Source organism: Daucus carota, chromosome 9, assembly GCF_001625215.2.
Source record: "Daucus carota subsp. sativus chromosome 9, DH1 v3.0, whole genome shotgun sequence".
Taxonomy (NCBI): Eukaryota; Viridiplantae; Streptophyta; class Magnoliopsida; order Apiales; family Apiaceae; genus Daucus; species Daucus carota.
The window spans coordinates 45202432-45272346 of NC_030389.2; the positions used below are offsets into that span (position 1 = coordinate 45202432).

Consider the following 69915-nt stretch of genomic DNA (forward strand, 5'->3'; position numbering starts at 1 on the left):
ATGACTGCATGAGATTTTGTAACACTTACCGATGAGGCGCCGCCGTTTTGTTATTTAATCATCAGACGATATAGAGGTAATCATTGTAATTGACATGCTTCTATCAACAAAACTCAGAATGGTAATTCGTTTATAGAAATTGACATTCTTATATCATCAAAACAATTCTTTGATTAAGTATCAAGACAAAACCCAAGTATGCACATCGTGAAAATCTAGGTATGCACCATCTAGGAGCCACGGACATATAAATCTAGCTAGTCATTGGATCATTATTTGCTCAGCGGAGAAGCAATTCCTGAACGTGTTGCAACTCTCTTGACAGCTGCTGGTGGCGGCGATAGCGATGATTTCAGACTTTCTAACTTTGCGATCAAAACATACCATTTATAATTTCTTATATATTTTGGATCACCAAAGTCCATTATACTATTGTAACGGGCTGATACCTAACATGAAACAATTCGGGTCAAATTTCGAGTCCTTTTCGAAAATCGGGTCAAGCCCCGAATTCCAAAAATAAACCCAAATAAATTGGCCCAACCCAAAAACTTGGGTAATCCACAAGCCCACCACAGGCTCCAAAAGATCATGATTTGTTGGTGCAATTAGTAGTAATACTTATGCTTACAAACTGAACTAAAGTCTCCACACTCCTTCTGGGTGGGACTGGGGTTGTTACATAACAGCCCTATCATCACAACTCAGGATGGTAATTTATTTATAAAAATTGGCATTCTTATATCAAAACAATTCTTTGATTAAATATCAATACAAAATCCAAGTATGAACGATCTAAAAGACAAGGACATATAAATCTAGTCACTGGATCATTATTTGTTAGGCGGAGAAGCAATTCCAGAACGTGTTGCGACTCTCTTGACAGGTGCTGGTGGTGGTGATTGTGATGTTTTCAGACTTTCCGACCAATAATTAGCTCTGTTCATGTTCGCCGAACCACCTCCACAGTCCAGAAGACCCAACTTCCTATGTACACTCAGGCAATCCGAAAACCACCTTGAGTTTTGCTTCTCATGACCTGTGAACACAACATAATAATATAAATTAATCACGTTTACCAAACATACTCGGTATATCTCACTCAAGCTGAGTACCGTGAAGTATCCATAAAATTAAGTATGCAGACAACTACCAATATAAACTATGAGCTAGGAAGCATGAGTGCGGGTGCGGGAGTGCAGGTGCGCGGTACGTGGATACGGGAATTCGTCAAATTCCAAAATATGGGGATACGGCAAATATTAAAATATTAAAAATATTATATATATATATATATATATATTATAAATAAATATAATTTATAAAATTTTCATAACAATTAAACCATTTATTTTTATATATTAAAATTGTGAATTCAGAAGTATAATTAGTTCCTAAAATTAATCATTAAAGGAAAATGAAAAATTAAGAAATGAATGTGGACATATCTCAGTCCAGGTTCATTTAAAGTTACCAAAGTGTATTCATACATATAAACACAGATCTGTTTCAGACAGACTAACTCCCCCCTTTTCTTCTGCCCCGTGGTCGTTCGTCGCCAAACTTCATCTCTGTGAGTCTGCAGTCATATACAACTACCATTCACGACTTGGGCATTCTTTCCGACAACCTCCAGAAGATTTCCGGCGATGACAACGATCAGATTGCACATAGTCGAGTACAGAGCAACACAGGTCTGACTGATTGATTTTAGGTTTTTTTTTTGAAAAAAAGTTGTTTTAAATTACGAATTGTGCCACTCCCGCACCCCCATCCCCGCACCCCCACGTATCCCCATCGCTGCCTCCACCGATACGCCACGTGGCGTATCCCGTACGCACTCCGCCGCACCCCCGCGCACCCCCGCACTACGAAGTATCCGATACGCAGTTCTTCGTTAAACTGAAGTATCCCTGCTTTCTAGACTATGAGTAAAGAGAAAGTACAGTACGTTGATGAAGCGAGGTTGCAGAAGTGCTCAGAGCGCCATAAATTGACAAGAGGATGAATACAAGTACAAAAATGTTAGGTTTCGCAACGAATGCCATTTTGATGAGTAGATTTGCAGCTTAAGATCACCAGCAGAACGTAGTTGCCCAGTTCTTAGTTATAAAGAAGTGCACTTTGACTAGTATTTTGTTTTGTGTTGAATTATGAGCAATTTGTAACATTCATTAACATGGAACAGAAACTTAGGTTGCTAATAAAAACGCTATCAATCAATGAAAATATATAGATTGTGCGTATTTAATTCTGCAACTATGCAAGTGTAAATTATAAAGAAAGAGCAACCCTAGAGTCAAGAAACCGTGATCAATCATCCTATAGTACCTAGCTAGCTAATAAAAGTAGTTCACATGCTTGAGATTATTTAGGCTTTAATCATCATCAACTTTTGATAACAAGTCAATTCAGTACCTAACCACTTTTTTTCATTAAGAAGACAATCATATGGCAATGCAAGCGTTCATATATATGTGCCATATGATATTCGACTGAGAAAGTATCTAAAATTTCCCACTTGGTAGTCGTTGACTCCCAAAATTAAAATATACAGAAAATAGTAAAGATAAAATAAATAGTTGGAAAATGTATCCGCTCCTGCCTCCTGGCTTTGACTTTAACTATATATTGAATTGTTTTGATCACTTTTAAGTCCGTTCCTGACTTATACAAAGGGACATGTTTTAACCTATTATCCAAAATGCTTTTAAGCTCTCTGGTCTCTGAAAAACAGGCTCCAGGTCATGTACAACTCTTTGCAGAAACTAATGTCCATCTGTTTTGAATTTTCAAGATAATTTACATAATACTATACATTTGGCCCCATTTTTTTTTATCGGATTTGTCTAGTGTGTGCCCATGAGCACATGATAACAACTCAATTATATGCATTTAACTCATTTTGATTGGTGTAGTTGTTGTATATGCGGGGGTCAATCATTATTAGGAAGTATGAGCCAATCAAAAATGAATTAAGTGCATAGATTTAATGCTTAGTATGCGCACATCATAGAAAAAACGTTTTGCTATCAATTGTTAAACGATATAGAGGTAGTTATTTTGTAATATGACATGCTTCTATCAACGCTGCTCAGAATGGTAATTCGTTTATAGAAATTGACATTCTATATCAAAACAATTCTTTGATTAAGTATCAATACAAAACCCAAGTATGCACATCGTGAAAATCTAGGTATGCACGATCTAGGAGAAATATCTAGTCATTGGATCATTATTTGCTTAGCGGAGAAGCAATTCCAGAACGTGTTACAACTCTCTTGACAGGTGCTGGTGGCGGCGATAGTGATGATTTCAGACTTTCCGACCAATAATTAGCTCTGTTCATGTTTGCCGAACCACCTCCACAGTCCACAAGACCCAGCTTTCTATGTCCACTCAGGCAATCCGAAAACCACCTTAAGTTTTGCTTCTCACCTGTGGAACATACCATGAATATATAAATTAATCACGTTTACAAAACATACCCAGTATATCTCACTCAAGTTAAGTACCGTGAAGTATCCATAAAATTAAGTATGCAGACAACTACCATATAAACTATGAGTGAAGAGAAAGTACTGTACGTTGATGAAGCGAGGATGCAGAAGTGCTCAGAGCGCCATAAATTGACAAGAGGATGAATACAAGTACAAAAATGTTAGGTTTCGTAACGAATGCCATTTTGATGAGTAGATTTGCAGCTCAAGATCACCAGCAGAAATGTAGTTACCAAGTTAATTCTTAGTCTAATGCATGACAGATATATAAAGAAAGTGCAATTTGACTAGTATTTTGTTCTGTGTTGAATTATAAGCAATTTGTAACATTCATTAACATGGAACAGAAACTTAGGTTGCTTATAAAAACACTATCAATCAATGAAAATACATAGATTTTGTGTATTTAATTAAGTCTGCAATTATGCAAGTGTAAATTGTAAAGAAAGAGCAACCCCTTGAGTCAAAGGAACCGTGAATCATCAATAACTCATTAATCTTTAAAAAATAAAAATTATTCAAATAGACATGCTCCCAACTTAATTATCACATTAAGTCATGTTAATTTATAGCCATAAACTCAGCCAAACATACTCTACATCATCATCAACTTTTAATAACAAGTCAATTAAGTACCTAACCATTTTTTTTTAATTAAGAACACAATCATATGGTAATGCAAGCGTTCATATTTATGTGCCTGTAATATTCGACTGAGAAAGTATTTATAAAATTTCCCACTTGTTAGTCGTTGACTCCCAAAAGTACCGGGGTTATGAAAATATTTAGGTTATAATCCAGGTATCAAAATAGTTTTCAGAAATATTTTTATATTTTATCACGCATTTTTTTGTGTTGTTAATAATGTATATATACTATACGGTTCCTCACGTAAAAAAAGAAGTTAGAATTTTCAAATTTTTTGGATGAGAAGTCGTATTATGACTGTTAATTGAGGCCGCTGAAGTGGGGCAGAAGTGCAGCGAACTGGGATAAGTATCAGGTTACTTCGGAGTCGGGGATTGCTATACCCGACAACGATCCCCCAATCCAAACTCAATCCCCATCCCATCAATCCTCATTGGGGATTATTTTTTGTTATTCATCCCCGGTTCAAACGGGATTCGGGATACCCACGGTGATTCGTGAATTTTTAATTTATATTTAAATACTTCATGGCTAGGCTTATTTTTTTATCTTGCAAAATAGTAATTTTTCTATCTTGCAAAATAGTAACTACACCTGCATGAAATATTACAAAAGTCGATTAATTTGAATATGTGCACACGACTGACGGAGAAGTTTAGGAAATTGTTATCTTAAAATTTGCAGCAAAAAGTTTAGGAAATTGTTATCTTAAAATTTGCAGCAAGATCACACCAATAACTGATATATACATAGCACATTAAAAATCTCCACTATACATGCATACATACATATACACACACACACTCATGACAAATCTTAAAATCTCAGGTATGTAATATAATATATAATATCATAATTGGGTCGGGGATCAGGCGGGCAATCTAGAAAAATCGGGGAACGGTAACGGAAAAATGTGAGAAATCATACCCGACCCAATCCCGAATTTTTTTCAAAAATCTAATAGAAGTTTACAATAAATAATTTTAATCCAAAACTAATGAGTTATCAAATTTTATGATAAAGTCTTGTATTCTGGTCCTTTCACTGTAGTGGCGGGTGACTGCATTTTCGATGAAATTTGTGTTTGCCACGGGAGTATTTATTCGCATTCATCCGATCTTTTGTGAAGTACACCACTTGAAAAATAAATTTTATATTAATATGAATTTGGCCAGTTATCAATATGGACTCCTTATTTATTTGATTTCTGAAACATGATAGAAATTTTATAGGATTATATATATAAACAAAATTATTTGAGTTCTAAAAATTAAAATGAATAATTTTGTTAGCTATATAATTGTGTTGGTGAGATAGTCGTTACTTTACGAATTACTGCCAATATGAAAGTAATTTCATAGTAGTATACTAATAATTATTATAAAATAAAAAGAATATAACGATAATAAATTTTGGCATTTTAGTATGATATTCATTGAAAGAGGTAAGCAAACACACACACACACACACACACACACACACACACATATATATATATATATATATATATATATATATATATATATATATATATGTCTTAAAGGTATGTAGATAACTAGATATAACATGATGTCTCCAATTTAACCCATCATTTTTAACAAAGACATGAATGCTCCTAAAATATTTAAACATATATACATGTTTAAAAATTATTTAATTTTACATTCATTATTCATAATTATTGCCCGTAGTCCGCAGACATGCAACTATGCAACGGTGAGTTATAAAAAGAGGTATCCCTGGAATCAAGGGAAGGTGCTCATGTGAATATATATATATATATATATATATATATATATATATATATATATATATATATATATATATATATATATATATATATATATAGGCTCATGATCAAATAGAAATCACTCTTAAAATAAAAACTAGAAACCAATACAAGTTAGTGATATCCTCAATACAATTTAGTGATATTCTTTTTAGGATTTAGTGATATGTGTTGCACGAATTAGTGAAAATTTGCGGAAACTGCCCAGAATTTCTGAATCTGTTCTAGTTGCCGATTCAGGTGGTGGTTGCGGTGGTGGAGATAATGGAGGTGAAGGTGGAGATGGAGGTGGTGGACATGGAAGGAGCTTTTAGCTTTGTCCGGCAGATTTTTGGCAAAGATCTGGAATTTAAATCGGCATTAAGCTAGATATACGGTACTGTAGGTGAGAAAGACCGAGGTGGAGGTGAGGACGAAGGTGCAGGTGGAGATGGAGGTGGGGGTGGAATGGAAGGGGCGGTGGAGGCCGGAGGGGGGTTGGATTTGGTGGTGATATAAATAATGGAGGCCGACATGGAGGTGGTGGTTATGGAGGGTCGGGCGGCATGGAGGTGGAGAGAGTAGCAAAGACTTGGCGGGGGTGGCGGGGTGAAGCTGCCGGAAGTGGGGTGGAGGGTTGGTGGGTTGGAGAAGAAGAAGGAGAAAGTGGGGTTGTTTGAAAATTTAGTGATATTCTCTTAGAAATTTAGTGATAGTTTCTAGTTTCTAGAATAAGGAGGTTTCTATTGGAGTAAAACTCTATATATATATATATCCTAGGTCAATCATTTTTTTTGTAAAACCACGAACAATATAGTGTGGCAATTAAGGATAATTAAATCCATAAAACTCTTACTTTATTTATATATAGTATTAGTTAGAATTTTGCAGCATCATGTCAATATCTATGTATTACATTTCAAAATCATTTTTGAAACACACAACGATGAAAAAACATATATTTAGATTTGAATTCAAAAAATCTATTTAACATTTAGGGTTCTTCGGCGGAACCTTAGTGATCTTTGATTCTAGCGCGACCCTTATATGTATAACTAAACAAAACATGATTATTATTAACACATACTTTTAAAATTACATCTTACACTTGTTATGAACAAATTTAAGTACGTAAATTGAAGTGTAAGCTTGTAAACACACGATAAAGGACATTGCATGGCCGTTAAATTCATCGTTAGGTGCTTGGCGGTGGCGGGGCATCATCTTCCGAAGGTAATGAACCTCTCATGACATCAGGTGCTGGTGGCGGCGATAGGGCCTTTTTAAGGCTCTCAGACCAAGGAGCTTTCCCCGTGTTTCTTAACCTAAATGCATTTCGACACTTCAGACGATCGAGCTTTGTGTATCGGCCGGTTTCACAATCCCTAAACCACCTCGACTTGAGCTCATCTGTGGAACCTATCATGCATAATAGATCAATCAGTTTATATAATTAAGTGACAGTCCGTTGTCGTGATGAGCTTAACAACGTAGAAAGGCTGTTTCCGTAGAAAACTGATACAAAAATCAGTTTACTGTGTGTTGAATATTAAATATAAAGAAATATTTAATAACCTGTTTGGGAACCTGGATTTCATTTGAAATCATGAATTTGATCAAATAACATGTTTGGGAATTTGGATTTGGATTTCATTTCCACACATTTAAATATTAGTATAAATCTGAGAATTTGAAATGACAACTCAAATCCTGTCATTTGAAATGAAATGTATGTTTCCAAACAGCCTCTTACCTTGATGATCAAGTGCGGATGCAGAAATGCACCGAGCACTGTAATTTGAGAAGAGGAGGAATACAGTAGCTACAAGATAGAGCTTCGTAAGAGCAGCCATATTCATGGCTGTTCTGATATGATGAGGATTCCCAGCATTGATCGAATTGCCCAGTTTTCAAAGATAGATCGAAAAATCTAATGCATTGTGTGTATTTAAAGAAGTGGCAGTCTGACTTTTTTGATTCCCCTGTTGTAAGCTTGGCAATTTTTAATGTTTAAGATTCCTTCATTAATTAATTTGTTACCTATACCATTTTTTATGTTTAAATTGAATAGAGATCTAAGTCGTGCATTACAAAATGATAATCGGAAAATAGAACATTGTTCGGCAACTGGAGTTATCATTTGCGGGGTGGTGGAGGCACAAGATTAGTTTCGTGGCAGGCGATGATGGTTGCGGTTGTGCTTTTTTAAGATCAAATGAATGTTATGCTATATTTCAACACAAATCTAATACATTGTGATATTTAAAGAATTGGATGTTTAACTTTTTCTAATTCCCCAGTTACAATTTTGTCAATTTTTAATCTTTAAGAATCCTTAATTTGTTACATATATATAGTGTGGTAATTTTTTTTATTGTTCAAGTTGAATAGAGATTTGAATCGATTGATAAACGAAGAACATTTGATGTCGGGAATACTTATTTGAACTAAAAGCGGAAACATTTGCATTCTTATATGAACGCCATGTACTAATACAGAATCCGTATATATCCGTGGAGACGCCAAATAAGGCACCAGTTGGACTTGCTCTTATAAGTTATAAAAGTTTAGAAACACCATCTGATTTTAGGTTGGACATTGTTCGGCAATTGGATTTATATATCATGGGTTCGGCGAAGGTGAATCGTCTCCCCCACGTGGCGCAACATTCTGAATAGGTCTTGTGGTCGGTGATGGTGGTGACGGTTGAGCTTCTTTAAGGCTTTCAGACCAAGCATCTCTGTTCATATTTGTTAGACCACCAGCATCGTCACAGTTCATAAGATCAAGCTTTCGGTATCCACTCCAGCAATAGGAAAACCATTTGGAGTTCTGGTTCTCATCTGTGGAACATGAATGTCACGATAATAAATGGCATAATAATAGTAATAATTCATGACTCATTCTAATGTCATTGATAAAATCTAGTAGGTGCCTCAACAAGCAAGTTGAGACTCTGTTCCAATGTGTATGCTGCTAATTAAATAAAGATACGGATTTTCTAATGTGTAACAACCACTTTTTAATTAGCTTACTAATCTTTATTAATTCTGATCTCATCAATAATGATGTCCCCTGCATGCACAACAATCAATCAAAATCTTCCACTTAAGTAAAAATGAGCACACACGAGAAAGACCCATAAAGATACATAGTACGTGAAGAAAATATGTACGTTGATGAAATGAGGAGACGGAAGTCCCAGAAGTTCCAGAAATTGACAAGAGGAGAAAGACAAGTGCTACAAGATAGAGGTCTGTAAGAAAACCCATCTTTATCGGTCTGGTCTGCCTGTTGTTTTGCTGTTGAAGATCACCTGCAGTATAACTTGAATGTATTACTTGATCTCTTACGAAGTCCCATAATACATTACATTAAAACAGACATGTATATAAGGAATTAAAAGTTTGACGTTTTTGTTTTCTATGTTATATAATTTAGCCATCCGCAATTTGAATTGAATTAGTATTCGGATTGATTTCGAAGAAACAACAAGGCAACAACCAAGTATCATAATTTTCTACTATGAGTACTAATTTATATCCCGTGTGAATACTATGAATACTAATATATTGAATTAGTTGAAGAAAGCGCGACTACATTCTTGGGAGAGAGTTTTAAAGAGCCTTTCAATTAAGGAAAATGAAAACTTAAGCATTTTTATATCAATATGAGGCAAATTTGGGAAAGAGGGAGTATCATGTGGTGATACAAAATCAAAGCACAAGGTAGAATTAGTACAAAATAATAATCCATATACGTTCGCATAATAATTTATTTCAACTAAAATTCGGTTAAATCAACTATCATTTGATTGTCTGGTGAAATTTAACTGAACTTGACTGAATTAAAACTCAGCAGCATTTGCTACATTGCGTTTTGCTCCAAATCTCTGTAATGGAAGAAACTGATCATATATGTCAAGAGTATCAAATTCGAACCATTTGAGTAAAAAGAACAAATTGTTTTGTCATAAATAAGATCATTTACGACAGATTCAGATGGGCTTGATTGTCGCAGTGAACAGTACATAATATTCCATATACGTGCATATGCCTAATTAATTTTTAATACTCTCTCCGTCTCATTTTATGTGAACCACTTTCTTTTTTTGGATATCTCAAAAATGATAAAACTTTCTTTATTACAACCACACATTCATATACTTCACTGATTTAACCTTCACTATCTATTTTTTTTTGTGGTTGAAATTGAGTCTAATATTCATTTATTTAAAAAGTTTGCTAGTCAAACAAGCTCACTTAAAATGGGATGGAGGGAGCATATATAACAGGGGGAACTCGCGATCATGGTGCAGAAGGTCTTTTTTTAACTTGTTAAGTGATGGCAGAGCGATAAATGATAGTAATGCTCTTCTGAGGCTGTTCATGTTCAGTAGATCAAGCTTTCTGTGATACATATTTTTCATATGATGTTGTAATATTGTTGTGCATGACGAAATGAAAATTGAAAGCATTTGCATTCTTATATAAACCCCATTTACATATACAAAATCGAATTACATTGTTCAGATAGTGCAGAATAATCTATATACGTGCAGACGCATAATTATTGTCTTATAAAGTTTAAAAAAAAAAAAAAAGAAGTAACAAACACGATCAAATTTTAGTTTGAACATTTTTCGGCAATTGGAGTTATCATGTGGGCGGTAGATCATCCGTTCGGGTACGTAGTACAGGAGGCCTCTTGTTAGGTGATGGTGGTGGTGATAATGCTTTTTTAAGGCTTTCAGACCAAGCATCTCTGTTTATATTTGTTAGACCAACTGCATTTTCACAGTTCATAAGATCAAGCTTTCGGTATCACTCTGGCAATCGGAAGACCACTTGGATTTCTGGATTTCACCTGTAGAACATGCCTTGTATGTATCAATCAAAGCACAGAGGGAGAGGGAGAGAGAGAGAGACGGAGAATCGAGAGAGGGAGAGAAGCACTTACAGAGTGAGAGATTCGAGAGAGTCTCGAAGCACTTACAGAGTGAGAGATTCGAGAGAGTCTCGAGAGTGAGTAGGAGAGATCAAAAGCACGTATAAGGGAGAGAGTTATGGGAGAGATGAACGTTATGATTGAGAGATAATGCTGAAAACTGAGGAAACAGCATCCAGAATCGAAACCGCAACCTGAAACTTGTGCTTGGAGTGTTCAACCACCTGACCAACTACAACATTGCTATAAAATTGAAGGAATTTAAATATAAACCTATATCAATTTTACAAAATTAAATAAGTAGAAAATTAATTTTTCATTATAATATTCCTTCAACTATTGTTCAAAATTATTGATTTTAAGGACCAATATAAGTTGAGTAATTATATTCTTATCCGTAAGGTTGGATTATTTAAATAAGTTAATTATTTTTTTTAAAAAAATAACCCTCCGTCAATATTTAAGTACTATAAACTAATATTTTCGCTATAATATGTCAAAAAATAAAATCATATTGACTTGATTTTTGGTATATAACTACGATGAGTACTTAATTTACGATCCGTACGGTTGGATCGCCTAAAAAATAAATTTATTTTTTTTGAAAAAAATAACACTACATCCATATTAAGAATAACATAACATTTTCGCTATAATATCTCAACAGATAAATCCATTGTTTGATTTTTGGTATATAACTACGAGGAGTACTTAATACGATCGTACGGTTGGATCGCCTAAAAAATAATTTATTTTTTTTAAAAAAATAACCCTAAGTCTATATTTAAGTATAACATAATATTTTCGTTATAATAACTCAGCGGATAAAATCCTATTGATTTGATTTTTGGCATACAACTACTATGACTACTTAATTTACGATCCGTACGGTTGGATCGCATAAAAAACAAATTGATATTTCGAAAGTATACACCCCTAGGATAACTTCTGATAAAATCCAAACTCTGAACTCCGACATTCACTGCAATGCAGATCATAACAGAATAGTGTCTTTATAATTTTTTTTATATTTTTTATCTTTTGCTATCATGATTAGTACCTTAAATTAGACCATAAAAAAGATTACATTTTCTGTTGTTTGAATAATTAATTTGAAATTAGTTAGTATTTTTATTTGTTTGGAAATAAAAAAAAATTAAAAACAAATAAAGTTATGAATAATTTTTTATTAATTTATAACTGACTAAAAGCAGTTTCAATTTTTTTAATTTTAAGTTTATTAGCTGAACAATTTTTTTTATTTTTCTCACAAGTCAAAACCGACCGCCATAGTCGTATATCGGCGGAAATGACAGAACGAAATGGTCGGTTTTCTGCACTTGAGAATCTGGTCGGAAATGAGTTAAATTTGGTCGGTTTTCTTGTGTTATATATGAGTTTGGTGGAAATATGTTGCATGTGGTCGGTTTTCTGTGTTAAATTTAGAGTTTGGTTGGAAATATATTGAATCTGGTCGGTTTTCTGGAGGCACAATGTTTTTACTTTTTTTTAAATAGTTTACTTAGTCGAATAAAATTTATTGTTTTTCTAAGAAGTCAAAACCGACCGCCCGAGTTTTAATTCGGTCGGAAACGAAGCAGCCATTTCCGACCGCCAAAATCGGTCGGAAATAAGCTGGGCTCCACCTCGTCCCCACTCAGCCAACACAAGGCGACAACAAGTTAAAAGCTGACCAATTATTTTAAACCAGTCAAGGTGGTCGGAAATGACACATGCGGTCGAAATGTGTCGGTCAGTTTTACCGACGTGGCGTCCATGTCAGCTGAAGAATGTTGGTGAGCGGGACCCACGCCCATATAACCGACCGATTGGTGCGGTCGTGTATGGCGGTCGTAAATGACGCCATTTTTTACGACCGATCGCGTTTGGTCGGTAAGTCGGTCGGAAATGACCGTTTTTTTTCCGACCACTTTGGTCGGTCGGAAATTTTGGTCGGAAATGTCTGCTTTTTTAGTAGTGATTAAAGGCCCTTTACTGTGGATCATCAAAGATGTATGTGTTTTTTCTATTGCTCTGCACTTTGTGTTCTAGTGCATTTTTCGTGTACTGTGATGTATGGCGCAACCAGAGGGAAGCTAGCATATGACACAGTGGTGATTGCAAAAATACACATGATTTTCAAAAAAAAAAAAAGGAATGATTGTATGTTCGTTAGCGACACAAATTATCAGCTCTCACTCTTTCTGGATCCTGATTCCGCCACTATTGTTGTTTACTCATTTTCATCTCAATATACTTCATAGAAACAATAATGATTGGCAGAATAATAACATTCATGATTCTATGTAAAATCATTGATCAAATTTAACAGTTGCCTCGACAAGCAATTGAACCGTGTTTGGAGTGTGTGCCAGTGTGCTCCATAAGCTACTCAATTAATAAAGATATAGTACTGAAGAAATTATGTACGTTGATGAAGTGAGGAGACGGAAGTGCAGGAAGCTCCAGAAATGACAAGAGAACAAAGATAAGTGCTACAAAATTGAGCTTTGTAAGAAAGGCCAGGGTTTACGATTCTTGCTGCTGTTTAGCAGCTGCAGATCACAGCAGTAACTTGACTGAATAATTGCCTCATCTCTTTCGAAGTATAAAAGAATTAGAAGTTTGACATTTTTGTTTTCTATGTTATATAGTTTAGGCATTCGCAGTTTGACTGAATAAGTATTCGGGTTGATATAGAGAAGCATCAAGGAAACAACGAAAATGTCATATTTTCTCATTATGAATACTACTTATATCCCGTATGAATATTACTGAAACCAAGAGAGGGTCGCTCGTCTCATAGAACAAACGATTGATTTGCAACATATAATGGGACAGAGGGAGTATCACGTTGTAACACAAAATCAAAGTACAATGTAGAAATAGTACAAAATAATAATCCATATACGTCAGTAATGGGAATTATCATCTGTAGGGCGGTGGATCAGCCACCGGACCTGGTGCAGGAGGACTCAGGGACGTGATGGTGGAAAAGTCAACATATGTGGTGGACGAGGTCCCTTGAAAGGTGATGGTGGTGGTGTAATTTAGCTCTGAGGCTTTCAGACCAAGTACCTCTCTGACTCTCTATATTTGTTAAACCACCTGCATTTCAAAGTAATAAGATCAGGCTTCTGAATCCGCTCTGCCAATCAGAAAACCAGTTTGAGTTCCGAATATCGCCTTTGGAACAGGACATGCATATAGATATGAGGATCAAGAGAATTGCTGCAAGATTGAGCTTTGTGAGAAAGGCCATATTTTGTGGCTCTGTGCTCATGTTTTGCTCATGTCCTTGGAGTATTTAAACCCTTACTTTGTGTTAGCTATAGTTTAGTCACATACATGAATTAGATCGTCGGACAAAAATTACCCATTTCTTCTTTACCTAAACTCTTTAGAATTCTCTTGCCTATAGTTTAGCCACATACATGAATTAATACACTCAAACAAGAATCATCCATTCCAATCATTTCCTTGCTTGCCTACAATACTTTGGGTCATTTGGCTTCCCCATACTAGTGACACTTCCCAAATATAGGTAGGAGTATATAGATTGTCAATGCCACGTCACTATGATGGGACCGAGAGTCAGATGAGCCGCGTTAACCTATCGTCCGGTTAGAGCAAACCTGACCGAAAAGCTTACTGGTTTGTCGGCTGGGACGGATTTAGAGGGGGGCAGTGGGGGTAATTGCCCCCACTGATCTCATAATAGATATATATTCTACTATTATTTTTAACAAATTGTTTACTTGCCTCATGGTTGAGGTGTTCTATGTTAGGCAGGAGATACAGGTTTGATTCCTTTTTATAGCAAATTTACACATGATTTTTCAAAAAAAAAAAGAAAAAGGAATGATTGTATGTCGTCGTAGCGACACAAATTATCAGCCCTCACACTTTCTGGATCCGGATTCCGCCATATTGTTGTTTACTCTATTTCATCTCAATATACTTCATAGAAACAATAATAATGGGGCAGAATAATAACATTCATGATTCTATGTAAAATTATTGATGAATTTTACAGTTGCCTCGATAAGCAATTGAACCGTGTTTGAAGTGTGTGCTCCAAAAGTTATAAAGATATAGAGCTGAAGAAATTAGTACGTTGATGAAGTGAGGAGACGGAAGTGCAGGAACTCCAGAAATTGACAAGAGAACAAAGACAAGTGCTACAAAATTGAGCTTGTAAGAAAGGCCATGGTTTACGATTCTTGCTGCTGTTTAGCTGCTGCAGATCATCAGCAGTAACTGACTGTATAATTGCCTCATCTCGTTCGAAGTATATAAAGAAAGAAGTTTGACATTTTGTTTTCTATGTTTATATAGTTTAGGCATTCGCAGCTTGACTTGAATAAGTATTCGGGTTGATTATAGAAAAGCATCAAGGAAACAACGAAAATGTCATATTTTCTCATTATGAATATACTGAAAACAAGAGAGGGTCGTCTCATAGAACCAACGATTGATTTGCAATATATAATGGGACAGAGGGAGTATCATGTCAAAAACAAAAATAAAGTACAATGTAGAAATAGTACAAAATGAAATCCATATACGTCTAGACGCTTAATTAATTTTTCATAACAGCATAATTACACGATCAAGTAGCCTCGTTGGATCAGCCACCAGACCGGTGCAGGAGGACTTGGCGGAGGTGATGGTGGATTAGCCTTCATATGTGGTCCACAAGGTCTCTTGAAAGGTGATGGTGGCGCGGTAATTTAACTCGGAGGCTTTCAGACCAAGTACCCTTCTGACCTCTATATTTGTTAAAGCACCTGCATTATAAAAGTTAATAAGATCATGCTTCTGAATCCGCTCTGCCAATCAGAAAACCAGTTTGAGTTCCGGATATCGCCTTGGAACAGGCCATGCAAATAGATAGGAGGATAAAGAGAAGTGCGCAAGATTGAGCTTGTGAGAAAGGCCATATTTTGTGGCCTGTGCTGATGTTTTGCTCACTCCTTGGAGTATTTTAAACCTTCCTTTGTGTTAGCTAAAGTTTAGTCACTAACAGAATTAGATCATCGAACAAAAATACCCCTTTCTTCTTTACCAAACTCTTTATTATTTTCTTGCCTATAGTTAGCCACATACATGAATTAATACACTCAAACAAGAATCATCCATTCCAATCATTTCCTGCTTGCCTCCATACTTTGGTGTCATTTTTGCTTCCCCATACTAGTGACTCTTCCCAAGATATAGGTAGGTGTATATAGATGGTCAATGCCACGCCGCTATCATGGGACCGAGACGTCAGATGGTCCTAAATCGACCCGCTTAACCTCTTGGTCGGGTTGGAGCAACCCGACCGCTTTGGCTAAAGCGACAGTTCAGTCGATCAGACTCTGTTTTTACCGTCATTTTATTGTGTCGCGGATTCTGACTTCTGCTTCTCTGACCCGTGGTGTAAATAAGTAGAAGCACTTTTAAAAAGCTGATAATGTTAGTTTCTCTCTCACAGCTCTACTTTTTTCCAAACACTTATTAACTTATATAATTTTTACTTCTACTCCACTTCTTTAATTTAAGCAAGAAGTCACTTCTTTTAAGCTAACTCAAACGGCCACATTATTTGCGGTATGTATATTGTTGTGTAACGGTATAACAAACAAGCAATAAAGGACATTATTGTTTGGCCACAAAATTTATCATTAGATGTTTGGTGGGGGAGGTGCGACATTTCCCAAACGTGATGCAACTCTCTTTACAGGGTGCTGGCGGTGGCGATAAGCCGTCTTAAGGCTTGCAGACCAAGTAGTTTTCCTCATGTTTAAGCTGTCTGCATCTTCACAGTTCAGATAGCCCAGCTTTCGGGATCGATCCGACAATCCGTATCCACCTCGAATTCTCCATCTCCCCTGCAGAACACACCAATACAAATAAAATAAATCAAACCAAACATACAATATATCACCCGACAACCCAATTATAGGGTATTAGAAATGTCGAGACTGTTTCGAAATTATTACGTTGATGAAGTGAGGAGGCAGAAGTGCACCAGCTACAACATGACGATAAGATGATCAATACGAGTACTACAATGTTGAGCTTTGCAAGAAAGTTAACGAGCGGGGAATAAGGCCTTTTTCTGTACTGTGTTGAGAAATTTTAGGAAGTCGAAAACAATGCAGATTATAGAGAGAAGTAGAAGTTTGACTTTTTGTTTCCAATGTTAGTGTAAGAGTTGGCGATCTGTTATCACGTTGCCATGGACACGCACTAAAATTTACAAGGTCAGTTGTTTTGACTGGCTCTCTTTTTTATAATGAGCCACCAATCAAAATTCATTAAATTTATACAGAGCATGTACATTTAACTCGAATAAAGATCTCAGTTGATGAATTATAAAACACAGGTAACCCTTCATACAAGGGAAGGAATATCGGATTATCCCAGTACGGAACTACTATATACAAGTTGCCAAATGCAATTGCATAGTTAAATAATTGTCAAAAAATATTTATTTAGGTGGTGTTTGTTTAGAGCTTAAAAGCCCAGTTTCTGCTTTATAAGTTATAAGCACTTATTCATACTGTTTGTAAAAAAGTCAAGAAGCACTTAAAAAGAGCTAGGAATGCTAGCTTTTGTTTCACGACTTCTACTTCCTTTCCCAAACACTTTAATCACTTATAAGTCTTAACTTGCTTCTAACTTATACTCCACTTATTTATTTTAAGCAAGAAACACTTATTTTAGGCTCGGCCCCTTAATTTTTTCATAAATTATAGTACAATTCATTTCTAAAAATAAAGAATCGGAAAAGTAATAAACTATGGGGTCAATTATCAAGCTATGTACTTTCTTTTCAAGAAGATGACAGTGGGCAGAGTTGAACAAGTTCTTTATACAAGGGTCAATGGCCAAGAGTAGACTTCATCATGCAAACCTAACTATTTTCCATAAAAGGCTTCCTTTGTAGAATTAGGTATAAAAAAATTCATAAAACGAATGTTAAGTTTAATTTAAAATGAATTCTTATATTCATATAAAATAACTTTAATTAAGATATTCTACCTCAATACATGCAATAATATTCCTACTTTATATGTTCAAAATAACAGTACTATTACTATATATTTATATTTATTATTCTTCCAAAAGTTATAAATAATTAAAATAACACTTTTAGTCATCAAAATTGAAAATTAATAATTCAAAAAATTATATGATTAAAGCATCTTGCCGTATGTATTTGGTCGATATATTGAAATTCCCCCAATACTTATATGTTAAGTCTTGTGAAAATAATCCATAATACAATGTTCATTGATAATTTAAAGAATATATAACATACACATACTTTCACATCACAAGCTTAACATAACATCGAGCCGTGGATGTCGTAAAAGCTTAGGCAAATGCTTGTACAGAAACATTATTTCAGGTAAATACATTAATTACCGGCAACTTAAATATTGAGGCAAACATTTATTCAATTGAGACAATACAAAATATAAAATCTCAATTCCATTTATGATTTAAAATAAAATTATATATTTGATTTGGTTGGTTGGAGAACAATGATAACAATTGTTTGTATTTTTGAAAAAATGGAAAACAACTATATTTAATGTTGAAAGTGCTTTCACCGTTCTCTCGTTTTATTGTTATCCATACCTCAAAGCTATTCATAAATTGAAGGGGCAAGAAGAGAATGAAGCGATAAGAGATACAACACGCTGACCCCTGCCCACAAATACACAATCCATATGATTCACATGAAATATTTAAACTCGCATATTATATATTTTTCTATAAGGATTAATTAGGATTCGTCCCGTTTATAGTCCTCACTCTATAAAAATTTTCAAAAGAAATGTTCTCATTTGGGGTAATTAATATTTAATTTCTTAATTCAATTTTTTGAAGAAATAATTTAAAAAAATATTTATCCGCATTTAGAATTGAAATTGTATTGTACTTTTGACCCAGATTCCTGTGTACTGTGTAGTGTGTACAGTAGTCATGTTTCATACGTATGGTAAGGTCTCTTGGACGTAAATATTCCACTCCGAATAGGTTTATTTCAAAAAGCCCAATTGAATTTTATAGGGGTTTTACAAGAGCCCAAGTCCAGAAATGAGAAAACGGTTTGACAATGTGGATCATGATCTGTACTATACAGTGGACAAAATCAAAAAATAATTATAAATTAATTAAATTTTAATACACAAATATGTATTTATTATAGAGATTAAAAAAAAGCTTTTTGACCCCTTATACTGATATATTAATTAATCTCAAAATTTGCATAAATTTAAGAATATGTTGAAATCGTAAAATTTTGATTTTCCAACCCCCCAAATGAATGTCAATGAACATAGATAAAATGAAGGAGTTAATCTATGTGGCTAAATATAGAATCACCACAGCAAGTAATTTTATTTTCAAATTTTAACTTCTAGTTAAAAATTAATAAAATGGTTTGTGGGTGCCCATGAGCACTTAGCACTAAATTTCATATGTTTGGAGTATTTTGATTGGTGTGGTTGTTGTATATGTAGGGACATCATTATCGGGAAACAAGAGCCAATCAAAACGTGTCAAATTTATGATACTTAGTGCTTAGCATGTGCTCATGAGTCATGACGACACACCAGAAAAACAGTTAATAAAATTGTCTAAGATATCGGATAGTATCTAAAACTGAACTATATTTTCCAGTTAAAAATGATTGAAATTGTATTAAATACCTGTTAGTATCCAAAATTTAATAGCTACTTCGAAGTTTATATATTTTTCTTAAAAATAAGTAAAATAAGTTGAGCCAACAGAGTCATAGAAATCAGTTTGTAGTTGATAGAAAATGGAGACATGCTATCAATAATGAAAAAGGAGAGAGTGACACCTGGTGAAAGCCACACAACTAACTAAAAGAATACTAGTAAGAATGAAGTTGTAGTCACTGCATGAAGCTGAACCACTCTTCTTGTTGAGATTTATCCAAACCTATATTTATCAAAAAATCACAAACATCACCAAAATCTAATATCCATTCATATTTTACCACTATTTCAGTGGTTGTGGAGTCCCCCAGGACTTTAGACTTGCACTGACACCTCTGGCTAAGGCATTCTGCACACTCATCTGTTTTTATATGCAACAGCCAGAGCCTTATACACATTTCATCACTTAAAAGTCCTATTAAAAGCACCTAGTTTGCTAGACATATAATCTTTGCAAGGCTACCCTCTAGAGGTAACAATCTTATGCTCTTGTATGCATTTATTAATTTTAGCAAACACCCACATGAAAAAGTTTTGATCTTTCTATGCATGCAATTGAATTGAGTCTTTCTGTGTACCCTTTCATTGTTGTGTTGATATATGCAATTTGTGAATGTGTATATGCTAAGTTATTGATAATTTAGTGTTCGATTTTCGGGCTATGTTTGTTTAAAAGGCTTATAACCCTTTAGTGTTTATGATTTGTACTCATAATATCATTTTGTAATTGATTAAAGTAATTGCATGAACAAGTTATGATGTCATTCTATTTCATTGTGGGATTATTCCAATCCTGCTTTCTCAAAAGGTAATATGATCCCATGAAATGTACTAAAATTGATTGGAATGTAGTCATGGGATTATTAGCATAAAGATGAAAATTCAATAGAAAATCAGAGTAATAGGCTAATAGTTAAGAGTTATAACCCCGTGAAACAAATGGCCTTTGAGTAACCCTGTTAACTTTGTTTCTATTTATACTCTAACTTTTGCGAATTTGAACTAGTAATTAAGGTAAATGGTTTTGTAGTATCTTGTTTTGATTATTAGGACTTAAAGTTGTAGCATTCCTTCTATAAGTGTATATATCGGATATCGATGAATTAATGGGATAGACATCCTTGTTCCGTGTTCCGCTTTGCTTGTTATCAAGGTTGAGGTCATTAGCTTTGGACTGTAGTTGGGATTTCTTCGGTGACATCTGCATTAATCGGTATCGTTTTCGGTTCTTTAGTTGGCTGCTTATTTTTGTGAGTGATCATTATCTTATTATCGCTTGAAGGTTCTTTAGCTAGCTGCTTAGTTTTGTGATTGATCATCGTCTTGTAATCTGATTTCGTGAAAGTATGCAAGTGATCATTTCTGAGCTAATTTTGAAGTTGTATTTCTCAATTGAGTCCTATGGTTTACCTGTATCGACAATTCCCTATAGCGGAAGTCTGAGTCTTATGTGGGAATTGTAGTCCTAGTTCTTTTATATAAATCGTCTCTTATTGTGATATCCTTGTTGAATATACATGTGCAGCTTGATTTTGTTCCCACTGATTAATGCCAACAAAATTTTCTGCAATTATCTTTATTATAAATTAGGTATAGGAGCATCAAATTCACAAGGATGTTTTGTTAATTGTATGGAGAAGGCTATTATTCACGCAAGTAGTTTAATTTGCCATGATTTAGTGAACTTGACTTCCTATGTTTTCCACATGCGATTTGTATTGTTGTTTTGGCTATTTTGTGTTTATAAATCCAGCTTTAAATCCACCTTGTGCATATCTATGATTACAAGAATATTTCACTGTATGTACTGAGTTACTTTTTCAATTCAGGTGCTAGATAGGAATTTACATATTCCATCATGGCAGCTTTGGATTATGAAACCATCAACGAAAACGTGAAGAAGGCTCAGTATGCTGTAAGAGGTGAGCTGTATCTTCGAGCTTCCGAGCTTCAGAAAGAAGGAAAAAAGGTATGTCTCCTTGGTTTAGGAGTAGTGCCACTGTGTAAGTATTCTGTGTAAGGTTATATAGCCCGCTAAATTCATAAATACAACTTATCTTGAGAACTGTTGAGTTTCTCTTAACTTAATCTACACCTTATGTAATAACTGCAACATAGCTCTATAGGTTATCCTTAAAACTGCTGAATTTCTATAACTAATTATCCCTCGTGTTTGGACTGCAACATAGCTCTATAGGTTCGGTCAACCTGTATGCTCTCTAATAATTAGAGGTTTTATCTTTTTGTTTATATAGACAAATAATTACTCTCTATAGAGAACTTCCTTCAATTGCATCTAAATTTGGCCTACTGCCATTCTTCCACTGATATTCTTCTTCACGTCTAAATGTATTTGGTAAGTGTAGTCAGACGCAACTGTAAGATTGGACACAGTTGTATTAAAAGTTATGGACACTTGAGTTGCTTCAGGAAGTAATCTCTGGCTTGCAGCTTGTTCTTGGAAATTGTTTACAGTATAAACATTCCTATGCCAGATTATTGCACCAAAATTGTAGGTGCAATGCAATAAAACCAGAAAAAGGAAAATAAAATCCATCTGTTGAGAACTCTGCAGACATGTGTAATCTGGAAATCAAGATGCTCTGTAGATATGGTATCTTAGCCTCCTGATGAGAATATATGATGATTTATGTGATTGTATATAGTTTCTTCATTAGAAGTATATAGAAATGTTACGAGCAGCATGCATATCTTAAGTAAAACATGATATATTTGACCTGTACTTTGATGATTCTGATGCAGATTATCTTCACAAATGTGGGGAATCCTCATGCTCTTGGACAGAAGCCACTAACTTTCCCTCGCCAGGTTTCACTCTGTTAATTTCATTATATATAGATATTACTCTGCTGGTCAGTTTGTAAGAAGTGGTGTTGTATAATGCATTTTGGATTAAGTTAAAAAGGTACTTATTGCAGGTTGTTGCTCTGTGTCAAGCACCATTTCTACTCGATGATCCAAATGTTGGACTTGTCTTCCCTGCTGATACCATTGCAAGAGCCAAACATTATTTAGGACTCACCTCGGGTGGTCTAGGTTATCCTCTTTCTCACTGGATTCCTTTCTTTTTATCTATTTTGACAAATTAAAATATTTACTTACTGAAAATCTTGAGCTCCAATAATTTTCAAATTGACATATCCAAGAAAAAACCTTCTATTATTTTTTTTAAAACGCTTTTGTGCCTGGCACATTTACTACTTTTCTGTGTTAATCTTGTATTATATTAAAGAACGACATAACCCCTTATATACAATTGATAAGCTTATATTTGTAAATGAACCAAATAGGTGCTTATAGTGACTCTCGTGGTCTTCCTGGAATAAGGAAAGAAGTTGCAGAGTTTATTGAGAAGCGTGATGGATATCCAAGGTGAAAATGATTTGGCTTTCTGTACCATTTACCAAGTAATCATGTCAAAAGTGATTTTGTCATTAGGCTATTATCTCTACACTCCAACTTCTTATGATGTTGTGACCTTTATATGTATGAATTACAGTGATCCGGAGCTTATATATCTCACCGATGGTGCCAGCAAAGGAGTAATGCAGATCTTGCAGACCATAATCAGAGGTCCTGGTGATGGGGTAAATATTTCTCTACGCGTGCTATGTAGACTCACTTTCACCAGAAATGTTTTTTTAGTTTTCCAATAAACAAATAACCCGTCTTTGAATGAAATAGTACATTGATATCATTTTCCGTCATTGCCTCCTCTAGTATACTTCTTGCTCACAGTGTATTCATACACATGACTTTTCTCTTTGATTATAGTTATGAAGTTCTTTGAACGGGCCTTACAATTATACTTTTGTTTGTTTGCAGATTTTAGTTCCTGTTCCACAATATCCTCTATATTCAGCTGCCATTACTCTATTTGGTGGTTCTCTTGTGCCATACTACCTCGAGGAGACGGCTAACTGGGGTCTTGATATCCAAAACCTTCGCCAATCAGTTGCAGAATCTCGTGCTAAAGGGATAACAGTAAGAATTCCTACTCTAGAATCCATATGCTCGAGGTTAAAAAGACAGACAACATGTACTCTGACATCAAGTCAGACCCGAAAACTGAAAAAAAAAAAAAAAAAATACAATTATGATGCCCTGGCCTTTGATTTGTTTTAACAGGAGTTTACCTGACAAAGAATATGTGCAGATTATCATATAAATTGTATATCAGTAATTTTTTTCTCAGTGGCATTCATTCTTAAGAAATTGGCTACTTCTGTTTAATAACATGGTTTAATTATCTAATTTGATCAGGCATATTGCATTCACTCTGCAGTTCTCAGCTAAAGCCTTGATCATCTCCTTTGCATATAGCAATTCCATCTGCTCATTATTTTTTAAAATTTTCAACATTATCAGGTTCGTGCTATGGTGATTATAAACCCTGGAAATCCTACTGGACAGTGTCTTAGTGTAGCCAATCTGCAAGAAATTTTGAGGTTCTGTAACCAAGAGAAACTGGTCTTGCTTGGGGATGAAGTGTATCAACAAAATGTTTACCAAGATGAACGTCCCTTTATAAGTTCAAAGAAGGTGACACCCTTATTCTGTTAAAGGGCAACCTCTGGATATTACGTCTTCTCAACATCAACTAATCCATTAATCTTTATGCATGAAGGTTTTGATGGACATGGGCCAACCAATAAACAAGCAGGTCCAACTTGTTTCCTTTCATACTGTCTCCAAAGGCTATTGGGGTGAATGTGGACAGCGAGGAGGGTACTTTGAGATGACTAACATTCCTCCACAGGTTGCATTTATGTGATTGATTATATAAACCCATGCCGTTCTTCATTTATCAAGCATTAATATATTCTTTGTATTAATGATTGTATAAGCTGTTATCTTTGATGTGTAACTATATAGTCTGTCTACAATGTTTTTACTGTTATGTTTTACCTGCAGACTGTTGACGAAATCTATAAGGTTGCATCAATATCGCTCAGTCCAAATGTCCCTGGCCAGATTTTCGTAAGTTAACTTCATCTATTTTTCTGAGAATTAATATAATTACAGATAATGATCATGATACTTTTTACAGATGGGTGTGATGGTCAACCCTCCAAAACCTGGAGACATCTCATATGACAGGTTTATCAGAGAGAGGTATGAATGCTGGTTTCAATTGTAATCTTGATTTCTGTGAGTCACCAGATAGGGTTTCATGAAATCATTATTTCGAATGTACACCAGCGTTAGAAATGCTAAATATCTTTTGATATCTGCAAATTTGCCTCCTATCTCGCTGACAAATGTTTGTACTAATGTACTTATTTCTAAGAAATTCTAGTTTTGATCTCCAGAAAGCATTCATTGTTGTGTTCTCAGCAACTATTTCTTTTGTCCATAATGCAGCAAAGGTATTCTTGGTTCATTAAGGAAGAGAGCACAAATAATGACTGACGGATTTAACAGCTGCAGAAACGTTGTCTGCAATTTCACTGAAGGTATGCGCTCTTTTTCAGGCTCATTTAACTTGAACTGTTTTATCTTAAAGATTTGTTCATTTATGTGTTAATGGTTTTAGGTGCCATGTATTCCTTCCCACAAGTACGTTTACCTCCAAAAGCAATCGAGGCTGCACAAAAAGTTGGCAAAGTTCCTGATGTTTTCTACTGCCTCAAGCTGTTAGAGGCCACAGGCATCTCCACCGTCCCAGGTTCAGGGTTCGGACAAAAGGAAGGGTAATTTACTAAGCCTCGTTAGACTTGAAACCTCCTTTCTAAAGAAAATCAAAAGAATGTTCAATCTACTTAAGAGTTGTTTCTCAGTGCTGATAATTTGAGCCCAAGTACATATCTATTACGGAACAGATTATATTTCAGATAGTATTTTTGGTAATCTCTAATGTTCTATACTTCGCAAACAAATTGTACACAGGGTGTTCCATTTGAGGACAACCATCTTGCCAGCTGAAGAGGACATGCCTGCTATCATGTCGAGTTTCAAGAAGTTCAATGATGAGTTCATGGAGCAATACGAGGAGTCCAGAGGCTACTCAAGGATGTAAACAATGGTGCTTTAATACAACTTATCGTATGTATAGATCTCTACAGGCAAACATGTCTGTTTTCCTTTCATCCCATAAACAATTAAGCCAAGTGAAGTGCATGTTATGTGAAACCTTTTAATAATATCAATTACCATCAACTCTCATCTCGTGAAGCATTAACATGCTCTGCATGAACTCAATGCTATCATCTTCTTATATATCATAATTCATAAGATCTCGTTAGTGTGATGGTTAAGTGTCTACGTAGGTCCAGATGTCGAGTCGCGGAATTCTCAGATAACAATCTAGCTTAAATTATGAGTATAATTTTTTAAAATGTTTTGAAATAGTATGGGTTAGGTGAAGCATAAGATAAATATGTGTGGTGATAACCCACAGAAACTTCTTGAAGAATAAGAATATATTCTTTAGTCTTAGCAGAAAAAAGAGAGGCAGCAAAATTAAAGTCAATCTAGTTCTTTTTTCCTTAACTGCCCGCGGTCAGCAACTTTCACGGGCAATTTCATCCTTTCTTTCTATCTCCTCTCTCTGCTCTACTAGCCTTTTCTTCCCTCACGTATTCCTCGGGTTCTTTTTTACTTTCCCCTTTCATCTCCCCTCTCTCTCCCCATCTCTCTCCACCTCTCTCCTTCAAATCTCTCCACCTCTCTCCATCTCTCTCTCCCCATCTATCTCCACCTCTCTCCTTCAAATCTCTCCATCTCTCTCCCTCTCTCTCTGCATGGGTGTATAAAACCATTTTGCTTGTACATTTTAAAGTGTTCTTTTTCGTCTCATTTCCACTCACCTCCAAAGCTTCTCTCAAAGAAAACAAAAGATAAAAAAGAACAAAAGTTCTACAAAATTAAAGAAATTCACTACCCTTTTCCCCACTCTTCACTTTCTCTCCAAAGTCTTCATTTTTCTTTTGATTCTCTCCCATCTCTCTGCTTCCAAAACCTCCCATAACATTGTACACATATTTTCAAACTCCATATATAAGTACACTTGCTATCAAACTCACCTTTGATCTTCCATTCATACATATATATAACTATTTTTTTGGTTAACATGGGTTGTTCCAAGAAAGATGAAGGTGTGATCGTTGAATCCGAAGCCAAGAAACGAGTGGTTTTAACTGAAATCACATCGTATACTCCATTAAAGCCGATATTTACAAGACAAGAATTCAAGAAACATGAAGAGGAAGAAGAAGAAAATTCGAGAAGTACAACACCAAAATCCGAGGAATCAAGAGTAAGTAAGTTTCATTGTCCACCGGCTCCAAGGAAGCGAAAGACAAAACCTAGATGTTATTACGGCGGTGTAAGAGAATTCTTCGCAGCTCCACCAGACTTTGAATCTTTATTTATCCGTCATGCTGAAAAGGCCTAACTAGAATTCGGACTACACTTAGCACTAATTCTTACTTGCGACCTAATCATCTTATGTGCTTGTCGCAGGTATTTTAAGTTTCTGATTTTGAAAAAACATGGTATAAATTTCCATGATAAGTGTTAACATGTAAGACATATGTATCGGTCTCTTTAGCTTCTGGTAGTTTGCAAGATGTATCATTCTGGTTAACTCTTGTGTTTTTGTAATTCGTAACTATGTAATTCGTAACTATTTATTTGGTTAGAATGATTGTTAAATTTTGAAATCAGCTAGAAGTTTGCTAGAGCATGCATAGGTTTTGATCATAATCTACATACTTGTGTTTCTGATATTAAAGGCAAGCCAAAAAATATTACGGTGGATAACACATACGGTTTTGAGTTGTAAATCTTGTTAAAACATGCATCTCTCCAAACGTTGTAACTTGTAAGATTGTCTTTCTGATAATTAAAATTTATTTTAAATGAATATGAACTAGATAATCATTTCAAAATTATAAATTTATATTTGAAACCTAATGCGATGATGAAATGAACACCTAAATTTAAGTGCAAATTGAATTTTTGTTAATTGCTCGTATATATTGGTCCAAACTGAACAGAGAATTTGAAATTCGAAATCAAATTTAAGCTTCCAACTCGATACATAATATATGTATCGTATCTATTTTTCTGCTAAGTAGGTAAGATAAACATGATAAAATAGTGTTAACACTATAAGATATAGTAGTGCAGTAGACAACTAAATTAACGTCTCAGAAAATACATAATCAAAAAATTTTATAGACCATATTACATGTACAAAATAATATTTTGTATAAAATAATATGATAATTAAATTATATATTTTAATCGATATATCATTCATGTGAATAAAGAAATTTTCTAATTTTATATTTCGAAATATTTTCAACTTCTATAACCTATTTCATTTATTAGTACTTGACACCATGAATGAACGTCTCAAAAAACACATAATTAGGGATTACGGAAGAAATTTGAACCTTCGTCTCAGTATTCATAAAATCACTGTGCGTCCTTGTCCATGAATGCAACAAAGTTGGAACGAATGCTGCAAACAAGATATGTGAAAGTGAAAGAAACGCGTCTTGTTGTGGTTGATAACATCGCGCAATAAGTGCGCAACTGGACCTACAGAACAATCAAACTTCATATAATGGCATAATCTTATTTACACTACATCACCATACAAACAGCTTTCTTTTTTTGAGTCGAAAGTGCAGATTATGAGTAGCTAGCCACCGTAGGGACGAGGAATAAATCGAGTCAGCTGCCTATACATAGCTAATAAGTTGTGTACATGGTTAGGGTTGGCAATATCTGACACGACCCGAACCTGCAACCCGATTTATTGAGATAAAATTCGAAAGTGATCCGAAAATCACCCGTTTGACATGAAATGGACCCGACATGACACGAAATTAGAATTTCGTTTCTAATAACTTCAATTTTCAGCTTTATTCAATTTTAAGTGATTTTAACTTGACTCGAAATCAACTCGAAATCGATCTGATTGCTGACACGAATACGACCTGTTACCCGAAATTGCCACCCTGTCAATGGTAATTCACTAGTGCACGGACGTCAAATTGAAGAGAAAGCACCGAGGTGATTGGCTGTAAAAAAGTCGAAGTGTTACTTCGAAATACTCCTCCGTCCTTTTTTAGTTGTCATAATTGACTAATTTTTAATCAAAGATTATAAGTCAATCTTTCATTACTTTTAAAAACTGAAAATTACATCGTAATGTAGATGAAAAATTATTTCCGGTGACATAATTTTTTTATTTTCTCACTTGATAAAATATTAATAAATTTCAGTCAAATTTTAGTTAATTTGACCGGCACAAACCCAAAGTGACAACTAAAATGGGCGGAAGGAGTATAATTTTACTAACATACTCGGTACTTCTTACAAGTACTTCTGACTTTTTATATAAACGGATCAATAAAGTAGAATACTATCTTTTATCACAAAATTCGGAAGTTGGCGTGCCAAAACAGGCACATTATTAGAAAGAATAATTTTAAATAGAGTTAATTACACTTTGTAACCCCTAGTTTTGCTCTAAACGCAGTTTAGTACCTGAACTTTAATATGTGGCAACATGCACCCTAAACTTAACATTCCCGTGCAAGTTGTAACCCCTGGTCCCTATTCCGTCCAAATCTACCGTTAACTTTAACTGCTTGAGAGGTAACTGTGTGTATATCAGTTTCTAATAGCTACTTTACCCCCTTTGACCCCTCAAAAATTTAAAATAATTTTAAAAATATGTATCTAGATTTTGGAATCTGAAAATTTAATGATTTTTAAATAAACGATGTAACTTATTTTAAAATTTTGAAATAAGTACATATTTTAAAAATTATTTTAATTTTTTTTTACATCGCTGTGTGTGTTCAACAATAAATTTCAAAATATAATACATAAACTTTGAGGCGCCACAAGGGGTAAAGTAGCTGTTAGAAACTAATATACACATTGTTACCTCTCAAACAGTTAAAGTTAACGGCAGATTTGGACGGAATAGTGACTAGGGTTACAACTTGCACGGGAATATTAAGTTTAGGGTGCATATTACCATGTTTTAAAGTTCAGGTACTAAACTGCGTTTGGAGCAAACCTAAAGGTTACAAAGTGTAATTAACTCTTTTAAATAACATATTACAGCTTAAAATGATAAATCATCTAGCGCTTCGAAGGCATAAACACAATTTCATACTCCCTCCGTCCCTTTTTACTTGTCCCTTTTGAAAAAATAACGTATCTTAAGAAAATGTTAGGTGGATATCTTGTTTTCATACATATCCCTAATAAATGCAATGAATTAGATAGAGTTGTGTATATATATGCTAGTCAAACATTGAAAGTTGTTATATTTTGAAAAAACATACAAAAAGTTGCTTTGAAAAGAGAAGTGGACAAGTAATTTGGGACAAAAAAATTTTTCAAAAGAGACATGTAAAAGGGGACGGAGGGAGTATAACATTTCACTCTAAAATGTCCGACGAGAACCGGTGTGATTTTTACATAATTTATGATATTTGGACAGAGATAATAGTTCCACAGACGTGAGACGAGTAAGATTGTGTTTTTCTTGTTCTTTTACATACATTATCAAGTGGATATGTGGTACTTTTGAGTTCATCATCATCAACCATTTCTATATCTTTATCATAAACTACATTTCTCCCATAAGTGGAACTGAGGGAAGCATCTCCGAAAATGGTAGTGGGCATGTTTTAAAATTTTGCATTATGCTTTTGTCAAGATTTTCTCAAACCGGGGCTCCTCGATTTTTAAGAATCCTATGCGACGATGATGACTTTCACAATATGCCTACATTTGTCAAACCTCTTTGACAGAATCTTTTCCTTTTCTTCCCACATTTGTCTGTATTATTACTTCCTCCGTCCCCCTGAGTTGTATACATTGGGGGACGGGGACGCGACACGGACTTTAATGCTCCTGTAAAGTGTAGTTGTGTAATTTATTTTTAAAATTTTCTTTTTCTGAATTAAAGTTTGGATGTTATATTTTTATTCAGAAAAAAAAAATCTCAAAAATAAGTTACGGAACTATATTTTATAAGAGCATTGAAATGCGTGTCGAGCAGTTGAAAAGAAACGTATACAATTAAATGGGACAGAGGGAGTAGTTGCTTAGTTGCGTCTCCCTTCAAGAAAATACCTACAATTTCGTGTGATCTCAATTTTTCAGCGTAATATAAGATTTTATCGACACCTTCGGCTTATGACTGTTTGGGTGATTAAAAAAAAACTTTTTATTTAAAATAAAAAAATTGAGTAAAAGTTAGAAGTAATTAAGACTTATAAGTGATTGAACTGTTTTGAAGAAAAGTACAAATCCCAAAATAAAATTAACATTCTTAACTACTTATATATGCTTGTGGCATTTTACAAAAACGAGTAAAGAAAAGTAGAAATCGGCTTATTATCAAAAGAAGCATAAGAGAAGCGATGTTGTCCAAACAGACCACTAAAATTTTAAACAAACTAGAATTTTCTGCATGGAGGGTCTTGGAAATAAGAGGGTCTAGTTATTAAGTCTTCCTCAATATTTACTTGTGACTTATGATTTAACGTGATTTAATAAGATAAGTTGAGAATTTATATCTGTTTAGATTTGATTTGCTAATGATTTATGAATTTCTAAAAATGTAATAATAAAGATAAATGTGACTTACAAATAATTTTTGTAAAAGACTAAAAAAATTAAATTGATCTCAGAAAAACATTTTTTAATTTCAAATCAATCCTTAAATTATTAATATTTTTTATTTAATTTTTTATTTATTACACGAACATAAATTTTTTAGTTCAAATTAGAAACAATTTTAAACAGATCGTAATAAAGTGTGAAGGGAAGTTGGATGGAGGGTTGCATGGAATAAAAAAAGAGTTGCATCGGGATCAGAGCTACAGCAAGTAGCTGCTACAGTGGCAGACAAAGGTGGTTCAGCACGTCTACTCACAGTCTTATTTGGAAAAATCGACATGTTAATACCACTGTTGATGCATGAGCTTGGTTTAGGGAATAAACTTGTACTGTATAGTGTTGTCCTTGTTTCTCATCTCAATTATTGGGGGTATCACATGTACCACTTCATTCAACTTGTGCTCAGCCAAGCTGTTATGTGGAAAAGTACACTCATCTCTCCTTTATCGGAATATATAAATTTCTATGGCGCAAAACAGTCTCGTTTCATTCTAAATATTTCGATTTATTAAAAAATTGTTTGGTTTTAAAAAATGTTTTATTAGTTTATTGATTTTGTTTTAAGTTCTTATGTAACATAACAATAATGCATTATTCTTTTTCTTTATATATTATATTGCAGATTTATCTTCTTCGATTTATAATTTTTTTATATAATCGAATATATTCATCAAAGCTTTTTTTGATAAGTAAGAGATTTTTGATCAAATTTAAACCGTGTTCGGTGATTGATTTCAAAATTTTGTGTTGGAAAATTTTAGAAAACTTTTACAAATTGATAACAGCCCGTTCTGTTATACTTTGTCATTGTTTTTATATTGCAACAGGCCAGAATCCAACCAGTATTGGGCTTATATGGGTTTGCTTAAAAGTCTCCTTATTATCATATGGGCTTCTACTTAAATTAATATCCAAGACCACTGGGCTTGGCTTTTTTTTTTTTGAATAAGAAATATTAAGCATAATCTTCTTGTTACTTTTTTTTATGTCATCGAAGTTTTCTTTCTAATTTTTTCCTACTATTACATAGAAACTTCAGCAACTATTATTAAATGAAAAGTTTTGGTTTTCTTTTTCACTTGTGATCCGGGCTGTGAGTTTTCATAAATTGATCAATTTTTAGATTGAATATGTAGAGCACTTTTTATCATTATTTCAATAGTATTTTGATTAATTAGAGACTGGTCGATTCTATATTAACATATAAGTCAAGAACATAACTGACGATCGATTTTTGATTTAAAAAAATGATTTATACTATTTCATGACGGAAAAATAAAAATATTAAAAATGGAGAGGGATGATTTGACCTTGGTCTGTATTGACATAAAAAATTCATATGCATAAAAAATGATCGATAAAAATCCATGAATAAATTGCTGCAGAAATCGATTATAACTAAAAGAGTAAATATATTTTCCGTGCCAGCTCAAATACTCTGAGAACCAGATATACCATGCAATTCACCATAAATACATAATCCTATACACATCTTTATTAATGGCAGTAGCAATCGATTTTTACATATTACAGCTCATGATAACCAAGCTTTTACAAATTACATGGAAATATCCATCTCTAATTCTCTATTACATGGAAAGTCTGCTCTGAGTATTTTTGGTTCGGTTTATGGAAAGCCTTGTTTCCTGTCTTTTAAATAAGAAAAATGCTAGCTATCTAAAATTGAAAAGTAAATCGAGACAAATTTGGATACGTAGCATTACTCTTTAAATACCTCGTACCTCGACAAGTGACAGCTAGTATTACCATGGAGGAAATTGACAGCATCACTAAGCTCCCACTCCTCTCTCCCAGAAGAGAGCCTGATGGTGATCACACACCAAATTTTCTTCTCGGCCGATCCTCTGTTTATTCGTTTGCTTCATATTCTTCAATTTTTGTCCCTGATGCAGATGACATTGCCCCCATCGAGGGCTGTCGTGATTTCTATAGGGAATTTATCGCGGAATCGAGTAAGCTTTGGTGCCTTGCTGGCCCTGCTATTTTTACCAGCATTTGTCAGTACTCGCTTGGCGCGATCACGCAGACTTTTGCTGGCCATGTTGGCACTCTCCAGCTTGCTGCATTCTCTGTTGAGAATTCTGTCATTGCTGGCCTCTCTTTCGGGGTTTTGGTAATATATTTTTCTTCGGTTTTGGTAATATATGTTTTGATTTTTTGACGCGTATGTTTGGTCACGTTTAGTCTTAGAATAGTTGGTCCGTTCTCTGTTGTTATTTTGATTTTTTACACGTACTTTCTTATTCTTGTTATTAATTTATTTATTATTAGATAAATATTTGTACCTTTATTTTGTTCCGATTTGAATGCAGTTAGGGATGGGGAGTGCACTAGAGACGTTATGCGGACAAGCTTTTGGAGCAGGACAGATTGATATGCTGGGAGTATATATGCAAAGATCATGGATAATATTGAACTGCACTAGTATAATCCTAATGATTTTGTACTTGTTTGCTGCTAATTTCTTGAGACTAATTGGTCAGACTGAAGATATATCTCGAGAAGCTGGTAAATTAGCAGTGTGGATGATTCCACAGCTCTTTGCATATGCTATGAATTTTCCTATAGCCAAGTTTCTGCAGTCTCAGAGCAGGCTTATGGCGATGGCTTGGATATCAGGGGTCGCCTTGGTTTTGCACGCGTTTTTTAGCTGGTTGTTAATGTTGAAGTTGGGCTGGGGACTAGCCGGAGGGGCTTTGGTGCTCAATTTGTCGTGGTGGTTCATAGTGCTGGCACAGATGGTGTACATATTTAGCGGGACTTGTGGAGAAGCATGGTCCGGGTTTTCTTGGAAGGCTTTTAAGAATTTATGGGGTTTTGTTAAGCTATCCCTTGCATCAGCTGTTATGCTTTGGTAAGTCTTTTAACAAGTTCAATTTTTAGTGTTGTGTAGAAAAATCTTAACAAGTTCAATTTTTAGTGTTGAAGCTATACGAGCTAAAATTGGTTGTTGATCAAATTAATTTTGGCCTGTGAAATAGTCTGATCCGAGAATGTCATTTACTGATGTGCAGCTTAGAGATTTGGTATTATATGGCATTGATACTGTTTGCTGGATATCTAAAGAATGCTGAAATAGCCGTGGGCGCACTATCCATCTGGTAAGTATTTTTTTTACGCCCATTCTAGTTCTACATTGCACGTATTATAAGGCCTTCCATCTGATTCTGTTGGCAGCACGAACATTGTGGGTTGGACGACAATGGTATCTGTTGGATGCAATGCAGCTATAAGGTACGTGTTGTAATTCAAAATTAAACAATAAATCTGAATTCTTATACTGTTTCAATAATTTCTTTGCATAATTGTGCAGCGTAAGGGTGTCAAATGAGTTGGGAGCAGCACATCCGCGGACAGCTAAATTTTCAGTTCTAGTGATCGTTCTGTCCTCATTTGTAATTGGACTCTTCTTCTCTCTAGTTCTCATCATTTTTCAGGATCAGTACCCTTCTTTGTTCACTGACAGTGAAGAAATCAAGAAAGTAGTTAATGGACTAACGCCATTGCTAGCTGCTTGTCTTGTCGTTAACAATATTCAACCCGCTCTATCTGGTACTCAAATTTTAAATGTTTTAGTCACTCTCTAAAGATCAATGTTTTTCCTTTACTATTTGCAGTAATTTACATGTTTTTCTTGAATTGCAGGGGTGGCCATCGGAGCAGGATGGCAAGCCGTTGTTGCTTATGTCAACATCGTGTGCTATTACGTATGTGGAATTCCCATTGGCCTTCTTGTGGGTTACAAGCTCAACATGGGAGTGACTGTAAGTGCTTATTTGTTAAAACAAAGCAGACTTAAGCCCGATTTCTTGTAATGACAATTTGATCTTTGCAGGGTATTTGGATGGGCATGTTGTGTGGGACGGCGATACAAACTCTGGTTCTGTTATGGATGGCATACAAGACCAACTGGAACAAAGAGGTAAACATTTCCCCTACCAAAATTTTACTTCCAGAGTGTTAAGCGATCAATTCACATCAGGGGCGAGCCTGAGTTCTGGTACCATGTTACGTGACCAATTCTCCTAAAACCTCGAGATGTTGGGAGAGGAGGGCTTAACAGGATCATATTATATTCTAACACAACGTAATTTGCAACTCTAATACAAATTGCTCTGGAACTGAAAAAACGGCTCTGGAAATAACTTTTCCTACGACAACTATGCTTGAACTGAATTTATACGCGTAAACAAATCTTGATTCGATTTGAACTGCAGGCTTCAATAGCTGGAAAAAGAATTAAGCAATGGGGAGGAGAATCAGATCATGCTGCAGAATCAGACCACTTCGAAAAAGGCCTAATCGACTGATTTTTATACAAACTCACTACTCAGACAAGCTAGATTTGATCTTTACACATTTTTCCGAGACCAATTAGGAGAGCTTAGTTATACTAGAGTCAACTCAGATTTCTTTTAGCATCTGTTAATTTTGATGGAATTTTTTAAACTGGTAATTTTTTTCTCGCAATCTTGTGGATTTTCGGGTTCTACCACTGTATGAATGTTTCCTGCCAATTCTTATATAAATATTTGGTTACATGAAACGTGAACAATTGTCAGATTAGCAAGTGTGATTATGACACTAAATTACTAATTGCAGGAAAACGATACATCAACCAGAAAATTTGACCTTAACTCAAAATTATCTATCTATCTTCTTGCTTCGACTATTAGATCTAAATTTTTTTATTTTGATTTGTTCCCGGTTTGCAGGGCCGGCCCTAGAGATGTGGGTGCCCTAGACGAATTTTGAAAATGGTGCCCCTATTTTCAAGATCGTAAAGGAAAAATTTATATACATTCAAATCAATATACAATGACATAGTAAAAAATATTGTTGTAAAGATTAATCCAATCAATTTAAATACATGTAAATATATAGATGCATAGATTATCATTATATACTACATATGCATAAATTTTTTGGTGCTCCCGGGATAGTGGTACCCTAGGCGTTCGCCTTGGTCGCCTTACCCAAGGGCCGACCCTGCCGGTTCGTTTTTATATCGAATTTGGACATGTATTTTCAGGTTGTCTTCTCTCCCTGATGAGAGTTTTGTTTTCGCTTCTTAATCGTAAGCGGGGGTCTTGGTTTGATGATGAAATTTTGTATAGAATTATAGTTGTGGACGATAACTCAAACGATAACTTTACCAGGACATGATGAAGAGGGTACTAGTAACTCAACAAGGATGCATGAAGCGGATACTTGTATTTGTACTTGTATTTGTATATACATTATTTTCAAAATATCGTTTAACAGAAAACAGACGATTACAATTTGTTCAACTCGATCATTGGTGTATATGCCGTATGTTTTTTGTTATTAGATTAACACTTTTGTTTCAAAAAAAAAAACAAATACCACATAACGAATATTATATCAATCTAGCTAATATCGTTAAAATTGCTCACTACAAAATCTTTTAAGTTAATTTAAAATTTTATTTCCGACACGTCGACTAGATTTTTAATTAAAGATTTGAATTGTTCAAAGATTTTTCAATAAACAGGACTGTCCAAAGGAAAAAACCTCAATTATAAATAAAAACAAATCCACAGTTCACTTTTTTCATCTTTTCATAAAAAAACAAATTAAAGAAAAAAGAAGATACTGTACCACATGAGTCACGCCTATAAAATTAATATTACAGCTTGTCCGTGTCATTATTCATTCCAGCTTTGAACATCCGTTTCTTCCATTTCTTACAACATGGAAAACAGCAGCAACAAGCTCCCACTTCTCACCCCCGAAGAAACACCCCCGCAACTCCTCCGTCGCCCGTCGCACCACTCATTCGATTCCTCGTTCGTTGCTGATGCGGATGACATCGCTCCTATAACCGGTGTCCGAGATTTTTACAGAGAATTTATCATCGAATCTCGAAAACTATGGTACCTCGCAGGCCCTGCAATTTTTACCAGTATTTGTCAGTACTCCCTCGGCGCCATCACGCAGACTTTTGCCGGCCATGTTGGCACTCTGCAGCTCGCGGCCTTCTCAGTTGAGAATTCTGTCATTGCTGGCCTCTCTTTCGGTGTCATGGTATTTTTTCTATATTAGTTGTTGAAAATTTTGTTCTGTCTGGTTGAAAAAGACGTATTACAGGACATCCTAACCTGCCTATTACAGTTTTCCGATCTTCATCTGCAATAGGATAAAATTTTCAACAATATGATTTGCTGCGTCACTTGTTTTGACCAGCACGATAAGCAACCTGGTGGTTGTGAACAAATTCTACACTTCTTTGGTAACTCAGGATTGTACTTAAACTCTGCAATAAATTAAATAGTATATAAATGGGGTATTTTTGAAATTTATTGTAGAAGAGATCTTCATGGGACCCATTTTCTGTAGAACTAAATATAGAAAAAAAATTCTTGAATTAGATATTCGAGATGATTTGGTTTTCCTGAATTTATATTCAGATTAAAGTCCCTTTTTTTAATTATTTAAATGTTTTTTTTTTATGATTTGAATGTGTAGTTAGGGATGGGCAGTGCACTGGAGACATTATGTGGACAAGCTTTTGGAGCAGGACAGATTGATATGCTAGGAGTTTATATGCAGAGATCATGGGTTATATTGAACTGCACTGGTGTAATCCTAATGTTTGTATACATTTTTGCTGCTCAATTTTTGAGATTAATTGGTCAAACCGAAGATATATCCAGAGAAGCTGGAAAATTGGCGATTTGGATGATTCCACAGCTGTTTGCATATGCTATGAATTTTCCTATAGCCAAGTTTTTGCAGTCGCAGAGTAAGATTATGGCCATGGCCTGGATATCAGCCGCGGCTTTGGTTGTGCACACCGTTTTTAGCTGGTTGTTCATGTTGAAGCTCGGGTGGGGACTAGCTGGTGGAGCCGTGGTCTTAAATTTTTCGTGGTGGTTCATAGTGTTGGCGCAGCTTGTGTACATCTTTAGCGGAACATGTGGAGAAGCCTGGTCCGGGTTTTCTTGGAAGGCATTTCAGAATTTGTGGGGTTTTGTCAGACTATCCCTCGCATCAGCTGTCATGCTTTGGTAATATTCTCAGCATCTCAAATTAATAGTTTTATTTGACTTTTTAATAGTTAAACTAACCAAATTTTATTCTTTCATAGTTCAAAAAAATTGAAAATTACATTTTAACACGTAACTGATATGTCGAGATGTAGGGAGTAAGATATAAGTGCATCTCATCATGCATATGACTAATTCGGAAATTTAGAAAATGATATTCTTTCGATGTTGACATGCCTGTTTAGATTTTAGCAATATATATATCCCTAAACGACATCGATCATTAATTCATTATATCATAAATTTTGTTCCGTCAACTGATTTTAACCGGCAAAAATCTCCATCAATGCAGCTTAGAGACATGGTACTTCATGGCATTGGTACTCTTTGCTGGATATTTGAAGAATGCTGAAATAGCAGTAGATGCACTCTCCATCTGGTAAGTAATAACACCCTCTTGCAGACTCTTTATTGCTCTGATCTGTCTCGTTCAGATTCTGAATGGTGGGTGTACTAAATTGGTTGCTGTCTCTCTGAATGGTTGGTAAAGTGTGCGGTCTGCAGTGCTCTATATGTCAAATGTGGATAAGTAGATTAAATGGATGGTTCAGTGGGTCTTTCAAAAAACCAAAAAGTCATAATTTAACCACCATGTCTCTAGCTATCAGAATCTAGTTGAGTCTCGGAATAAATTTGATAACGAAACCAATAAATAAAATTTTCCAATTCCTTTCATCTACTCTTATATCACTCTCGCTAATCAGAGTTGTTTGTTGTTAATAATTCTCGAGATTAGTGAGAGTCGAATTTGAGCACATAACTCAGAGAACCAGAGACCAAAAGGATAAGCCTTTATTATTTCATATATGCGTCTGTGTGTGGAAGACAAATTCTACGTGATTGACTTGATGAGCATCACATGAATATTTGGCCTTTCATAAATTATTGGCTGCTTGGCACAAGTCACTCATGATGCAAGAGTGTATCGAATTTGTGAAGCTATTCAAATAAATTTTGGAGAAAATAAATGGGAAGCACTCTTTGTTTTTAATTTCGGGATGATACATGATATTTGATTTTAATTTTCGACATGAATACATTTCAAATTGCATAAAATCAAGTATCAACCGTGTCAGAGTACCCAGAAGGTGAAAACGAGTACTATGAAATTCATCCGAGTTTTCAAATTTAAAGTAAGGATCGAGTCAAACCGATATCCAGTTTTTGGAACAGGTGATGTAATACAATTCCTAGGCACATTGAATTTAAGTTTGAGTGCAGGTCCGAGGGTCTGTATGATAAGCATGTCATCATTTTTGTCCTTGCCAGTTTCCGTTTTGATCATGACATTGCAAGAACTTTGGATAACTCAGGGTTTCTATTTTGGAGCTACGTTATCAGCAACTACTATCATATAGCATGATGATCGATAACCACTTTTCTTGACCAAAATATTGATGGTTCTAGGCGGTCCACGATTAGAAAACAACTCGGACTAGTATTAAATATAGACAACTTCTATATAAACGGGTTAAATATCAAATGAGCCGCTCATTATAAATGTAAACTGAACATAGTCATTAAAGTGAAAATTTTTATCCACTTAATCATTAAAAAGTTGAAAATTTTATATCGGTATGGTGATGTACATACAACGGTGAGAACACTGATTTGTTTCGTTTTTTGCTGTCAAATGAAGAAGTTAAGTTACGTACTGATTTTTTAAGCACCCGAATCAGACAGAGCGAAACTACTCACTTCCGCAGTTCTGCTTTGCAGCATTATTTATCAGAGACCTAGGACCATTCAATCTAGAATTCGTTGGCATATTATTACAAATTTCTAGCTCTGCTTGAAGAAACTAGATAGATTTGTGTTCTAATATAATCTGGGTGCTCTGATTCTGTTTGCAGCACAAACATCGTGGGCTGGGCGGTCATGGTAGCTATCGGATGCAATGCAGCTATAAGGTATGTGTGGTAAAGTGTGGACCGGAAAAATCTAAGAACTCATTTATATTCCAACTAAAACATCAACTTCAATATCCGAATCATTTTGTTAATTACCAATTCGGGTCTCTGAGCTGGACATGTTGCTGGAATGTTTGGTTTAACTTGGCATGTAAATTCATTTTGATCTTATGCATGCAAATTGAACATTTGTGCAGTGTAAGGGTGTCAAATGAGTTGGGCGCAGCACATCCAAGAACAGCGAAATTTTCAGTTGTGGTTGTTGTTCTATCTTCGTTTGTGATTGGACTCGTCCTATCCCTAATTCTCATCATCTTTCGGGATCAATACCCTTCTTTATTCACCAATAGTGAAGAAGTGAAGAGAGTAGTTTATGGACTGACACCGTTGCTAGCTACATGTCTTGTCATTAACAATATTCAACCTGCTCTCTCTGGTAATCGGGTTATTTTAGTCACTATTTAAGTTAATCGGGTTTTAAATATTTTAGTCACTATTTAAGTATCTCCCATCACTTGGTTTCGGAGCTTCTGCCTATTATATGCAGTATGTAAATGTTAATTTCTTATTGCAGGTGTGGCTATTGGAGCTGGATGGCAAGCTGTTGTTGCTTATGTGAACATTGTGTGCTATTACGTATTTGGAATTCCTATTGGCCTTATTATGGGTTACAAACTCGATATGGGGGTGAAGGTAAGTACTCTGTAATTGATCTGACGTAAATCACAGAGGAACGCGTCTGACGATTACTTGTGAATAACAAATTTTGATTGTCTTCAGGGTATTTGGATAGGCATGTTGTCTGGGACAGTGGTGCAAACACTTGTTCTGTTTTGGATAGTATACAGGACCAACTGGAACAAAGAGGTAAACATCACATTGTCCAGTAAAGAAATCGAGAACTTAAATACACTATACTGCATATTCTTAGCACTGAACTAATTTTGATCCGTCTGTACTGCAGGCTTCTATCGCTGAACAGAGAATCAGGCAATGGGGAGGAGAACCAGAACGAGCAAAGGGCTCAGAGAACTGATTGTAATACATTGCCGAGATTTTTTTTTTTTTTCTTTTTCTTCTTGTTCCCAGAAGTCCAGAACAATCATCCAACATTTGAGTTCAGCAATTATGCCTCATTGAAATTGTGAAAAAAACAGTAGCTCAGCATGAAATTAAAAGGGCAAGGTCTATTGAAGTTTTTTTTCCTGAATCTTTTCATTTTATCATAAAGTTGGTTGTCTTAATCTAATTAAGTACTAAAAGATATTAGAAATATAATATGATCCTGGTAAGCCCTCCTTCCAACACTTTGAGATTTTGGAAGAATTGGTCACTTAACATGGTGTTATAGTTCATGAAATGTTATAATATAATATGATCCTGATAAGCCCTCCTCCCAACACCTTGAGATTTTGGGAGAATTAGTCACTTAACAAAAGATGAAGGCATTTGCTTCTGTATAAATCTATTCCCTACATGATACATCGAGATTTGTCAGCTTTGCAAGACCAATAGTGTTTCCAGCAAAGTTATAGATGAACATGCAACATTAGGTTGCACGTGCTTACGGCCACTGGTTGCAGCAAATTAGTATATGAACCTGAAACTTTTAGGTTGATTGTGTGCTTGATGTTCTCAAAAAAGTACAGTTTGTAGAAAACTATATTTTGCAGATTGCAGGTTATATGTTAAACAACATGCCGTTCATCCTATTTTCGACATTGAAGCAGAGATGTAATATCAAATTTCATCAGAATTGTTCACACAGTAAACGCAGGCCTTGAGGAGTTGAGGTAGACTACTGCAGGCTTCTATGGCTGCTGGAGAACCAAACCATAACTGCAGAGGATTTCACTGCAAGAAAAAGAGGCAAATTTGACTGAAAATGCTAATTCCATTAAGTTATGATGGACTGAAAAGATTCAGTCAAAATTTGTAATCAGCGAAGAATCACGAGATTAATCCCAACAACCGTCTGTAATCCGTTTTAAAAAATTACACTAGTTACAATATATAATAACAATTCAATTCCAAAATATTTATGATCCGTTCGATTTCCACGTGATTTGATTGAAAAGAATATAAAATAAAACCAGAACGCAAATGAAAAATCATCGTAAAATATAGTAGAATAAATATATTTATTCCGGAGAAATGAATAATATTCACATTTTTTATTATTTTGCTAATTCAAGATCACATTTTTAAGATCTTTTTGACACGTTTCTCAAATAAGCCCCATGTAATAACAATTCTGGTCCACAATGTCTTTTATCATTTCTATTTTTAAGCATTTCTTGGTTGAAATAAACCAACTTATTTGGATAACTAGCTTAGCTGAGAGCCTGAAACCGCTAAATTTCTAAACTTTTTCTACAACTCCACACTTCTCAACTTCAATGGTGTGACAAATATTATTACATCCTAGTATATGGTTGCATGGTACAAGTAATGTTCAAGAATTGTGAAACTAATTTACAACCATGTCTTTAACACTATGCAATCATCTTCACTCTTCGTGCACTTTGATTTCTTCACTCCAAGAATCACAGAATTTCATCAATTTAAGACCCAATTCACTCAAATTTAGGCTAGATAAGTCAAGGATCCGATTGGTGTACCCGACCCGGAGAAAAAGGGTATCTAGTTTTGCTTCTGTTAATGGGTATTCTGCTGTGCCAGGGAGTGATTCAGATGAAACCCATGTGGAATTTGGGGAGAAAGTTCGAAACTTTGTCGAAAATTTCATGGCTTTTTTGCCTGGAGGAAAGTGGTGGAAGTTTGATGATGATGTGCAGATTGAAATGATGGCTAAGCCTGTGACTGTTTGGAAGGCGCTTTCGAGAATGTGGGAGCTTATAAGTGAAGATAGAGTGCTCGTTTTTGCTGCTTTTGCTGCTCTCATTGTTACTGCTGTATGCAACTTAGCTCATACTTTGGGTGTATATGTGTGATTGTGCTAGTATGAGTTGTTGTAGTTAGTTTGAGAATAGAATTTGAGTAGCAGTTTATATAAAGTTTGGAACTCTAATCAAATTTAGAATTCTAGGATTCTAAGTTCATTGCATTGTGATAAAGATAACATGCATAAATATGAATAGTACTCATTTGACTTTATGCATCTGTAATGCGATCAAAACCAATATGAGTTGGTGCTAGATTTTTATCAGATATAGTTTGGAAGGTGCTAGCGTTTCATTAGTTAATGTTTGTTGAATTTTGATAAACATGCACATCTTTTTACGATTATTGCCAATATGAGTTGTTGGTTATTAGTTTTAGAAGATGATGGGAGTAGCCATTAAGATAAAAAGTTTGAAAGTTTAAGCAATCTGGCCATTTTGGGGTTTTATTAGTTTCATCTTTTTGCATTTAATAATGATAGTTGCTATGTATGGATACGTGGTTGTTTGCTTCCTATTTTGAAATTTATTCTTGTTGTGCAGCTTTCTGAGATCTCCATTCCACATTTCTTGACAGCCTCTATATTTACTGCTCAAAGTGGTCAAGTCGCAGTATTTCATCGGAATGTGCGCCTTTTAGTTGTACTATGTGTCACATCTGGAATATGCAGGTTAATTTTACCTTATTGCATTCTCGAGTGAACTATCATCACTTATAATTTGGACAAATGTTTATCTGAGATGGTATTTAGTAGGGAACTTGTTAAATTAAGTAGCGTACGATGAAAATTTATTAGATTAAGTATAGAAATGAAGTCAAAATTGAAACATCTTCTATGTGCCTAAGGGAATACAAAAGACTTTAAATTTTCAAAAATAAAGACTTGTCTTGATATTTCTCCAACGTCATGTATGGGCATGTGTTTAGCACCGTAATTTTGACTTTGATGATCTAATCCCCTGCTCTACTTTTTTTGATTTACAGTGGTCTGCGAGGTTGCTTTTTTGGCATTGCGAATATGATTCTTGTGAGTTCATATTCAGTTTGTCCCTTTATTTTCATCAAGCGAAATTGGTTAAGCAGCAGGGAAGCATAGAATAAAAGTTGCCACCTCTTCAAATGAGTGAATCTTATTTCATTCAACTTTTTTTCTACTAGATTATGTCATATATTATGATTTGTACAAGCCATAGTTATTTATTATAAGAGGACATATATGGTATATCTAATTATCACAGGATATGATATAGCCATTGAGGAATTAATTTAAACTTATGTGTCACACGTGCAATCGAGTGCTCATTCTCATTTCCATATCTGAATGTGTATATCTTCATTTTTTTACAGTCTAAAATTACATTGCTGAACTGTCTTCACCGCATCTTAGCCTAATGTACACAGTTCTGATGCTTCTGCAGGTAAAGCGAATGAGGGAAACATTGTATTCCACCCTCCTTCTTCAGGTTCTAAAGCATTTTTTCTGTAAAATTACTTATCTGTTGCTAATTATCATCTGTTGGAAGAAATTGAATGAGGTAGGTATGGAATTAAAAACTCTGAACAAAAATTAAGGGCGGATAATGATGTGAGAAGGAAAGGTGCAAATTTTTTATGATGAGATCTGGATGAAAATAATTAGGAAGGAGAATGGAGCATGCATCCTCAAATTGATGGGTTTACGCCCTTGTTTAAGTATGTAGTTCTGGGATGAAGGAAGGAATAATACTTATTTATGTTAAACCACCTGAAAGAATTAATTTATTCCAATCCTCCCAATTTCATTCCCTCTGACTAAATGAAGCATAAATGATGAAGCATAGTCTTTTCATTGTCCTGAAATCAGAGCTATATATATTCATTCCTCTATTTCGTTTTCTTTATTTTGTTTACCTCCATGTAGGACATCTCATTCTTTGATGCGGGGACTGTTGGTGATTTGACTAGTAGGCTTGGGGCAGATTGTCAGCAAGTATCTCGTGTCATCGGAAATGATTTGAATCTGATTTTCCGCAATGTTCTCCAGGTTCCTTTCCTGAGCAGAAAACTAACGGTTTCTGGCTTTTACTATGAACTGAGATATTATTACAAATATTATGTTTCAGGCCTCAGGTGCTTTAATCTACTTGTTGGTATTGTCATGGCCTCTTGGTCTGATAACCTTGGCAATATGCTGTGCTCTGTTTACTATCATGCTCTTCTATGGAAAGTAAGATATATGATTCACATATTTAATAAATTATAAAAACTCGTCTGCGCTCCTAATATCAAGCTTTCTTTACAGATGAGCTATATGTGGTTATTGGCAAATTTTTAATTACTCAATTTTTTAAATAAGAAAGTGATTGATGTCGTATTAGAATCAACCAATAGATTGAATACAAAGTGAAATTTATAGTAGATCCTAGCCTATAGGACAATATAAACGAGAATCAATGTAAAAGCGAGAGTGCTTTAGAACCGGATTCTTATGCTTGTTCGCACAATTCTTTTTGTAAGTTGTGCATCAGAGTTGTGTCATACTTGCATTGCCTAGAATTGGATTCCCTTTTTCTACAAGTTCATGAAGTTAATATTTGCCACATGTAATTATCTTAGAGTTGCTTCTTTAAAATAAATACAAACTTAATTGCTTTGATAATGAACTTCAAAACACAAAATTGTATTTTCCTTGCATATTGATGTCTAAGGTTGTTTATTAGTTACTACGGTTTCTATGTTCATTAAATTTAGGTACCAGAAGAAAGCAGCTAAGCTGACTCAAGAGTTCACTGCTTCTTCCAACGAAGTAATACACAAGTTTTTGTGAATTTTGGTTATATGTTTTTGACGCTTAAGTCTCTTTGTAAAAGTTCCCTTGCACTTTTATAGGTTGCGCAAGAGACACTCTCTCTGATGCGTACGGTTCGAGTTTATGGAACAGAGCAACATGAAACTCGAAGGTAATTGTGCTTCTAGTTTTGCTTTTGTGCAAGCAGTACTTTTCAGTTCCACGACTTAGACAATAAATGTCATGACTCATGAGCTTCAAAGATAAAAAAAGCATTTCGGAAATGTTTGGAATTGTATACCTTGTATTTGACACACAGTTATCTGCTCTACCTTTGTAAACAGGTATAATAAGTGGCTTGATAGGTTAGCTGATATAAGTTTGCGGCAGAGTGCGGCTTATGGAATATGGAACCTCAGCTTTAATACTCTTTATCACTCAGTGCAGGTCAAGTCTTATTGCTGCTTGCCCTTATCATAAAAATCACTTGTGTCTATGAAACTAGTTTGTCTGCACCTTTACCCTTTGTACCATCTTTCCACAACATTTTAATTTATAGTCACTAAAATCATTTCAACAATTTTTAAAGCACAGGTAAGAGGTAACGGATCGGAAATTAAAGTAGGATGCAGGTTTTAGCTATTACTAAAGCCCGGGTTGCAGCCCTGAATCTAGGCATATTTGTTCCGGTCTTATTATCTATGAAAAACAAAAGAACGTTTTGTGAATATGTGATTTGATCTTTTCATTTATTTTCCTCTGTTAGTTGACCACTTGAACTAGACATTAATGATGTACTAACAACTTCTCTAGTAGTTGTGGATCAGCTCTCTTGTATTCTTATTAATCTATCATATATCAGCGTATGCCCATATATAAGCTTAGATATCGATAGGGTTTTGTTGGATATACATCCTTTTAGCATGACATTTTCCTGTATTCATTTTCTATTTCACATGTTTTGCTATATTTTAAACATCAAAACATGTTGATAAAATATGCTGTATCTTGCAACAGATATTTTGATTGTTGTTTAGGAAACTGTGGTTGAACTTGTAATATGTTCAATTGAAGCATATAGAAGAGATTCTTAATTTTCATAATGACATTATATATTCATCATTATGCTTAAAAAAAATTTAAGTACTGGTACATACTATGCGTAGAATGTTGTCTCCACTCCTGGAGGAAAATATTAGAGCTCAGATTTACTTAAAGGACACTGCTGGAATCATGTAGTGACTTCTGCATCATACTTGAATTTTTATTGTCAGGACATCATACTTGAAAATTTAATTTACTTCCCAGTGCATATGTTATCTTATAGGTTACGGCTGTGCTGATTGGAGGAATGTCTATTTTAGCTGGTACTTTGACGGCTGAGCAACTTACGAAATTCATATTGTACAGTGAATGGTTGATTTATTCAACTTGGTGGGTGGGGGACAATGTGTCATCGCTGATGCAATCTGTTGGGGCAAGTGAAAAAGTGTTTCAGTTGATGGACCTTTCACCAAGTGAACAGTTCACGCATCAAGGTAGGAAGTTCTTGAATATGACTTGTTTTGCTATGACTTGTAATCAATAAAGTGATGATGATGGTTTCTTTTAACATCACATGCATTACTGACATTGCCCTTATTTTTATGCCTTCGAAATTTTAGTTGAACTTAAATCTTTGCACGCTCTACCTTGATTTTATAATATATACACAAATGATTAGCATTAGTCTAACACTTTAATACAAGCTAGTTTTCCTTTGGCTGCCTAGTTCTGTTCTAGAGGGAACACTTATTATCAAGCCTCCAGTAACTTACTAGAACTCAAAGGCCCTGTTAGAACATAAGCGGTTAGATTGAGGCACATAGTTGCTAGATGAACTCAATACATGGACATGGAATGCTTGAATTTATTTTGTTGTTCAGCTGTGCAATATTTTTATATTCCATGTTGATCTGTGCATAAATTGAATGCTTCAATTCGACAAATTGCAGGATTAAAGTTGGAAAAACTTGATGGTCATATTGAGTTTAAGGATGTTTGTTTTTACTATTCGTCGAGAGAAACGGTATGACTTATTACTTCAGCAAATATACCTCTAGATCATATCGTACAATTTATGGGTGACTTTCATTGTAGGCTTTTTAATAAGTGCCTTATGATATCATATAGTAATGAGTAATCTAATAATTTCTAATTTAATAAAATGGCATAATAACCCTTTTTGCAATCTGTGGCTCTTGATTTTCTGGAGCAGACTTTAGGAGATTTTCTTGTCCAGGTTATGTTTGCTTAAAGTCTAACTGCAACAGCCTAAACTGATATATTGACATTTGAACAGGTTTCTGTACTACAATACATAAACCTCGTGGTGCATCCGAGTGAAGTTGTTGCAATTGTAAGTACACACAATGACACAAAGTTATGCTATATCTAAATTATAAATAATAAATCACATCCACACATCACATAACATTGTATTCATACGGTTTAGGTTGGTCTAAGTGGTAGCGGGAAAAGCACTCTTGTGAATCTTTTGCTTCGACTGTATGAGCCAAAAAGTGGTCAGGTACCCTCTTTCGTTCATATATTATACTTTGACATAATCTACTTCATATGATACATAGAACATATATCAGAATATGTGCATTTCAATCTTGTGCTGATGCAACCTTGCTAGCTTTTTTTTTAAAGGAAACACGGTAGATGGAGTATCTGCGATACCTTCTACTGTTATATATAAACTAAGGTATTCTGGTCTGTAGTCTAGCTAAATTAACACTTTTTTATGAGAGATTTCTACCAAATAATTTCCAAGAAATTATACTTCTTGCGGAGATAATTTAGTACCATTTAGTAGTAAACAAAGAAGAAAACTGGTCTTGCTAGTGTCTTCAAGAAATTTTATGGATGTTCTATACAAGGCACCCTAGACTAGGAACAGAGCATGCCATGTATGATAGGGGGTTATCACGGTCCCGTTTGAACCGCACAATCAGCAAGATTCGACCTGAATTTGATCCAATGCGAACTGAAACCGAGATGTGCTTCACGGTTATGGTTTGAATTTTTAAAAAACTGCAGTTTATGGGTTGCTTCAGGTTTAGTATCTAGGAAGACCCTTATTTTATAATAATATTTTATTCATTAAATTGTGATAATTTCATAAATCGCAAAATTCGCTAATCCGAACCGGACTTAAACTGAACCAAAAGGTTAGGTTTAGTTGGGTAGGTTGGTTTGAAATTTTGAAGAACCATAATTATGCGGTTTGGTTCCGGTTTGACTACGAACCTGAACCAATCGAACCGCGATCACTGCTTGCATCTTACTTTTTGGTGAATATTATAAATTCTATGTCCTGGATGTCGTTTCTCGGTTTTCTTTAAAGTTCAACTTTATGGCACTTTTGTAATAGCTAGTCTAAATATTTATATGGATGCATAGTAGCTAAAACTTCTACTTTATAATAAACCATGCTTTTCTAGTTCCCAATAGGATTTTACTAGTAATTGTTTTTTATTCATGCAGATTTTGATTGATGGTTATCCTCTTAAAGATTTGGACACAAAGTGGATGAGGGAGAGAATAGGATATGTTGGACAGGTTTTCCCTTGTGAACATGCCATCATTTTGACTTTAATTAAGACCAATGCTTCTTATTGGGTTTTTCTGGTAGGAGCCCCGACTTTTCCACATGGATATAAGTTCAAACATACGATATGGTTGTACTAGAGAGATAACACAAGAGGATGTGGAATTGGCTGCAAAGGAGGCCTATGCTCACGGATTTATCTCAGCTCTGCCTAATGGGTATCAAACTATCGTCGATGATGATTTACTTAGTGGAGGACAGAAGCAAAGAATTGCAATTGCACGGGCCATCATTAGGGATCCAAGCATTTTGATCCTCGATGAAGCAACTAGTGCTCTAGATGCAGAGAGTGAGTACAATGTCAAGGTAGCTACTTATGCATTACCAAACTAGTAGGATGATGAGCTTCGTTATTTCTACTCATTGCATATTCCTCCGTCTACAGGGTGTTATCCGTGCTGTCAGAAATGATTTGAAGAGTAGGAGAACTGTTGTGGTAATTGCACACAGGTAAGTCCTGATTTCTTATTCCTGTGCAATTTGCTGGTTCAAGATTCTGAACCGCTATATTACTTGCTGCAGACTTTCAACTATACAAGCTGCGGATAGAATAGTGGTAATGAATGGCGGTCGAATAGTTGAGGTAAGTAACATGGTCCCTTCTCTACTGTATCTTATTATCGTAAGATAATCAGATTCAACAAATTTCTTCGTGCATGTGCACCCCTGGCAAGTCAATGGCATCCTTTTGGATCATAGCAGAATAAGCTAATCTACATCACTTGCGTTCATTTTCTTTCTTCTAACTCCGCTTTCATATCCAGACCGGCAGTCACATGGAGCTACTCAAGAAAGACGGTATGTATTCGCAGCTGACAGGGAAACAGGCTGGTGCAGTGGCATGATCTTGAGCAAAATCGGCATAATATCAAGCCAAACCTCCCATATCATACACCTACGATTCGATGCAGTATGAAGCTGGACAGTTAGAATACCATTAGATACATATTTCTTATGACTTCCTTTGCAAATCCCAATCATTTGTGAACATATAGGAAGAACTGGAGAAGCTCTTGATAGTTTTTGAAAAAAGAGCTACAGCCCCATGAAAATTCTTGTACTATTTGTACTTCAGTGCATAAGGTGGGAAGAGCCCTGAGATGTAAAGGAGCTGGTTTATATCAGAAAATGTTTCATACATAAAATTGGGTACAAAGTAGAATATGGCATATATAAAATTTTGATTTAAATGAGCTTATGTATTTTCATCCTAATTAAAGATAGTTCAATCCATTATCGTGTCATTTTGAGTAAATTATACACCAACTAATTTCATCTTACCAAGTAGTCAATAAAAATTGCTGCAACTTGATTAATACAGAAAAGGTCAACAATCAACAAGGCTTTGTACCTCAATTACTCCATCACATGCCTGTCTTTTCCATTTTTTGTAGTCGAATTATAATTAAAAACTAGAATTGTTAGTTTACAAGTTTAAAAAATTAAAATTATGTTATAATATAAACACAATACATTTTATAAAAACATAAGTTTCATATTTTTCTAGTTATATAATATATATAATTATAAAACATATTTGGTCAATAATAATAAAAGTCGAATAAATTTAAAATTTTGAAACAGGAGGAATTGTCTTATGCATTTGATGTTTAAAAAATATTGAAAGTTACATAAAATTTATTATTACATTCATTCCATGATTTTATTATGATATTTAATTAATTTAAATTTATATCTTATAATATTTAATTAATTTAAATTATTAATTAAAAATGTTTTTCTAATTAAGAAAAAACGTTTTTTACACTAAAAATAAATAAGCACCTCCTTAACAATCTCTCAATCTCAATCGCGGTAAAACTAACCACCTTCTCGTCTCTCCCAATAACAAACCCTAGAATCTCTCCCACACCTATACACACACCTATACTTACACTCCCCGGTGGTGATGGACTACCAGCAGCCGCACCATAGCTACGCTAGACCTCCACCGACGTTGCCGCCTCCACCGTCCGATCCTAATCACCACCAGCAACAACCACCTTCTCTGGCCCCACCACCGCCGGGGCCCTCCTGGTACTCCGGTCAGTTCCAATACGCCGCCCAGGCGAATCAGAATCACCAGCAGTGGGCCCCGCCTTATCCTGCGCCACCGCCGCAGCCTTATGCTGCGCACCACCAGTATCAGCCACCGCCTCCGCCGCCTCCTCCTCGGCCGCAAGCGTATCCGCCTCAGCTCAATCAGGTAGATATCGATTTCGATATCGAAATGTATTTACGGTTTGCAATTTAATAGTGGCGTGTTTCGGGAAAAAATTAGTTGCAATGAACTGCATTATAATTAAGTTTGTTACTGTTTGTTACAAGCGGTTGCAGCTTTATCGGTTTCTGTTATTGTTTCGTAGATTGGTTGTATTTCGGATTTGTTTGTTGCTAATTGCGGTTGTGTTGGTACTTTGATAACACTTACATTAACCTATAAATGATTAAACTAATGTATGTTTTTATTAAGAGGAATTAGTGTTCAGGCTGATAGTTGCTTTGAAATTCAGTTATTATGTAGTTGGGCGATTTCTGTTTGTTTGGAACAGTGCGTAACACATTATAATTGTAATTTGTTGCATTCAAGGACTGATTATGCGTGTAATTGCTTTCAGGAATGGCATAACTCGGGTTGGAATCAGCATCAAAATCAACAATTGCAGTACCCAGGTTTATATTATGATTCTGGTGGTAGAATTTTAATTTGTTATCTCACATTACACCGCTATTTTTTTTTACTTGTTAATAAATCCGGTGCAAGTAGTTCATGTACACTGTTTCTTATTAGAGACGAAACCATAATTGTGAGTCGAGTGGAGTTGTGTCCGAAACAAGATTGAGCTCTTTCATGTAATTGGGTAATTAACTCGAGTATTATTTTAAGGAGTTTAGGAATCATGTTCTAGCACTATATAAGAAATTATTGAACAAGACTTTGTCTTGAGATTGACCAGATTACAGCTCCAGGCTTTCTAAATGAGTCCAACTTAATATAAACTTATTAAGTACATTGTTGTTACATTTTATTGCTGTATTCTTATTATGCGACATGTATACAAAATCTCACGGGGAGATGCTTTCAGATTCCATTTTTCAGATTTGGGTCTTCAATCTAACAGGAAAGATTTGTAAACCTCTTATTGCAGTGTTTAACCCTTTCTTCCGATGTAGTCAGGAAAATAGGGCCGTAAATAAATAAAAGGGGCGGCCGAGTTTTGGATGTGCAAGCCCGGTTTTCATTTTTTCCTCACAAATTGGGCTGTGCAAGTTATATCTACAACTCTAAGGCTATGTTTTGTTTAGGGTATTTTAATCCCAGATTAGATTCATACATTACAATCTTTTCATTATTATTCCGAGTATTATAATCCTATAAGTTGTCCAATTCTATGTTTGTTCTGAAGGAAAAAGTTTAGGATTGGATTACAACCCTATATATTCAATGTTTGTGTTGAGGGATAATATATGAGATTGGACTATTATAGTTTTAAAATTTTAAATCCTATGTTTGTTTTACATTGGATTGTAGTAAAATTATTATAACCTTTTTAATGTTGACTTGTAAGAGGGGATGTAATAATCATCCTCCATCTAAGTATTAGAGGGGATCATAATCCTATACTTAATGCAACAAAACAAACATGAGTTTAATATTTTTCAAAGACTCCAATACTTGGACTAAAATCCGAAATAAATTTTTTACAGAAGAAACATGAAATTAAAAATTTAAAGGATTATAGTTCTACCTTATCTTATACTTAATCGAAACAGACATCGCCTAGATGTACTTCATATCCTAATGTTACTATCATGCTTCTAATCATGATTTATGAGTTGTAAATTAATATGGCGCATCCTTTCCCTGCTCTAACGTTTCTCAAATTCGCATTGAGAAAACTAACTTAGCGCTGAAAGCTAAACTACATTGTGGTAATGATATGAGGCTAGCAGAGTGTTTTATTGAAGTAAAGGAGTAGTTGGGCAAGCAAGTGATTATATTAATAGCTAAATCTTCGAGTAGGTGATATGTTACAATGTGTGCTGTTTTTCATATGGTTTGTAAGATAGAAGTGACACATTGAGGTTTTGACCTGTAGCTGCTCTACTGTACATAATCTTTGGACCACGAGTCAATTTGTCTTACTTTTTTGTTGTGCCATTTTGTTCCTATGTTGAAGAGTAAAGCTAGATGATCTATAGAGCTTGTCCTTTTTTTAAATGCTAGTCTCTAACAGCTCTGCTAAATTTGCAATTTTCTCTGGATTTCTAGCACACAATAATGGTGAAGATTGGGCTGCAAAAGCCAGAGCATGGGCAGCTGCACAGAACTCTTCGGATAATCAATATCCCCAGTCCCAGTATACATCATTTAGTAGAAAAGAAGAAAATCAGTATTCAGTGCCTAACCCACAGTATGCAGATGGACAACATTTTCCAGTTGCTGCTTCAAGCTATCAACAATATCAAGCTTCTGTTGCACCACCTTACCAGTCATCAGAGTCATCCTTCAGCTCTGGATATGTTCAAGACGGTCATATGCCGTTCAATGGTAGAAATGGCAGCTTAGTAGGCGGAACAAATTCTGCCTTGCCTCATCAAGAAAGTTCTCCTTCGAATGCATCAGTTCACCTGCAGGAGGTACCTTCTAGTTATTCTTCTTTCACAGGTAATAATTTGATTTGTATTTCGCTTTTGAGAGCGAATCTTGTGCTCAAGAAATACCTTAATAATACATGGACTTTTTTTTTTTTTTTGAGAATGAATAATACATGGACTTGTTTTCATTTTTTTCTCCCTTGGATTGACTAATCAGTAATGTAGTATTTTTTTTTCAAGTTATTGCTATCCTGGGCAGGTTGATCTTTACACAATTTTTAATATAATAAATATGAACCGAACACTACTGTCAACTTCTTTCTTTTGTTTAGTTAAATTACTGATTGCATTGAAACTTAAGAATGGTCACTTCTCTTAAGGGGGTTCATTGCTGAGTCATAAAATCTAGAAACTTTTTAACAGGATTATAATAGTCTTAAAACAAAACTCGCATCAATACATCATTTATTCAAATATGTAGAAAATTAATCAATTTTAAAGCCAACAGTTCTGTTTAATCTCTAATATCCGAAAGGCAGACATTTCTGAGACACGATCTAGCAATTTTAGTAAAGCTCTTTTTCTTATGCACTCGAAATTTGAGGAACAATTAATAAGTCTCCCAATATTTTAAGAGCAGGGAGCCAGGAACATCCATGCCTAATACAACCATCATTGTATCATCAAGAAATATGACACCATAAAAAGGACAAATAGATATTAAAGAGAAGAAAACCAGGCCTCACGTCGGGGATAAACTAGTTTGTGGAGTCGTAAAGAAGGTGCGACGGATAAGAATAGGATTTCAAGAGGAATGTTTATTTTCATAACAAGTCAAAAGAGAAAACTTGCTGCTTTTCTATTCCAGTCATTGGCTTTCCCTAGGCTGGCCGTTCATTTTAATTTAGTGCATCATAATGTCAAGATCTAGAGCAACAAATTGCACGTATTGGAGAAACATATTTTTTGCAACGAAAACCATCATATATAGCTCTATTGGTCACAAGTACAGTCCCAGAAAAATTCAAACCTGGGAATGCATGCACTTCTTTTACAGAAATCATCGCAGAGAGTTGGTCATGTTTTGTGATTTGACGCAAGGACAGAACTTATGGTAGCCATTTTTCTTACTGCATTTGATATTTTAGCTGTTTAAATTCTGCATCGCAGGTAAAGAAGACATCACAAATCAGAGTGAGCAGTTCTCTAAGTCACCTTGGGCCTTTACCTCGACCTCGCAGCAACAAGCTCAGCCTGCTGCAGATGGCAGAGCACTTCCCATGGAGCAGCCTCAGTATGCATTTAGCCATCAGTCAGCTGGGCCCCCTAGCGATCTTAGTGATCAACCATTAGATTTCAACCCTAGTTATAACCGTGACCATAATCAACATGTGCAATCTAACTACTCTCGTAATGCTGGGGTACCCTTGAGAGACCTAGAGAGTCCTTCAGATGTAGCATCTATCCATGCTTGGAGTGCCTCTGCTGCACCTGGTGTAGTCTATCCTCCAGTGCACCCACCAGGCCCACAGGTTTCATTTCAGTTCTCTTTTTTTTTTCCTGCAGCTTTCGGTCACTATGTGACTACTCTAAAATTCAAATCCATAACAATATTATCAGGTAGATCCTTCTTTATCCATCTCTTCACCTGTTTCGGGAAACTTTGGACCACTGTTCGGAAGGATTTCAGGACAAAACTTCCAGCCACTGGGTCAGTCAGTTAGTATGCCTTTTGGTGGCACGGGAACTTTTTCTGGTGATGGATTTGGGGCTTCTGGTGTTTCTGATCGCACAAAAAAGGTACTTTTGGATCCTTCAGCATTTTTAAGAGTTATATTTTACTCTAAGCAATAATTGTTTTGTGATATTACAGCCCTCTGTTCCTAACTGGCTAAGAGAAGAAATCATAAAGAAGAAAGCTGTTATAGCAACTTCTGCTCCAGATTTCTCTGAGGACCCTAATTCTGTCGCAGAGGATGTAATTGACAAGTCTTTTGTGAAAGGAGATCCAGATAGCAGAAGTATTGACTCATCTAGGTCAACAGAAGAAGAGGACGATGAAGAGGTTTCTTCTTTGCCTTTAACGCTTTTTACTTTTGTTTCTACTACAATTTAACATTCTTCTTGGAAATAGAGATTTCAAAGGTCACGTCAAATGGTGCATAATTCATCTAGGGCTATATTTGACTTGACTCGCCTTGGAATTGAATTAACAAAATTTAGACCCACCTATTGGCTCAGTTTGTAAGCAAATGATATCAATTGACTATGTTCTATAAAGCTTGTACAATCCTTCTCAAGTACAATGTGTATGTTGAGTTATACTGTACCGAAATAACACATGAATAATTCTTTTGACTTTATACTTGTGCTAACTTATAATTTAAATTTGAATATAAATGTAATGCAATTTTTATTCTTAACTTACTATTACTATGTATGGTATTATCATGTTTTCCCTTTACTTTTAACGCTTTCTTCATTTTGTAAGTTGATGTATTCTTTGTGCATCTTCACAGGATGATGGCGAAATTGCTAGAACTGCAGCGATAAACCAGGAAATAAAACGCGTGTTGACTGAAATTCTGTTAAAGGTTGTAAACCTGGTTATATATGGTCATTGTCTCTCGATTAGCTTGGTTATGTGTGCGTCTATTTACATGATTTAGTATACAGGTGACCGATGAACTTTTTAATGAAATTGCTACTAAGGTTCTCAGTGAAGAAGGTACGCCAGTTAGTTCTTCTGTTTATGAATTATATAATTGTCTCTAAATATTTGGCAAAAGCTTGAAACTTATTTAATAACTTCTACCATATACGTCTCTGAAATAAATGTTCCCTCTTTTGTGGTTAGTTGACCACAATAATGCCTCTGTAACTCGTGACGTATCACCGTCTGCACCAGAAATTCCTACCCCCAAGGCTTCTGCAAAGGTTTTGATTACAGCACGGACCAGTGGAACTGAATCAGATGATACTAAAAAATTGACAAGTGCTCCTGGAGATTTGTTGGGACTTGCTAGTTATGCATCTGATGATGATGAGGATGATGAAAGTCAAAATGTTGGTGTTCCGAATTCCAAGAGAAACACTATAGATCAGCCTTCGACCAACAAAATGCTTTCAAATGAATATTCAGCAGCAGAAGCTAAAGAAAATATGAATAAGAACTTTGTTTCGGGAAGTGATGGAAGGATGTTTCCTAATGGGAGCTCGGGCAAATATAGGCCTGATAATGAACTTAACAATAATGGACCTAGCAGAGAATCTTCACATGGCTTCTCACCTGATGATGCTGTAGATGTTGAAAATAAAGCTGATATTGCCACATCAACAGATAATATCAAGGGCCAAGCGAAAACAGAGTTGTCAATTGAGAATTTTGGTTCCAAGAAGGTAACCTCAGGTGATACTGAAGTTAGGGAAGACAGAAAAAAGACAGATGACAAGAGACGGAGTTCTGCGGGAAAATATATTGATAAGGAACCTGGGGGTGATGGAGCGCATGCAAGGGGAGATGAGAGTCATAGGAGGCAGGAGGAGAGGAAAGTGAAGAAGGAAAAGAAAAATGACTATGATGAGTCAAAAGAGAAATCAAAGGAACAAGGTCTTAAGTCTGTGGAAAAGTACATGGACCCAAACTCCAAGAGAAGATCTAGTCATCGTAATGATAAGGACATGAAGCAGACAGATAAGGACAGAAGTAGAAGTAAAGAAGCTAGCGAAAGGAAAAGGGATGGAACGAGGGATGAGGAGGGAGAAAGATCAAGAGATAAGCTTACAAGTGACTCGCGCAGACACAAGAGACACCGTTCTCCTTCAGTCGGTAGTAAGGGTAGAGATGACAAGAACCACACAGTAGTTGGTCATACCAAAAATTCTAGTGATGACGAATCTTCAGGAGACTCCAGAAGGTTGGTTTTGCAAATTTTCTTGTTATTATGTGGTGGTCATCCTGTTATTGTTAACTTTCTGTTTATTCTGTTATCAGAAAGTCACGTACAAGAAAACGTAAGTCATCTCCATCACCTGACAGATCTCGCAGAAGGTACTATATTCTTGGCTCAGCTTATTGTATTTCACCTTCCAATGTTTGCTTGAGTTGATTGTTTATATCCCTGCACATAGATGTCCCACCAACTACCATTAATTTTTTATTTTTTTTTAAGTATGCAAAGTATGAATCAAGCAATATGCAATGTTGGTGTTTCTCTAGCATCATCTATGTAACGGGCCTAACGGCTGCAACTCTACGTAAACAAATTGAAGGTCTCCTTCCGGTGTCAGTACTTGACAAGTTTGTACCTGGCCTTACTAGTTACAAGTCCTAATTAAAAAATTAAAGATAATCGTAGCTTATATATACTCTTCTAGTCTACTTTGTTATGGTTTTTTTGTGGTATTGTTAGTATAAAAATCAATTTTATAATAATGTGCAAGTGTTTTATTGCATAGAATACTTTAAATGTAGCAAGTTGCATTATTAATATTTGTGGAATGCTGCTTCTTGGACATGCTTCAAAAAGGTTGTGTGTACAAGAGTTGTGCTTGTTCAGTGCTGGTTCTTTATATGCAGGGCAGTTACCATTCTCTTTATGCAAAAAATGTTCATTTTCATTGGTTTTTGTAGTTTTGTTACTCTCCATATATTTTGGACTTTCTCTACATTTGTCTTGTATTCAGTTAAGCCATTACTGCAAATAGCTGGCTCTGCCACTTAACTTCATCTATATCCTTACAATATCAGTTTTCAATATGTTATGATCTCTTTCAGGTGCTTTTCAATGTCCATGTGTGCATTCTTCCATAACCTTTATTGAATATTATTGTATCAGAAATAGTTGGTCCTACACACTTTATCTTTTACATGTGTTCCGTTGATGTTCAGTATGGAACTAAGCAATTTTAAATGACATTGCTTTCTTGCTTTCATAGTGATAAAAACTTGTATAATACCTTGGATAAATAAAGTTATCCAAAGATCTTTTGGGCATAGCAAAATCAGCCTGACACTGTTTTTTCTCCAGCCTTTTAGTTTATCTGTGTTTCAACTGTACGAACGTATGAAGACGTCTCATAGTTTAGTGAGCCAAAACTTAGGTCACTTGCACCTGTATAATGATAACATGGCAACACCATCCATGTCACAAATTTCAAGATATTATGCAATCGTACTAACCTATACATGTTCATGCTGCGGAGGGTAATTATTGTGTTGATCATTATCACTGGGAACCTGTTAAAAAGTGGGGTGGTGTTAATTTTTTCTACTTGTTCATAAGTTAGACACTTTGGTTGATTGTGTTACTGTTATGTATACTCGGGAACAGTGTGTATTAAAGGTGAGTTGGATTTATCGCTGATGAAGCCACTTCAAGCTAATTTTACAAGGTGGTAAGCCATGTGAATTATACACATTGTTCTTATAGGCATCATTGATATGGACAACTTTCACATGATCTTTGAACACTTTTATTAGAAGTTGTCTGTTAAAGGAAAGTCCTAATATTGCTAGATTGCAAGGATCATTACATGGTTTCTTTAGTGTAATGGAGGATATAGCAGCACTAGCTAGGAGTTATCATTAATGTTTGTGGTAATTAATTATGTAGATGTGATAATATCTCATTAAAAGCAGAGTAGTTTACAGAGACCGGTTCTTATAAAGTCTGACTATAGAAGATCGGCATATAGGCCTCCCAAATATTTATTAACTCACTGGCTTAGCATGGGATGTTTTCGTTTCTAGACAAGTTTCGAGGTCTCCACATAGCAAGCATTCTCAGCGCAGGCATTCCCCCTACTCTTCTCTTGAGACAACCAGGTATGTTGTAGTGCGTCTTCTTTGCTTAGCTTGTGTTATGTTTTTGACACGTCCATCATTGTAATAGTACTCGAAGCAGGTGATGTCAATAGGTTTACATTCTGGGGTCAAGTCTTTCTGGACTACTAACTATTTTACTCGAATTGCAGAGGAAAAAGATCAAGATCCAAGTCACCTGCTCGTCGTAAAAGATGATTAAAAAGGAGCACGGGAGCTGGAACGGATTTCAATTCGGAGAACCCTTGTTGTGCTGGTAGAATTCATATGCGAGTATGTGATGATGCCTATTGTATTGCAAGTGTTTGCAAGTTTAGGATAATATGTCAATTTTGTAGTGCGTGATTTTTTTTAGTTCAATGTATGGGTGCTTGGTGGAGCTGTCCGGACATATATCTAAAATTCCTAAAGTTTCAAAAATTTCAAAATTTATGTAGCCTTTAATTGTTTGCAAAGACTAGTATCTTGAGTAGTTAGAAAATGTATTTATTATTGTTTTGTGGGTTAATGTTTGATTATAAAAATTCAAATGCTTTCTCATGGGATTATATCATTGACCTCCTGTTCTCATATATTTACCGAGCGGAAATCTAAAGTTGTTATCCGTCTGATTTTGGAACCATGTTCACCGGTTTTATTCTTAAAATACAACTAAATACACGGAGATAAAACTTAATAAGTAATTAATACAAAAATAAAATATGATTTTAAATAATGCCTGATATTCCCAAAGTGTCAAAAATTTCATAATAGTTGTTATCGTAATATTTTTAAATAAATAAATATTATTCACATATAGTTTATCGTATCAAGTTTTGGGACATGAGAACATCTTTTGTAAATCTCACCACTTATTTCACAGAAAAAAATTATTGTTTAGCTTCGTCAACTTTTAGAGAACTTGGCAACTCGGTTTTAGGCAGATGCAAGTTTAATTCTGATCAGTTTATCGATTATTACTTAATCGAGTTTGAACTGTAGTTGCTATGAAGTCTTTCTATTAGTGTTTGGGGGCGGCGGCTTAGCTGTATTGTGGTTTTTTCTGTTTGTTTGGTACTTCACTTCACTGTTGGTTTTGTTTTCATGCACTTCAACTTTACTTGGTTCTGACCTTCTTGTGTAGTGAAATATTTGTGTTTCTATGCTTCATTGTGATCACACTTACAGGTGTTACTATCAGGCTTTGTCATTTGTCATTCATAACATTGGAATTTACATTTCGGTGAAGAACCCGAAGAAATTTATTCTTAAGCATATATTTTTCGACGAATTTTTGGATCTACATTTCTTGGAAGTATGTTGAGATAGTGAGCTGGCCAAGGAAAGCACACAAGGGGTTGCTTACTAATGGATGATCAAGAGTTTTGCTGAAGCTTCTCAACCTGATCATATAGCCCTTCTGCTGGCATTGAGTTATAATGCTCAGAGTTCTCGGAGAAGGGGCTATTGGGAGGTAGAAATGCTCAAGAGATGTGCTCAGTTGTTGGGACTTGTCCATTACAGTGACAGAGATTCGCGGAAGAGGAAAGAGTTGAGAAGGCCTGTTAGGGCATTGGACATGAGCATACAGCTGAAGGATATCACGGTTAGGATTATTCATGCAGGGGGGCGACAAGAGCTCTACAAGACTGCTATTCCTGCTTCGCGGTTGATGGAGAAGTATCCTGGAATGTGTGTGGCGAGGCCTGAGGTTTTCAAGAAGCCTCAAGAATCAATTTTGTCTGCAGAAGAGCAGCTATTGCCCGGGCAGAAATACTTCATAGTCCCGTGTACTACTGTACAGAAAGTGAAGCGAAGGCACTCATCAAAGCGGAAGGTTAAGGAACCTGAAGTGATGTTGTTGGACTCAAAAGCTGCTTCTAATGTGGATGATTATTCAGAAGAATCTGTTCGTTCATCGGACTTTTATGAATCAACATCTGATAGCAAGAAGAGTAATAAGCGGTTTGTTCCTCCCATACAGCGGTCAAAATCACTGAGGGGTTACACGTGGGAGCCGAGCCTAAGATCTGTGGAGGAGCTCTCTTCTTGATCATAAGCCTTTCCTTGATGCATTTGAAGAGCTACATTCTTCTTTACCTCTTTGTATTGTAAGAATAGTTGTATTGTCTGGTATGATTTTAAGAATAGCTCCCATAGGCCATACTCTGTACTCAACTTCTGTTCAGTCCTCTTAGCTAAAGATTTTGCATGGTTGGAAATTCTCCTGTATCATATGGTTGTATCAAGGATCCGAACTCCCGTGGGGTCAATTTGCTTGTGTTTTTAAATTTCTGTAATTGATCTTCACCATTGCTAGCTTCAATGCTAGCAGAGCAATATGAATTGGCTGAAAAATCGATATTAGCTTGTGTAATTTTACTATGCAAAAGACTCCAAGATTCCTGCATCATCATGTTTAGAAAATTCGATAGAAGAGTCTTTCTAGGGTTTAAACCCGTGACACTGACCGATAGCAAGTGGACACTTAGTTATCGTCAAACTCATTAAGCGATAAAAATGACATATTTCTTGTATCAGTTACATTACATACTTGATTTACTTTTAGAGAATCTCAGATGGAATATTGATACATTCCTTCTTCCATATTCACAGTTCCGGTCCCCATATGCCTAAATCTTCCACCTCTGTGTAGCAAATTATCATCCATATGAAATTAAAACTTCAAAATTCAAACTGGAAATTAGTCGGCACTAAAATCCAACAGTGAATCAGTGATGTTTTATCATTACCAAAAAACTAATCATGCATGGAACTCATCCCAATGTCAAGGTCCTTTTGTAGCAGTCCCTTTCTCCCTGCCTGTGTGTCATTAGCACCCGAGTCCCATGCATTATGACTATCATAATTATGACTATCAAGTATCAAATACATAAATAAATAATGATCCTTTGGAGGTTTGCAGCTATGCGGTGGGCTTTCAGTTTATTTTGATTTAAAAATAGGAATTTATCCGATTTTCGGAAGAAGACTCGAAATTTGATCCAGTGTTAAATAACATATAGGATGCGCCGATCCTTCTCGGAATCTATATTTTATTTTGGGTAGATGACATGGAGAGGGTTCATATCATAAAATCACAGCCACAAACTCCATTCAATCAAATAGCAAATCATGTCGGGGTTCTGGATGTTTCGAAGTTGAGCTTTGCCAAATTATATGAACTATCCAATGTTCTCCAGACATGTCTTGTACAAGACCAAACAGTTTGGTACAATACAACTCATCACCATTCATCATTCTATTTCCCACCACATACCCGTTCCTACTCCAATAAGATGAGCATAACGTGACAATAATAATCGGTTAAAAATGCCGTTCAATAAAAACCTGGAGTTTTTCCGTGTTCAGGGCCGGATTTAGGATTCAAACTCAGGAGCACCAAGCAAATTTTCTAAAAGCACTCATATATATTTTAAATTTTGTGGGTCATCTCTATAATTTTGTAAAATTTAGAATCGTAAAAAAATGTCAAATTTTATTTAAGGGAGGACACATCTCCGTGCCTCTTGCTAGATTCGTCGCTGCTTGCGTAACGCTAGGAAATTTTTGTGGTTTTGAATAGACACTGGTGCCTACACGGCAAGGCCCTGACGTGGAGGCGAATGAAGTGTAGCTTTCATAAGGAGTTCTACTGCAAGAATTTGAAAATTGATCGAGACAAGTGAGCAATAAGAATGCGGCTAGTCTAATTACGATGAAAAAACCAATAAATTGAACCTTTTCTAACATATCAGTCCAGACAGCGACTCAATCAGTTGAAAAATGCAGGCAGATGTTTGGGGTAATTTACGCGAAGGACTCTCTTTAGCGGAATATAATTTTTTAACAATGTAGCGTGAAAAATTAGACGTCGTGAGGCATGGAATAAATCGGATTACCTGAATAAGCCGATAAGGTTACAGTTCTTATGTTTCAGGCAAGACTGCGGTACATGTAATTTTAGTATGAATGCTTACAGACATGAATCACAAGAATCAAGTGCAATAGCGCCAATAGGACAAGTTTGACGTTAATATTGCAGGTAGAATCTGTGATGTAGTACGATGAGGATTCGACAAAAGATACACGTAGAGGAATGTAGAGCAAGGTTGGGTAAACCGTGTAAATGTCGTGTTTTAAGCACCCGGACCAAGATGATAAAAATTATTCTTTTCCTCTTTATTCTTGGGATGAAGGCAATGCAACTGAGCCGAGGATAAATGGAATATCCACAAGTGTAATTCTATTGGCATTTGGCAATCAGATAGAATAATACATTCTATACAAAAATGTAGGTTGGAGGATTCGAGCTCGTGAGTTTGTGAGCTTCTAGACAGTGGCAGAACCAAGAATAAGAGACACTTGGGATAAAATAATAAGAAGTTAAATATTAAAGGCTATTTGGGATTCAAAATCAAATTTATATTAGGTTAGTCGAGACTGTAGCCTAGATTGACGTGTTGGTTCTGTCCGGTTTCAAGATAAGCGAGAAACTCAGTTAAGCTTTCTCGAGAAATAGAGGCGACAACAATTGTGCAATAACACCAGATGCGGAATATGTACAGAACATTTGATCACATTATATTGAGGATGAAAAATGTTCTACTCCCTCCGTTTCAAATTACATGTCCACTTTAAAAAAATCACTTAGTTTAAGAAAAGTGGATTGTGGGAAAAAAGAGGTGTATTAAGTCATTAATTGAACATAATATGTGGTGTATGGTTGATCTTGGAAATAGAAGTTAGTAATATGTGATGGAGAGTTGATTTGGGAAATATAAATTTACATTGAAAGTTGAAGTGGACAAGTATTTTGAAACAAATTTTTTTTTCTAAAGTGGACATGTATTTTGAAACGGAGGGAGTACATATTTACGACGCAACACAGAATAAATCATTTTTAAAAAAAATGAAAAAGTGTTAAGGAAACACTATAAATAGGAGTATGAATGTATGATGGCAAGTTAAACGTAGCCAATTCACTTCTAAAGCAATCATGATCGCTCCATCACTCAACACTCAAGCTCTCAACCTCAAGTTCCTCTGCAGCTACGGAGGCAAAATCCTCCCTCGTTATCCAGATGGCAAGCTCCGTTATCATGGTGGTCATACTCGCGTCCTCTCTGTCCATCGCTCCATCTCATTCTCAGGTCCATAAATCATTTCATTCTCCCTAACCAAATAATTTATTTAATTTTTCTCTGCATTCCCTGAATATGTAATCTATTTTCTAGAGCTATTGGTGAAGCTGGGAGAGTTATGTGGAGCTAGCGTGAGTCTGCGGTGTCAGCTGCCTACTGAAGACCTAGATGCCTTAGTCTCCATAAAATCCGACGAAGATCTCTTCAATTTAATTGAAGAATATGAACAATCTGAGATAGTGAAGATCAGAGCATTCCTAGCGCTTCCTAAAAACACATCTCCACCAATCTCAAATGCCTCTACCTCGCCTAAATCTCCGTTAAATTCTCCTGCAGCTGCAAATTGGAAGCACTGTAATTCCAGGTTTTCGCCTATAGTTTCTACTGATCAAATTTATCATAATTCGAGGCAGGCAGGATATGCTTTGCTGCGCAAGAAGTCTGCTGGAAAAGTACCGTGCTATGCAAATGGAAATTCTACGCGAGCTCAGCTCATCTGTAATACTAATCACTGGCAATAACACCCACAATTTCAATACCAATCAGCAATTTGTTCAAATTGCTGATATTGATAGATTAGCGTGTGCTTAGGTAGGACGGAATTTGGTCCTTGATTGTAGAGGGTGTCAAGTGATCAGTTCTCCTAAAATCTCGAGAAGCTGGGAGAACGTGGTATCTTAACATAGGGAGGAAAGAACCAAACTCAGGATGATCTCTTCTAGCCTGACACCCTTGAGAATAACTAAATTCATCCCCATACAATTAGTATCGAATGAATAATAGTAAATTTAACTTTTATTTTGTCAAAATAAAAAATAAAAAAATTTAACTTTTACAAATTATCAAACATAAGATTAAAACAGTACAAATTCTTTGTATTAACTCCGTCACACTAAATTGATTCTTTGCTTGTTATCATGAATCTGAAAAACAAATAATTTTACGATATCTAACTAAAAGAACGTGTCTTAGAAACACGACCTGGCTAAAAATGATAGGATCGTATAGTTTTGCTCTTGTTTCTCTGCCTATCGATCTTTGACTCCACTTGTGAATTTAGATTGCCCTGGCCCAGTAAGTCATTTTGGGCCTCCATTTGTATCTAGAACTAGAAGTGTAAATCTAGATTGCCCTGGCCCAGTAAGACATTTTGGGCCTTCGTTTGAATTCGCATTGTCAATTTCCATTTTTAGGAATATCGCGTGATCTTTTTATCAATTATTTGATTAATTCTCAAAAAAAAGTTTTCATTTCTTAATTCATCAAATTATATTTCTACAAATAAAACTTTCCAAAATATAATGATTTATATAAATATATCATAATTGTAAAAATCGGAATCGGAACTAATTGAACTGAACTACCGATTCAGAATTTATTAAAAAAAATATGATAAATGTGGAATTTTTTTTTTTTTTTAACGTAGGAACCCGCAGCCGCTACCCTTCGGGTGCGCACTGGGTAAACCCACGAGCTCACGCAATAGCCTGCAAACTACGTGAACCAAGGTAAACCGCACCTAAGCGCGACAGGCTCTGATCCAGGAGGCATAATCACAAATTCTGCTCTCTTCGGGAGTCGAAAATGAGATTGAAATATTCGGCTTTTTAGTTAACTTGAATCATCGACTTCTTGGAAGTACCAAGAAGGGGAGATCAAAGTGACTGTATTATTATTATTTTTTGAAAAAAAGTGACTGTATTATTGAATGACAGAAATGGAATACTATGCTAATTACAAGGTGACAGAGAGTAATCCAAATCACTCAACATGTACCTAAAACGTACTGTTCCTGTTTTTTCTTTGCGAATATGATCAAACACCCAACGTTATATTTAATCTTCATCTGATACTGATAAGATACTGCACAATCGTCTGATTTTCTATCCAGCTAGACCACATGAAAAATCATGTTACCTTGCACAAATCCACATTTATATTTTGGTTTAAATGTTAAACTTACATGCTTTACAAATTAGTATCTGTTCACGAGGATTGAAAATGGTACATGAAACGATAAATGATAAGGCCTGACCACTAGGATATCTCATCGTGCTCTCTAAAGAATATTAGTAGGAAGCATTAATCAAGAACTGGTCCTGGAAGATACAACTATAAAAGGCTAGCTTATTCAAGCATGTGGCTACGCATTTTTTACCAACGTGTGAAGATTACAGACATAAGATCTCTGTATCAGTTTGTCCGAATCAGGAGTTCAGAAATATGTGTTTTCACATTGCATTGTCTCCGACTTAAGTTTAGTGCTATTGAAGGGTTATATAGGTCTGTAAATGATTTAGCAAAAAAAAAAAAAAAGGTCTGTAAATGAATTTGAGCAGGTGCAAATTCAATACACTAAAGATCTCAGATATTTCCTAGTACTCAGATTTCGGGTTTTGGTGACAAACACTAGGCAGAATTATTTCTCAAGGTATTTCCTGGATCAAAGATAGTTGATATGCATTTGTAGACCACGACATAGAGATAAATACAGGTGACATACTGACATTCGATCTGCAGGCAAATAACATCGTATTAACTCTGTTAAAGGATTTCGTCGATGCAAGTGGTTGCAGACTTGCAGTCATGTATCCAGAAGAAATTGATGCCCCAGACACTATTTATTTATCTTGTTAAAATAATATAATGCTATTTATTAGCAAAAATTACACTGATGATATACAGTTGATATCTGTTTACTCTAGAGATTACAACATTTTGCAAGATAAGAGAAAGGAAGAGAACAGGGAATAGTAGTTACCATTTAGGAAACAACACCATCTATTGGAACATAATTGAATAAATTTAGACTTTTTCGCTTCTATGTCTGTTAATGGACCACAACTTACTCAGCATCCTTTTGGGTCGATCAGGAAGCGCGCAGAATGCCCTGATTCTTGGTGATCTCTCAGTTTCATCTGTACAGTTTTCGTCTAAGTCTTCATCTTCAGCGAGCTTCATTTTTAGAGTTGAAAGGTTGGACTTTGGTGTCCCGAGGACTGAGATGCTCCACTGATCATCTGCTCCCGAAGCCTTTGTTGTGACTGATGACCCCAAAGGCCTTGGTGAATCAACATGTGAATGCAGAAGTGCCTTTATATTGCTAGGAATGTTGGTCGCTTCCTGACCATTTTTAGCAGCTCGAGCCTGCTCAGTAAAGAGAACTTGCACAACTACCCTCAGCGGAAGCAACTCATTTTGTGCTGCATCACTGCAGGCTTCCGTGGACAACTTCTGGCAGTCCAGAACTCTGCAAAGACGCTTTCTTTCACTCTTGTTGAGTTCAGGGTGTCCCTGGATGTTCCACAGATGATAAATTTAGTGTGCATTCTAGTATACATATTTTCATGCAATTTAAAAGAAAATAACTGTGACATGTACTCTAACTGATGCTAGTTCGTCTATTGATTATTCACATTTTTATGATTAAGGTATGTTTTCAATAAAAACACGGTAAAATTAATAAGATATCTTGGTACAAATGAAATGACCGTGTTTACTGGATATATCAAATTGGATGAGGTGTACCTTCAAATAGATGTCAATAGCTTTGTATAGACCATCATGTTTAGGCCTTGAAAATGCAGGAAGAGCCTCAGCAATTTGTAGAAATTTTGCAAGGGGCAATTGTTTTTCCCAAGCTACCACTTGAAGGTAGCCATCCACGAGTTTTGACACTTTCAGTTTAGAGCTATGAGATGCTGAAGATGACCTCCTGCTCTCCTGAAACTCAAAATCTATATTCTCAGCTGAACGCGACCTTTGTCTTTGAAAATCCCCTTCGGCTCTTGAAGGGCTAGTTGTTGGGCTCTGACCCTGTAACATGAACTGCTCTAGTATTGTGATGACTATGTCAACATCATATTTTGTGTCTTGATTGCGAGACGAGCTGGGAATCAAAAAATCACTGACTGTTGCTTCCTCTAACTGAACTGCAATCCTTCTTGCTAGTTCCATTTTTGATGAGAAAGACGCTTCAAGGATATTCGCTGCTTTCAAAAGTTTAAGTAGGAAGCTACAAGAAACCGCACTTCTGTCTACTGGTAGTAAGCTAATTATTGATTCCAATAGAAATCTATGTTTTGAGCTTACCTCATTAGCATCTGACTTAAGATCAGTCTCAACTTGCTTATCAGCATCCAAGTGTTTTGATATGTTTGGTAGACGTCGAGATGCATAAATCCTCAATGCATCACCAATAAGGCTAGAAGGAACCTTTCTTTTGGATTTAATGGCTATCATTGTTCTCCAATAAAGGTCTATGCCCAAGTCTGCAACGTCATCGGCCCACCATCCCTTGGTTACATGTTTAGATGGCTGACTCTCTGCAACATTACAGGACTGAGTATTATCTCTACTTCTTCTTGCTTGCGGCACCTTTGAGGGTTGGGAAAGAACTTTTAAAGCAATAGCTTCAATGCATCTGCTAGTAATACTGAGGTCTTCTGCCCATGAAGGGTACGCTTTGGTGCTTTGTAAGGTCACAACCGAGTCCTTCCAACCATGAAGAACACAAGAATTTAGGAAAACCTCTAGCTTATAGATCAAATTTCCCTTCTCTACATCCTCAGTCATCTGAAGATACTCAGCAGCCAATCGAGCTGATACAATATTGTACGCACTGAGTGTAATTGTAATCCCATAGCAGAATTTAGCACATAATTCAAAAGCCTCAACTCCACCTGGGAATTCAGGGAGTTGGACTATTTGGCATGGCGACGATTCAGGTGAGTCAGAGCACAGCTTCTGAAGG

The 69915-nt window shown here is 35.5% G+C and overlaps 8 protein-coding genes and 3 long non-coding RNA genes across 14 annotated transcripts in view; 7 read left to right on the forward strand and 4 right to left on the reverse strand.

The window, feature by feature from the left end:
* Window positions 1-3110: 3110 nt before the first annotated feature.
* LOC108202327 (uncharacterized) lies at window positions 3111-4027 on the reverse strand. The gene is made up of 2 exons (XR_001803071.2): window positions 3588-4027; window positions 3111-3438 (listed from the first exon to the last, which is right to left on the reverse strand). It is a non-coding gene; the product is annotated as an uncharacterized LOC108202327 (long non-coding RNA).
* Window positions 4028-6959: 2932 nt separating this feature from the next.
* Window positions 6960-7830, reverse strand: LOC108202378 (uncharacterized). Its single transcript, XR_010287832.1, has 2 exons — window positions 7670-7830; window positions 6960-7335 (listed from the first exon to the last, which is right to left on the reverse strand). It is a non-coding gene; the product is annotated as an uncharacterized LOC108202378 (long non-coding RNA).
* Window positions 7831-13577: 5747 nt separating this feature from the next.
* LOC135149360 (uncharacterized) lies at window positions 13578-15772 on the reverse strand. Its single transcript, XR_010287800.1, has 2 exons — window positions 15634-15772; window positions 13578-13951 (listed from the first exon to the last, which is right to left on the reverse strand). It is a non-coding gene; the product is annotated as an uncharacterized LOC135149360 (long non-coding RNA).
* A 4008-nt stretch (window positions 15773-19780) lies between these two features.
* On the forward strand, window positions 19781-25787 carry LOC108202675 (glutamate--glyoxylate aminotransferase 2). 3 transcript variants are annotated; one of them, XM_017371191.2, is made up of 15 exons: window positions 19898-20079; window positions 20761-20820; window positions 21437-21576; window positions 22371-22436; window positions 22547-22664; window positions 22919-23000; window positions 23128-23215; window positions 23454-23612; window positions 23997-24170; window positions 24256-24387; window positions 24543-24608; window positions 24679-24743; window positions 24993-25084; window positions 25165-25321; window positions 25518-25787. In XM_017371191.2, the coding sequence occupies exons 3-15, from the start codon at window positions 21466-21468 to the stop codon at window positions 25645-25647; spliced, it is 1440 nt and encodes a 479-aa protein (XP_017226680.1). In that variant the 5' UTR covers window positions 19898-20079; window positions 20761-20820; window positions 21437-21465; the 3' UTR covers window positions 25648-25787. The 3 variants fall into 3 exon arrangements, with proteins under 3 accessions (XP_017226679.1, XP_017226680.1, XP_017226681.1); XM_017371192.2 differs by having other exon boundaries at window positions 19940-20079; window positions 20761-20857; XM_017371190.2 differs by lacking the exon at window positions 20761-20820 and having other exon boundaries at window positions 19781-20079.
* Window positions 25788-26700: 913 nt separating this feature from the next.
* LOC108201737 (cyclin-dependent protein kinase inhibitor SMR6-like) lies at window positions 26701-27024 on the forward strand. The gene has a single exon (XM_017370023.1). It carries the CDS (start codon window positions 26701-26703, stop codon window positions 27022-27024), a length of 324 nt encoding a protein of 107 aa, XP_017225512.1.
* A 6598-nt stretch (window positions 27025-33622) lies between these two features.
* On the forward strand, window positions 33623-35815 carry LOC108201738 (protein DETOXIFICATION 30). The gene is made up of 7 exons (XM_017370024.2): window positions 33623-34164; window positions 34325-34411; window positions 34488-34544; window positions 34624-34862; window positions 34956-35074; window positions 35146-35232; window positions 35528-35815. Exons 1-7 carry the CDS (start codon window positions 33629-33631, stop codon window positions 35618-35620), a joined length of 1218 nt encoding a protein of 405 aa, XP_017225513.2. The 5' UTR covers window positions 33623-33628; the 3' UTR covers window positions 35621-35815.
* A 1161-nt stretch (window positions 35816-36976) lies between these two features.
* Window positions 36977-41500, forward strand: LOC108200488 (protein DETOXIFICATION 30). Its single transcript, XM_017368661.2, has 8 exons — window positions 36977-37358; window positions 37800-38341; window positions 38673-38759; window positions 40234-40290; window positions 40488-40726; window positions 40865-40983; window positions 41071-41157; window positions 41255-41500. Exons 1-8 carry the CDS (start codon window positions 37026-37028, stop codon window positions 41324-41326), a joined length of 1536 nt encoding a protein of 511 aa, XP_017224150.1. The 5' UTR covers window positions 36977-37025; the 3' UTR covers window positions 41327-41500.
* Window positions 41501-42569: 1069 nt separating this feature from the next.
* Window positions 42570-50814, forward strand: LOC108202949 (ABC transporter B family member 26, chloroplastic). Its single transcript, XM_017371588.2, has 18 exons — window positions 42570-43205; window positions 43737-43864; window positions 44179-44221; window positions 44613-44657; window positions 45095-45217; window positions 45297-45400; window positions 45925-45979; window positions 46063-46133; window positions 46306-46408; window positions 47289-47499; window positions 47956-48029; window positions 48303-48359; window positions 48456-48530; window positions 49493-49567; window positions 49641-49922; window positions 50002-50066; window positions 50139-50199; window positions 50381-50814. Exons 1-18 carry the CDS (start codon window positions 42774-42776, stop codon window positions 50459-50461), a joined length of 2085 nt encoding a protein of 694 aa, XP_017227077.1. The 5' UTR covers window positions 42570-42773; the 3' UTR covers window positions 50462-50814.
* A 592-nt stretch (window positions 50815-51406) lies between these two features.
* LOC108202509 (uncharacterized) lies at window positions 51407-60494 on the forward strand. 2 transcript variants are annotated; one of them, XM_017370946.2, is made up of 12 exons: window positions 51408-51822; window positions 52235-52289; window positions 53890-54285; window positions 55386-55747; window positions 55836-56015; window positions 56089-56280; window positions 56735-56809; window positions 56892-56943; window positions 57073-58132; window positions 58210-58266; window positions 59968-60042; window positions 60192-60494. In XM_017370946.2, exons 1-12 carry the CDS (start codon window positions 51526-51528, stop codon window positions 60235-60237), a joined length of 2847 nt encoding a protein of 948 aa, XP_017226435.1. In that variant the 5' UTR covers window positions 51408-51525; the 3' UTR covers window positions 60238-60494. The 2 variants fall into 2 exon arrangements, with proteins under 2 accessions (XP_017226434.1, XP_017226435.1); XM_017370945.2 differs by having other exon boundaries at window positions 51407-51822; window positions 59968-60254.
* Window positions 60495-65017: 4523 nt separating this feature from the next.
* Window positions 65018-65683, forward strand: LOC108202058 (protein PAL OF QUIRKY). Its single transcript, XM_017370429.2, has 2 exons — window positions 65018-65171; window positions 65256-65683. The coding sequence occupies exons 1-2, from the start codon at window positions 65018-65020 to the stop codon at window positions 65681-65683; spliced, it is 582 nt and encodes a 193-aa protein (XP_017225918.1).
* A 2081-nt stretch (window positions 65684-67764) lies between these two features.
* LOC108200289 (BTB/POZ domain-containing protein At1g67900) overlaps window positions 67765-69915 on the reverse strand; it is a 2657-nt gene continuing 506 nt past the window's right edge. The window contains exons 3-4 of the mRNA XM_017368394.2: window positions 68691-69915; window positions 67765-68456 (exon numbers count right to left, since the gene is read on the reverse strand). The exon at window positions 68691-69915 is cut by the window's right edge and continues 26 nt beyond it. Of these exons, the coding sequence (XP_017223883.1) occupies window positions 67968-68456; window positions 68691-69915 (1714 nt within the window). The 3' untranslated portion in view covers window positions 67765-67967. The remainder of the gene's footprint in view (window positions 68457-68690) is intronic.

What these genes read in the sequence shown, in the direction of transcription:
- LOC108202675 (XM_017371190.2), top strand. Translation starts at nt 21,466, where the DNA reads ATGGCAGCTTTGGATTATGAAACCATCAACGAAAACGTGAAGAAGGCT. An exon ending in CCTTTATAAGTTCAAAGAAG is followed by an intron (nt 24,171 to 24,255) that starts GTGACACCCTTA and finishes TTATGCATGAAG; the next exon opens with GTTTTGATGGACATGGGCCA. An exon ending in TGTCTGCAATTTCACTGAAG is followed by an intron (nt 25,085 to 25,164) that starts GTATGCGCTCTT and finishes TAATGGTTTTAG; the next exon opens with GTGCCATGTATTCCTTCCCA.
- LOC108201737 (XM_017370023.1), top strand. Translation starts at nt 26,701, where the DNA reads ATGGGTTGTTCCAAGAAAGATGAAGGTGTGATCGTTGAATCCGAAGCC.
- LOC108201738 (XM_017370024.2), top strand. Translation starts at nt 33,629, where the DNA reads ATGGGGAGTGCACTAGAGACGTTATGCGGACAAGCTTTTGGAGCAGGA. An exon ending in GCATCAGCTGTTATGCTTTG is followed by an intron (nt 34,165 to 34,324) that starts GTAAGTCTTTTA and finishes ACTGATGTGCAG; the next exon opens with CTTAGAGATTTGGTATTATA. An exon ending in AGACCAACTGGAACAAAGAG is followed by an intron (nt 35,233 to 35,527) that starts GTAAACATTTCC and finishes TTTGAACTGCAG; the next exon opens with GCTTCAATAGCTGGAAAAAG.
- LOC108200488 (XM_017368661.2), top strand. Translation starts at nt 37,026, where the DNA reads ATGGAAAACAGCAGCAACAAGCTCCCACTTCTCACCCCCGAAGAAACA. An exon ending in GCCTCTCTTTCGGTGTCATG is followed by an intron (nt 37,359 to 37,799) that starts GTATTTTTTCTA and finishes TTGAATGTGTAG; the next exon opens with TTAGGGATGGGCAGTGCACT. An exon ending in TATTCAACCTGCTCTCTCTG is followed by an intron (nt 40,727 to 40,864) that starts GTAATCGGGTTA and finishes TTCTTATTGCAG; the next exon opens with GTGTGGCTATTGGAGCTGGA.
- LOC108202949 (XM_017371588.2), top strand. Translation starts at nt 42,774, where the DNA reads ATGTCTTTAACACTATGCAATCATCTTCACTCTTCGTGCACTTTGATT. An exon ending in GCATTGCGAATATGATTCTT is followed by an intron (nt 44,222 to 44,612) that starts GTGAGTTCATAT and finishes ATGCTTCTGCAG; the next exon opens with GTAAAGCGAATGAGGGAAAC. An exon ending in TTTTCCGCAATGTTCTCCAG is followed by an intron (nt 45,218 to 45,296) that starts GTTCCTTTCCTG and finishes ATTATGTTTCAG; the next exon opens with GCCTCAGGTGCTTTAATCTA.
- LOC108202509 (XM_017370945.2), top strand. Translation starts at nt 51,526, where the DNA reads ATGGACTACCAGCAGCCGCACCATAGCTACGCTAGACCTCCACCGACG. An exon ending in TAGTTATTCTTCTTTCACAG is followed by an intron (nt 54,286 to 55,385) that starts GTAATAATTTGA and finishes TCTGCATCGCAG; the next exon opens with GTAAAGAAGACATCACAAAT. An exon ending in TAAGGTTCTCAGTGAAGAAG is followed by an intron (nt 56,944 to 57,072) that starts GTACGCCAGTTA and finishes TTTTGTGGTTAG; the next exon opens with TTGACCACAATAATGCCTCT.
- LOC108202058 (XM_017370429.2), top strand. Translation starts at nt 65,018, where the DNA reads ATGATCGCTCCATCACTCAACACTCAAGCTCTCAACCTCAAGTTCCTC. An exon ending in TCGCTCCATCTCATTCTCAG is followed by an intron (nt 65,172 to 65,255) that starts GTCCATAAATCA and finishes TCTATTTTCTAG; the next exon opens with AGCTATTGGTGAAGCTGGGA.